At 48.8% G+C, this 72089-nt stretch overlaps 1 long non-coding RNA gene across 1 annotated transcript; it reads right to left on the bottom strand.

Moving 5' to 3' along the window:
- Positions 1-16399: 16399 nt before the first annotated feature.
- On the bottom strand, positions 16400-51632 carry LOC134929533 (uncharacterized). Its single transcript, XR_010178617.1, has 3 exons — positions 50921-51632; positions 50619-50795; positions 16400-16957 (listed from the first exon to the last, which is right to left on the bottom strand). It is a non-coding gene; the product is annotated as an uncharacterized LOC134929533 (long non-coding RNA).
- Positions 51633-72089: the final 20457 nt, after the last annotated feature.

Genomic DNA, 72089 nt, shown 5'->3' with positions numbered 1-72089 from the left:
GCTTTAAGAGAGGCAATGGCCGAGTGTACCTCTGCCTGTACTGCCTGCACAGATTTCCTCGTCTCCTTAATTTCGCGGAAAAGCAAATGGAGATCCTTTCGGGTCAATGGAGAATGGTCGGAGTCTTCTGAGTCTGAGACGTCGGGTTGTGAGGGAGTCTCCTGGCCTGGAGATTTAGCTTCTGAGTAGGCATATTTCTTCAGGCTCTGGGTCACAGCTGCGCCATGTTGCTTTTTATTACCTCTTGTCATGGTGGACATGTGTGCGTATAGGGCGGTGAGAGAGAAAATCACTGCATCAATATATTAGTTAAGTCCCGGTGGCAGGGATAGGACAGCGTTAATATTATGACATAGGCGGTCCCAAGACTCGGGGCAGATTCCAGTGGATCACATTATGAGAGAAGCAGGGGCTGACGTGGAGCCGAAATCAAATATTAGAGCTGCCAGTAGATGGAGCTCCAGCCTCAAACATCATAGGTGAAACAAGGCATAGGATTATTGATAGCGGAGGTCTTTGTATCACATAGATAACAGGTCCAAGGGGTCCCCCTTGCTCTTATTTTCTGCAGACCTGTTTGAACTGATCCCTCCTAGTGATAGGGTGGTGGGGAGCAATGAGATAGCTTCTGGGCGAGATGAGAGGAGGCTCAGAAATGCACTATCTCCCCGCACTGCCACAGGGGAGCATATTGGGAGCAAAGGATATGTTCCAGCAGTTAGAGTCCCCCAACCACGGTCCAGCCGATGGCCAGGGTACTCCAGCCCCACTTCCAGCCGCCGAGGACTCCAAATGTGTCCCGGGTCCTATATCCAAAATGGCCACCAGCAGCCAAGTGCATTGCTCCAGGCCGCCGTGAGGGAGTCTGTGGGACTTGGAGTTATGAAGGGCAGGCAAAGGGGATCTGCTTTCGACTTCAGTCACCCGGCGGGGGGGCCAGCCGCCGGCTTCCAGCAAGCCGCGGCTGTCGTCCAGGCAACCCCGGAGCTCCGTGCAGATGGCTGTTCGCGTCGGGTCTCTCACCTCGCCGGGTGGGGACGGGGCGCCTCCCGGCGCACACGGAGCCTACGGATGAGGTTACAATGCGGAGAGCCGGTCCCGGTGAGGTATGGATCTTACCGCCGGGTCATACACTACGCGTCCGCCGCGGTCGGGATCCCAGCACTAATCCAGCCCCCGGCTTTTGTTCGGCAGGTAGGCCCCAACCCGCAAGGAGGCAGGAGGCCTCCTCCGGCTCCGGGACCCGTCTCACTAGGTGCAGGGGGGGCTAGAATAATAGGCAGAGGCCAGTTGGGCTTGGATATGGGCCAGCTAAAGGTCCAAAAAGGGATATATTCCACCCAGATATCAGGAGCTGAGCACAATCACATCTGTTCAGTCTGCTAGCCAGGCCACGCCCCTTCCCATGACATTTCTTTCTCTTTGTTAACTTTAACTACTCCACCCCTAGTAATTCCCATTTCTGAACTACTACCTTCCTCAAAATTCATGCAACCCCTGTTGTTATGATTTGCCATGGGGCAACGACTGTAGGGATGTCCCATCTCCCCACAAAGGTTACATTTCACCTTATTACATGTTCTAGATGTATGTCCACTCTCTCCACACATCGAACATTTCACACCCCCACAGTCACCACTGAGGTGGCCAGCCTCACCACACTTAAAACATGTCCTTGGTTGACCAGTATAAAATATCTGCACCCGGTCTCGACCTATGTACGCAGCAGATGGAATATGATGCATACCGGTCTCCCCAGGATACAGACGTACACTGGCCAACCAAGCACCTCCCCACACTCCCATTGTGTGGTCCGTTTTCCTAATGTCAGATTGCAATTCACATTGCCTGCTTAACCAAAACCTGATATCTTCCATAGGTATAGATTCATTGCGGACCAGGATGGTCACTTTTATGTCATTTTGCTTCTCCATCAATTCCGCCTCATACTTACAGTAACCATTCTTGTCCTTGTTTACAGACCACTTTCTCCAAAAAATAAACAATGTTTCCTTATTATAAAAGCTGACATCATACTCAACAGATTTTATAGGGTGAATACAGGCATATAAATCTCTGTAAGTAACCCCAAGAGAAAAAATTAACCTTAGAAAATCAGTCTTAGGTGGGGGGTCACCATCACCCACCCACCTAAACTGTACTAGGTTCCGTCTCACTCTCTGGCCACCACTACCACCACCAAATCTTGTATCCTTATTTCCAGAATTTTTCCCCATATCTGCCGCCTTCTGTGTATAAGACATTTCATCAGGATTAGGCTTACCCGCACTCCCTCCACCCTCTGTCACTGACAAAGAAACAAGAGGAGCTAAATTGACATTTTCACTTTGCAGTTTTCCCCCCACATTTTTATCCTTTCCTTCTGGAATGTCTTTAGAATTCTTTTTCTTTACTTCTGCACTGATTAACGACAATGCTTCCTTCACCCTGGCAGGAGCTGGAATGTTCCCATACATTGACTCTGCAATACTTTCTCACCAGCATCCAAAGTCTCTGGATCTAGAGCTGGCAGACCTTGAGCCAAACCATCAGTTATTACAGTTTTCCTCACTGCCATTCCCACACCTCCCTGCACTTCTTTGGACACAGCCTGCACAATTACACTAGGACCTGCATCAGATTCAAGCAAAATGTTAACAGGCTCATCCTCCATGCCACCCTGCGCCCTGCATAGACCCGACGCCGGATCCTGCCCTCCGGTCCTCACCGGCCTGTCACCTATAACAGCATTTTCATTACTGCTACCATTGCCCGGCACCTTGGAAGCCACAGGTAACCCCCGGGAATCCCCTCCTGACAACACCTGCACAGATCTTACCTTGCTTGGTGCACCACCAGGGATTCCCGAGCCGCCGTCTGCTCCCCTCGCCTCTGCTTCCGTCTCCATAGCAGACGATGATGCTGTATCCAGAAAAACCACAGCCTCTTCCTGGACAGTCACACTCTGGAGCTCATCAATAGCTGGGGATTCCTCCATCTCCACACCCTCTTCCTTTTCCAGGTGAATCAACTCCTTTGATGAGGGTGTAACCTGATTTCTATGCACTGCAGTTAACTCATTCCCTGCTGGTATGGAAACTTTTGTCTTTTTTTTCTTTCCTTCAGATTCCTTCAGAGATGTTATTCTGCCCTTTATATTACACATGGTTGCTTGTATTTCATCCATTTCACCCTGGATCCTGACCCGCTCCAAATTGCCAATTGTATTACACTTTCTCTTGCGAGCATAATACCGGGATTTAAGTTTAGCAGCTTCTGCCATTAATTCCTTTAGGCCTAAATGGACCCAGTAATCTTCCTCTGAAACATCATCATCACAGTCTGAGTCCTCTGTATCTGAGATATCTTCTGTTACATTGACATTAACCCCTTCCTTGCCTGGAGGCTCAGCCGCTGTGGCGACTGTACCGTCCCCACCAGTAATCTTACTGGCAGAGGTGCCTTCCACAGGCTTAGGGGTACACAATCTTCCTGCCGATCCCTGCTGCTTCACAGGGGCTCTGACAACACTGCTGGTACTCCTTGTAATCCGTGGCTGGCTGGCGGATTCCACCATCACTTCCTGTCCCCCAACCCCTACAGCTGGGGAAGGGGGTGGTGTGAGGGATGCCTGCCCCTTCTTCATACCTCTGGGACCCAAAGGCAGCAGCCCCGGGCCCGGGCCTTCCACCTGCTGAAACTTCCACTCTCCCCCTACTAAGAGCAGCAACTCCTGCTCAGGAATCCTGCAGGGGGGCGGGCACTCTCACTCTGCTGCACTGCTAGGCTCTGGAGCTCAGGAGCTCCTGCACATACGTCTGCACACCAGGAGAGAGCAGTAGTATATGTGCCTGAGATACACCTGGAGAGAGCAGTATTATATATACGCCTGAGATACACCTGGAGAGAGCAGTATTATATGCGCCTGAGATACACCTGGAGAGAGCAGTATTATATACGCCTGAGATACACCTGGAGAGAGCAGTATTATATGCGCCTGAGATACACCTGGAGAGAGCAGTGTTATATGCGCCTGAGATACACCTGGAGAGAGCAGTATTATATGCGCCTGAGATACACCTGGAGAGAGCAGTATTATACGCGCCTGAGATACACCTGGAGAGAGCAGTATTATACGCGCCTGAGATACACCTGGAGAGAGCAGTATTATATGCGCCTGAGATACACCTGGAGAGAGCAGTATTATACACGCCTGAGATACACCGGGAGAGAGCAGTATTATATGCGCCTGAGATACACCTGGAGAGAGCAGTAGTATATACGCCTGAGATACACCTGGAGAGAGCAGTATTATACGCGCCTGAGATACACCAGGAGAGAGCAGTATTATATGCACCTGAGATACACCAGGAGAGAGCAGTAGTATACGCCTGAGATACACCTGGAGAGAGCAGTATTATATGTGCCTTATATACACCTGGAGAGAGCAGTAGTATATGCGCCTGAGATACACCTGGAGAGAGTAGTATTATATACGCCTGAGATACACCTGGAGAGAGCAGTATTATATGCACCTGAGATACACCAGGAGAGAGCAGTATTATATGCGCCTGAGATACACCTGGAGAGAGCAGTAGTATATGCACCTGAGATACACCTGGAGAGAGCAGTAGTATATGCGCCTGAGATACACCTGGAGAGAGCAGTAGTATATACGCCTGAGATACACCTGGAGAGAGCAGTAGTATATACGCCTGAGATACACCTGGAGAGAGCAGTAGTACATGCGCCTGAGATACACCTGGAGAGAGCAGTATTATATGCGCCTGAGATACACCTGGAGAGAGCAGTATTATATGCGCCTGAGATACACCTGGAGAGAGCAGTAGTATATGTGCCTGAGATACACCTGGAGAGAGCAGTATTATATGCGCCTGAGATACACCTGGAAAGAGCAGTATTATATGCACCTGAGATACACCAGGAGAGAGCAGTATTATATGCACCTGAGATACACCAGGAGAGAGCAGTATTATATGCACCTGAGATACACCAGGAGAGAGCAGTAGTATACGCGCCTGAGATACACCTGGAGAGAGCAGTAGTATATGCGCCTGAGAAACACCAGGAGATACCAGTAGTATATGCGCCTGAGATAAACCTGGAGAGCGCAGTAGTATATACGCCTGAGATACACCTGGAGAGAGCAGTATTATATGCGTCTGAGATACACCTGGAGAGAGCAGTACTATATGCGCCTGAGATACACCTGGAGAGAGCAGTATTATATACGCCTGAGATACACCTGGAGAGAGCAGTATTATATGCGCCTGAGATACACCTGGAGAGAGCAGTAGTATATGCACCTGAGATACACCTGGAGAGATCAGTAGTATATGCGCCTGAGATACACCTGGAGAGAACAGTATTATATGCGCCTGAGATACACCAGGAGAGAGCAGTATTATATGCGCCTGAGATACACCTGGAGAGAGCAGTAGTATAAGCGCCTGAGATACACCTGGAGAGAGCAGTATTATACGCGCCTGAGATACACCTGGAGAGAGAGCAGTATTATATGCGCCTGAGATACACCTGGAGAGAGCAGTATTATATGCGCCTGAGATACACCTGGAGAGAGCAGTATTATATGCGCCTGAGATACACCTGGAGAGAGCAGTATTATATGCGCCTGAGATACACCTGGAGAGAGCAGTAGTATATGCGCCTGAGATACACCTGGAGAGAGCAGTATTATATGTGCCTGAGATACACCTGGAGAGAGCAGTAGTATATGCGCCTGAGATACACCTGGAGAGAGCAGTAGTATATGCGCCTGAGATACACCTGGAGAGAGCAGTAGTATATACGCCTGAGATACACCTGGAGAGAGCAGTAGTATATACGCCTGAGATACACCTGGAGAGAGCAGTATTATATGCGCCTGAGATACACCTGGAGAGATCAGTAGTATATACGCCTGAGATACACCTGGAGAGAGCAGTATTATATGCGCCTGAGATACACCTGGAGAGAGCAGTAGTATATGCGCCTGAGATACACCTTGAGAGAGCAGTAGTATATACGCCTGAGATACACCTGGAGAGAGCAGTAGTATATACGCCTGAGATACACCAGGAGAAAGCAGTATTATATACGCCTGAGATACACCTGGAGAGAGCAGTATTATATGCGCCTGAGATACACCTGGAGAGAGCAGTATTATATACGCCTGAGATACACCTGGAGAGAGCAGTATTATATACGCCTGAGATACACCTGGAGAGAGCAGTATTATATGCGCCTGAGATACACCTGGAGAGAGCAGTAGTATATGCGCCTGAGATACACCTGGAGAGAGCAGTATTATATACGCCTGAGATACACCTGGAGAGAGCAGTATTATATGCGCCTGAGATACATCTGGAGAGAGCAGTATTATATACGCCTGAGATACACCTGGAGAGAGCAGTGTTATATGCGTCTGAGATACACCCGGAGAGAGCAGTATTACATGCGCCTGAGATACACCTGGAGAGAGCAGTAGTATATGCGCCTGAGATACACCTGGAGAGAGCAGTATTATATACGCCTGAGATACACCTGGAGAGAGCAGTATTATATGCGCCTGAGATACACCTGGAGAGAGCAGTATTATATAGATACACCTGGAGAGAGGAGTATTATATACGCCTGAGATACACCTGGAGAGAGCAGTATTATATGCGTCTGAGATAGACCGGGAGAGAGCAGTATTATATGCGCCTGAGATACACCAGGAGAGAGCAGTATTATATACGCCTGAGATACACCTGGAGAGAGCAGTATTATATGCGCCTGAGATACACCTGGAGAGAGCAGTATTATATACGCCTGAGATACACCTGGAGAGAGCAGTATTATATACGCCTGAGATACACCTGGAGAGAGCAGTAGTATACGCACCTGAGATACACCTGGAGAGAGCAGTAGTATATGCGCCTGAAATACACCTGGAGAGAGCAGTAGTATATGCGCCTGAGATACACCTGGAGAGAGCAGTATTATATGCACCTGAGATACACCTGGAGAGAGCAGTAGTATATACGCCTGAGATACACCTGGAGAGAGCAGTATTATATACGCCTGAGATACACCTGGAGAGAGCAGTATTATATACGCCTGAGATACACCTGGAGAGAGCAGTATTATATGCGCCTGAGATACACCTGGAGAGAGCAGTATTATATGCGCCTGAGATACACCAGGAGAGAGCAGTATTATATACGCCTGAGATACACCTGGAGAGAGCAGTATTATATGCGCCTGAGATACACCTGGAGAGAGCAGTAGTATATACGCCTGAGATACACCTGGAGAGAGCAGTATTATATGCGCCTGAGATACACCTGGAGAGAGCAGTATTATATGCGCCTGAGATACACCTGGAGAGAGCAGTATTATATGCGCCTAAGATACACCAGGAGAGAGCAGTATTATATGCGCCTGAGATACACCTGGAGAGAGCAGTATTATATGCACCTGAGATACACAAGGAGAGAGCAGTAGTATATGCGCCTGAGATACACCTGGAGAGAGCAGTAGTATATGCGCCTGAGATACACCTGGAGAGAGCAGTATTATATACGCCTGAGATACACCTGGAGAGAGCAGTAGTATATGCTCCTGAGAGACACGTGGAGAGAGCAGTATTATATGCGCCTGAGATACACCTGGAGAGAGCAGTAGTATATACGCTTGAGATACACCTGGAGAGAGCAATATTATATGCGCCTGAGATACACCTGGAGAGAGCAGTAGTATATGCGCCTGAGATACACCAGGAGAGAGCAGTATTATATACGCCTGAGATACACCTGGAGAGAGCAGTAGTATATGCGCCTGAGATACACCTGGAGAGAGCAGTATTATATACGCCTGAGATACACCTGGAGAGAGCAGTAGTATATGCGCCTGAGATACACCTGGAGAGAGCAGTAGTATATATGCCTGAGATACACCTGGAGAGAGCAGTATTATATGCGCCTGAGATATACCAGGAGAGAGCAGTATTATATACGCCTGAGATACACCTGGAGAGAGCAGTATTATATGCGCCTGAGATACACCTGAAGAGAGCAATATTATATTCGCCTGAGATACACCTGGAGAGACCAGTAGTATATGCGCCTGAGATACACCTGGAGAGAGCAGAGGTTTATGCGCCTGAGATACACCTGGAGAGAGCAGTAGTATATGCGCCTGAGATACACCTGGAGAGAGCAGTAGTATATGCGCCTGAGATACACCTGTAGAGAGCAGTAGTATATGCGCCTGAGATACACCTGGAGAGAGCAGTAGTATATACGTCTGAGATACACCTGGAGAGAGCAGTAGTATATGCGTCTGAGATACACCTGGAGAGAGCAGTATTATATACGCCTGAGATACACCTGGAGAGAGCAGTAGTATATGCGCCTGAGATACACCTGGAGAGAGCAGTATTATATGCGCCTGAGATACACCTGGAGAGAGCAGTAGTATATACGCCTGAGATACACCTGGAGAGAGCAGTATTATATGCGCCTGAGATACACCAGGAGAGAGCAGTATTATATGCGCTTGAGATACACCTGGAGAGAGCTGTAGTATATGCGCCTGAGATACACCTGGAGAGAGCAGTAGTATATACGCCTGAGATACACCTGGAGAGAGCAGTATTATATGCGCCTGAGATACACCAGGAGAGAGCAGTATTATATGCGCTTGAGATACACCTGGAGAGAGCTGTAGTATATGCGCCTGAGATACACCAGGAGAGAGCAGTAGTATATGCGCCTGAGATACACCTGGAGAGAGCAGTAGTATATGCGCCTGAGATACACCAGGAGAGAGCAGTATTATATGCGCCTGAGATACACCTGGAGAGAGCAGTATTATATGCGCCTGAGATACACCAGGAGAGAGCAGTATTATATGCGCTTGAGATACACCTGGAGAGAGCTGTAGTATATGCGCCTGAGAAACACCTGGAGAGAGCAGTAGTATATGCGCCTGAGATACACCAGGAGAGAGCAGTATTATATGCGCCTGAGATACACCTGGAGAGAGCAGTAGTATATGCGCCTGAGATACACCTGGAGAGAGCAGTATTATATGCGCCTGAGATACACCTGGAGAGAGCAGTAGTATATGCGCCTGAGATACACCAGGAGAGAGCAGTATTATATGCGCCTGAGATACACCTGGAGAGACCAGTATTATATGCGTCTGAGATACACCGGGAGAGAGCAGTATTATATGCGCCTGAGATATACCAGGAGAGAGCAGAGGTTTATGCGCCTGAGATACACCTGGAGAGAGCAGTAGTATATGCGCCTGAGATACACCTGGAGAGAGCAGTAGTATATATGCCTGAGATACACCTGGAGAGAGCAGTATTATATGCGCCTGAGATATACCAGGAGAGAGCAGTATTATATACGCCTGAGATACACCTGGAGAGAGCAGTATTATATGCGCCTGAGATACACCTGAAGAGAGCAATATTATATTCGCCTGAGATACACCTGGAGAGACCAGTAGTATATGCGCCTGAGATACACCTGGAGAGAGCAGAGGTTTATGCGCCTGAGATACACCTGGAGAGAGCAGTAGTATATGCGCCTGAGATACACCTGGAGAGAGCAGTAGTATATGCGCCTGAGATACACCTGTAGAGAGCAGTAGTATATGCGCCTGAGATACACCTGGAGAGAGCAGTATTATATGCGCCTGAGATACACCAGGAGAGAGCAGTATTATATGCGCTTGAGATACACCTGGAGAGAGCTGTAGTATATGCGCCTGAGAAACACCTGGAGAGAGCAGTAGTATATGCGCCTGAGATACACCTGGAGAGAGCAGTAGTATATGCGCCTGAGATACACCAGGAGAGAGCAGTATTATATGCGCCTGAGATACACCTGGAGAGAGCAGTAGTATATGCGCCTGAGATACACCTGGAGAGAGCAGTATTATATGCGCCTGAGATACACCTGGAGAGAGCAGTAGTATATGCGCCTGAGATACACCAGGAGAGAGCAGTATTATATGCGCCTGAGATACACCTGGAGAGAGCAGTATTATATACGCCTGAGATACACCTGGAGAGATCAGTATTATATGCGCCTGAGATACACCTGGAGAGAGCAGTAGTATATGCGTCTGAGATACACCTGGAGAGAGCAGTAGTATATGCGCCTGAGATACACCAGGAGAGAGCAGTATTATATGCGTCTGAGATACACCTGGAGAGAGCAGTAGTATATACGCCTGAGATACACCAGGAGAGAGCAGTATTATATACGCCTGAGATACACCTGGAGAGAGCAGTATTATATGCGCCTGAGATACACCTGGAGAGAGCAGTAGTATATACGCCTGAGATACATCTGGAGAGAGCAGTATTATATGCGCCTGAGATACACCTGGAGAGAGCAGTATTATATGCGCCTGAGATACACCTGGAGAGAGCAGTAGTATATACGCCTGAGATACACCTGGAGAGAGCAGTATTATATACGCCTGAGATACACCTGGAGAGAGCAGTAGTATATACGTGTCACAACTGAGGGCCTGAGCTGACGGGAGGCAGCCTCAGTTGTAGGGGCTGAGATGTAACGGAACCTGGGAGGTTGTATCAGACCCCTAGACATGTAAGTAACATGTAGAATAACTGCCCGAAGGCGTGACCACGACAACCAGGATAAAAGTCAATGATGTTTATTATGACAAACTCCGTAACACAGCAGCAGTAAAAGGAAACATAAAAGTCAACAGAGGATAAATACAATTCCTGGGTACTACAGGGTGGCAAGGGCCACAGGCACTGGTAGTGTGAGACAGTTCTTATAATCTTCTAGTTGGAAAGTCCTTACCAGGCCTGACTGTAGCAATGGAGAGAACCCAGGATCGTACCAGCTGATGTTCCAGGAAAGGCTGGGCTGCTGAAGGTAAAACGGCTGCTGTGGATACTGGCTGGAACCAGACTGTTGTTGGTACGGAGTGGATACTGGCTGGGACCAGTTAAATAATAAACGAACTTGAGAGCGATGAAATAATAATGAAGTTTGGAGTTTGAGAGCGGTGAAATAATAATACCGGTGGAGAGTGGTAAACTGCAGAAAAGGACACCGGCCCTTTAAGAGAAGCTGTACACTGCTGGAAGCTGGGCTGGAAGCAGGTGATTGTTTGAGAGCGGTGAAATAATAATACCGGTGGAGAGTGGTAAACTGCAGAAAGGACACCGGCCCTTTAAGAGAAGCTGCACACTGCTGGAAGCTTGGCTGGAAGCAGGTGATTGTTGTAGCTGGAAACAGGTGAGTCCAGAATGGATCGGAGAGTCAGGCTACACCGCAGATGGAATGCTGGTGCGGGTCTCTATAGCAGAAGTCTGGAGACAGGAGCTGGAACCTGGAAGACAACCACAGGAGAGAGACAAACTGGAACTAGGTTAGACAACCAAAGCACTGACGCCTTCCTTGCTCAGGCACAGCTTACTTATACCTGCAGCAAGGAAGGGGTTGGCTAGGCAATTATGCAAATCAACAATACAGACAGCAGATTGGTGGAAATGCTCAGATGACAAAATCCAAGATGGCTGCGCCCATGCAGACACTTGGAGGGAAGTTTGGTTTGTAATCCATGTGAGAATTGAAACAGTAATGGCGACGCCGGCCACAGGAGACAGGAGACGCCAGACTGACAAATGCACATTTAACCACGCGGGCACAGCGGAGGCCGCGGCTGATGAAATCACCACTCTGACATTCTGCATGTGGAAACTCAGGAACAGCGGGATCCGGTCCTGGAACGCTGAGCCAGCCTTAGGAGGCATCTGAAGGGTAAGTAATGGCGTCCAGATACCCGGATCGTGACAGCACCCCCCCCTTTAGGAGTGGCCCCAGGACACTTCTTAGGCTTTAAAGGAAACTTTGCGTGGAAATTTCGGACCAAGGCAGGAGCATGGACGTCTGAGGCATTGGTCCAAGAGCGTTCTTCAGGACCATAGCCCTTCCAGTCAATGAGGTATTGTAACTGACCGTAACGGAAACGTGAGTCCAAAATCTTGGCCACCTCGTACTCGACTCCCCGTTGAGTCTGAACTTTGGGAGCTGGAGGAAGTGCGGAATGAAACCGATTCAGGATCAGCGGTTTCAACAAAGAAACATGAAATGTCCTGGGTATTTTCAAGAAGGATGGTAACTGTAACCTGTAGGCAACAGGATTGATGACTTGTTCAATCTTGAAGGGTCCGATGTAGCGAGGTGCAAATTTCATGCTGGGAACTCTCAACCTCAAATTCTTCGTGGACAGCCACACACGATCACCCACCTTGAGAGCAGGAACCGCTCTACGCTTTCTATCGGCAAACTTCTTATACCTGAATGAGGCTTTAAGCAGGGCTGCGCGGACGTTCCTCCAGTTATTTGAAAACTGACGCAAGGTGACATCCACTGCTGGAACAGAAGTTGCGGGAAGCGGTTGGAATTCTGGGACTTTAGGGTGGAATCCATAATTAATGAAGAATGGTGTAGAAGAAGATGAGGAATGGTATTGATTGTTGTGGCTGAACTCGGCCCAAGGAAGGAGTTGAACCCAGTCATCTTGAGAGGAAGACACATATATACGGAGGAAGGCCTCCAAGTCCTGATTCACCCTCTCGGTTTGACCATTGGTCTGAGGATGGTAAGCCGTGGAAAACTTTAACTTGACTTGGAGGGCTTGACACAAACTTCGCCAAAATTTGGCTACAAATTGTACTCCACGATCCGAGATGATCTCTTCAGGAAGACCGTGAAGTCGGAAGATCTCTTGTATAAACACTTGAGCCAACTTGGAAGCTGACGGAAGACCGGTGAGAGGGATGAAATGTGCCATCTTGGTGAACCGGTCAACTACCACCCAGATGGTATTAAACTTGTTGCAGATAGGTAGATCGGAAACAAAGTCCATCGACAAATGGGTCCAAGGTCGACGGGGAACAGATAATGGAACCAGTTGCCCCGCAGGCGACTGGCGGGAGACTTTGTGTTGGGCACACTTTGGGCAGGAGGCAATAAATTCCATAACGTCCTTCTTCAGAGTTGGCCACCAGTAGGACCTAGAAATAAATTCAAGGGTTTTCTGAATGCCTGTATGTCCAGCAAAACGGGAAGCATGGGCCCAATGCATGAGCTTCTTCCTTAGAACTGGCTTAACAAAACTTTTCCCTGGTGGAGGCGTAGAGTCCATCCCTACCGTGGAGAATGCCAACGGATTAATAATAGGATGCTTGTCTGCAGACTCGGACTCATTTTCTTGCTCCCATGAGCGGGAAAGGGCATCGGCCTTACGATTCTGAGAACCCGGACAGAACTGGAGTTTAAAGTCAAACCTAGAGAAGAAAAGTGCCCATCTGGCCTGACGAGGATTCAGACATTGTGCGCCTTTGAGATATAAAAGATTTTTGTGGTCGGTAAGTATGGTGATTGAGTGGGAAGCTCCCTCCAACAGGTATCTCCACTCCTCCAGAGCGAGCTTGATGGCTAGCAACTCCTGATCGCCAATGGCATAGTTGCGCTCAGCTGGGGAGAACTTCCGGGAGAAGAAACTGCAAGGATGTAGATGTCCATCTTTGGCCCTCTGGGATAACACTGCTCCTACTCCAACGGAGGAGGCATCTACCTCTAAGATAAAAGGAGAGTCGGTGTCGGGCTGTTTCAGAACTGGTGCAGAGATGAACCGTTGCTTCAGAAGGTGAAAGGCCTGTGTAGCTTCCTCGGACCACTTGGACGGATTAGCACCTTTCTTGGTTAATGCAGTGATAGGCGCCACAATGGTGGAAAAGTCTCGTATAAATTTTCTATAATAATTGGCGAACCCTAAGAACCTCTGGACCCCTTTGAGGCTTAAGGGTATAGGCCAATTCTGGATTGCTTGGAGTTTCTCAGGATCCATCTCTAGTCCGGAACCGGACACAATGTAACCTAGAAACGGAATGGTTTTAACTTCAAACACACACTTCTCCAATTTACAATAGAGGTGATTGACACGGAGACGGGAAAGAACCTCTTTTACCCAGAAACGATGATCTTCGAGATTATTAGCAAAGATGAGGATGTCGTCTAGATAAACCACGACATGGCGGTACAAGATGTCCCTGAAAATCTCATTCACGAAGTGCTGGAAGACTGCTGGAGCGTTGCTCAATCCGAAGGGCATGACGAGGTACTCATAATGTCCGTCACGGGTGTTAAAGGCGGTCTTCCACTCGTCACCCTCACGGATTCGGATGAGATTGTAGGCACCCCTCAAGTCCAGCTTTGTGAAAATAGTTGCACCACTAACTCTATCAAAGAGCTCGGTAATCAGGGGTAAAGGGTATCGGTTCTTGACGGTAATGTCGTTCAGACCTCTGTAGTCGATGCACGGACGCAGACCACCGTCTTTCTTCTTAACGAAGAAGAAGCCTGCGCCGGCTGGAGAAGAAGATGGTCGGATGAAACCCTTCGCCAGGTTCTCTTTGATGTACTCTTCCATGGAGTGTCTCAGGCAGAGACAACGGATAAGTTCGGCCTCGCGGTGGAACCTTCCCTGGAATGAGGTCGATTGGGCAGTCCCATTCTCTATGAGGAGGAAGGATATCAGCAGAGGCTTTACTGAACACGTCCGTGAAGTCTTGATATGGAGGAGGCGGAACATCAGATGACCTGGGGAAGGAAGAACAAACAGGAAGAACTTTGGCTAAACAAGTCTCAGCACAGGAGGGACCCCATGCCAGTATTTGCGTAGTCGTCCAGTCAATTGATGGGTTGTGGAGACGGAGCCATGGAAGGCCTAAAACCACTGGATGTGTGGCTCTTGGAATCACTAAAAAAGAAATATACTCAGAATGAAGAACTCCCACTCTCAGACGAACTGGAAGAGTCCTTAAGGAAATGACTGCGTCAAAAATCTTGCTGCCATCCACGGCAGTCAAAGAGATGGACGAGGACAGTCTCTCGGTGGGTAGGGACCACCGTTTAACATAAGCTTCGGTTATGAAATTCCCAGCTGCTCCGGAATCAAGGAGGGCAATGACGTTCCTGTAACGTTGAGCAATTTGGAGCGACACTGGGAGGTTACAGTCATGAGGAGATGGAGAGGAGATCATTACTCCTAGCCGGCCCTCTCCTTGGCGAGCTAGGATCTGGAGTTTCCCGGACGTTTGGGACAGGCATTGATAGTGTGCGACGGAGCTGCACAGTAGAGACAGAGAGACTCAGAGAGACGTCTTCGGCGCTCAGCGGGAGATAGACGGGAACGACTAATTTGCATAGGCTCATCCTTGGATGGAGATGGTTGACGAGGAGGAGGAGCAGAAGATTTAGGAGTAGATGATCTTCCTCGCTCAGTTGCTCTCTCTCTGAAACGTAGATCAACCTTCGTGCAAAGAGAAATTAGCTCATCCAACTTAGAGGGCAAGTCTCTGGTAGCTAACTCATCCTTGATGCGTTCTGATAAGCCATGCCAGAATGCAGCATACAGGGCCTCGTCGTTCCATGCCAGTTCGGATGCCAGGATTTTAAACTGTATAAGATACTGTCCCACAGTACGTGTTCCCTGGCGTAAACGGAGAATCTCAGATGAAGCAGATGTTATCCGGCCTGGCTCGTCGAAGATGCGCCTGAATGTAGCTACAAAGTCAGTATAGGAGGATAGCAGGGGATCAGACTTCTCCCATAAAGGTGATGCCCAGTCAAGGGCTGTGCCACTGAGAAGGGAGATGATATAGGCAATTTTGGTACGGTCACTGAAGAAATTGCCAGGTAGAAGCTCAAAGTGGATTTCACATTGATTGAGAAATCCCCTGCAGAACCTTGGAGATCCATCAAATTTTGCTGGCGTTGGAAGATGAAGATGTGGACTGGAAATGGGTAAGGTGGGTGGGGTTACAGCTGGTGTCACTGTAGTGGACGCACCGGACGTGCCAGGTCCACGGAGGGTCGTTTGAATCCCATCCAGCCGTGTAGAGAGATCCTGGAGACAGCGGATGATGTGGCCCTGTGCAGCCTCCTGATGTTCAAGTCGGGCTGCCAGTTCTTGCATTGGCCTGGCCGCTTGATCCTGGTCTCCGGCTGGATTCATTAGGTCAGTGCTTACTGTCACAACTGAGGGCCTGAGCTGACGGGAGGCAGCCTCAGTTGTAGGGGCTGAGATGTAACGGAACCTGGGAGGTTGTATCAGACCCCTAGACATGTAAGTAACATGTAGAATAACTGCCCGAAGGCGTGACCACGACAACCAGGATAAAAGTCAATGATGTTTATTATGACAAACTCCGTAACACAGCAGCAGTAAAAGGAAACATAAAAGTCAACAGAGGATAAATACAATTCCTGGGTACTACAGGGTGGCAAGGGCCACAGGCACTGGTAGTGTGAGACAGTTCTTATAATCTTCTAGTTGGAAAGTCCTTACCAGGCCTGACTGTAGCAATGGAGAGAACCCAGGATCGTACCAGCTGATGTTCCAGGAAAGGCTGGGCTGCTGAAGGTAAAACGGCTGCTGTGGATACTGGCTGGAACCAGACTGTTGTTGGTACGGAGTGGATACTGGCTGGGACCAGTTAAATAATAAACGAACTTGAGAGCGATGAAATAATAATGAAGTTTGGAGTTTGAGAGCGGTGAAATAATAATACCGGTGGAGAGTGGTAAACTGCAGAAAAGGACACCGGCCCTTTAAGAGAAGCTGTACACTGCTGGAAGCTGGGCTGGAAGCAGGTGATTGTTTGAGAGCGGTGAAATAATAATACCGGTGGAGAGTGGTAAACTGCAGAAAGGACACCGGCCCTTTAAGAGAAGCTGCACACTGCTGGAAGCTTGGCTGGAAGCAGGTGATTGTTGTAGCTGGAAACAGGTGAGTCCAGAATGGATCGGAGAGTCAGGCTACACCGCAGATGGAATGCTGGTGCGGGTCTCTATAGCAGAAGTCTGGAGACAGGAGCTGGAACCTGGAAGACAACCACAGGAGAGAGACAAACTGGAACTAGGTTAGACAACCAAAGCACTGACGCCTTCCTTGCTCAGGCACAGCTTACTTATACCTGCAGCAAGGAAGGGGTTGGCTAGGCAATTATGCAAATCAACAATACAGACAGCAGATTGGTGGAAATGCTCAGATGACAAAATCCAAGATGGCTGCGCCCATGCAGACACTTGGAGGGAAGTTTGGTTTGTAATCCATGTGAGAATTGAAACAGTAATGGCGACGCCGGCCACAGGAGACAGGAGACGCCAGACTGACAAATGCACATTTAACCACGCGGGCACAGCGGAGGCCGCGGCTGATGAAATCACCACTCTGACATTCTGCATGTGGAAACTCAGGAACAGCGGGATCCGGTCCTGGAACGCTGAGCCAGCCTTAGGAGGCATCTGAAGGGTAAGTAATGGCGTCCAGATACCCGGATCGTGACAATACGCCTGAGATACACTTGGAGAGAGCAGTATTATATGCGCCTGAGATACACCTGGAGAGAGCAGTAGTATATACGCCTGAGATACACCTGGAGAGAGCAGTATTATATACGCCTGAGATACACCTGGAGAGAGCAGTAGTATATACGCCTGAGATACATCTGGAGAGAGCAGTATTATATGCGCCTGAGATACACCTGGAGAGAGCAGTATTATATGCGCCTGAGATACACCTGGAGAGAGCAGTAGTATATACGCCTGAGATACACCTGGAGAGAGCAGTATTATATACGCCTGAGATACACCTGGAGAGAGCAGTATTATATGCGCCTGAGATACACCTGGAGAGAGCAGTATTATATGCGCCTGAGATACACCTGGAGAGAGCAGTAGTATATACGCCTGAGATACACCTGGAGAGAGCAGTATTATATGCGCCTGAGATACTCCTGGAGAGAGCAGTATTATATGCGCCTGAGATACACCTGGAGAGATCAGTATTATATGCGCCTGAGATACACCAGGAGAGAGCAGTATTATATGCGCCTGAGATACACCTGGAGAGAGCAGTATTATATGCGCCTGAGATACACCTGGAGAGAGCAGTATTATATGCGCCTGAGATACACCAGGAGAGAGCAGTATTATATGCGCCTGAGATACACCTGGAGAGAGCAGTATTGTATGCGGCTGAGATACACCTGGAGAGAGCAGTATTGTATGCGCCTGAGATACACCAGGAGAGAGCAGTAGTATATACGCCTGAGATACACCTGGAGAGAGCAGTAGTATATACGCCTGAGATACACCTGGAGAGAGCAGTAGTATATACGCCTGAGATACATCTGGAGAGAGCAGTATTATATGCGCCTGAGATACACCAGGAGAAAGCAGTATTATATGTGCCTGAGATACACCTGGAGAGAGCAGTAGTATATGCGCCTGAGATACACCTGGAGAGAGCAGTAGTATATGCGCCTGAGATACACCTGGAGAGAGCAGTATTATATGCGCCTGAGATACACCTGGAGAGAGCAGTAGTATATACGCCTGAGATACACCAGGAGAAAGCAGTATTATATACGCCTGAGATACACCTGGAGAGAGCAGTATTATATGCGCCTGAGATACACCTGGAGAGAGCATTATATACACCTGAGATACACCTGGAGAGAGCAGTATTATATGCGCCTGAGATACACCTGGAGAGAGCAGTAGTATATGCGCCTGAGATACACCTGGAGAGAGCAGTATTATATACGCCTGAGATACACCTGGAGAGAGCAGTATTATATGCGCCTGAGATACATCTGGAGAGAGCAGTATTATATACGCCTGAGATACACCTGGAGAGAGCAGTATTATATGCGTCTGAAATACACCGGGAGAGAGCAGTATTATATGCGCTTGAGATACACCTGGAGAGAGCAGTAGTATATGCGCCTGAAATACACCTGGAGAGAGCAGTATTATATACGCCTGAGATACACCTGGAGAGAGCAGTATTATATGCGCCTGAGATACACCTGGAGAGAGCAGTATTATATACGCCTGAGATACACCTGGAGAGACCAGTATTATATGCGTCTGAGATACACCGGGAGAGAGCAGTATTATATGCGCCTGAGATACACCAGGAGAGAGCAGTATTATATACGCCTGAGATACACCTGGAGAGAGCAGTATTATATGCGCCTGAGATACACCTGGAGAGAGCAGTATTATATACGCCTGAGATACACCTGGAGAGAGCAGTATTATATGCACCTGAGATACACCTGGAGAGAGCAGTAGTATACGCACCTGAGATACACCTGGAGAGAGCAGTAGTATATGCGCCTGAGATACACCTGGAGAGAGCAGTAGTATATGCGCCTGAGATACACCTGGAGAGAGCAGTATTATATGCACCTGTGATACACCTGGAGAGAGCAGTAGTATACGCACCTGAGATACACCTGGAGAGAGCAGTAGTATATGCGCCTGAGATACACCTGGAGAGAGCAGTATTATATGCGCCTGAGATACACCTGGAGAGACCAGTAGTATATGTGCCTGAGATACACCTGGAGAGAGCAGTATTTTATGCACCTGAGATACACCTGGAGAGAGCAGTATTATATACGCCTGAGATACACCGGGAGAGAGCAGTATTATATGCGCCTGAGATACACCTGGAGAGAGCAGTATTATATGCGCCTGAGATACACCTGGAGAGAGCAGTAGTATATACTAGAGATGAGCGGGTTCGGTTCCTCTGAATCCGAACCCGCCCGAACTTCAGTTTTTTTTACACGGGGCCGAGCGACTCGGATCTTCCCGCCTTGCTCGGTTAACCCGAGCGCGCCCGAACGTCATCATCACGCTGTCGGATTCTCGCGAGGCTCGGATTCTATCGCGAGACTCGGATTCTATATAAGGAGCCGCGCGTCGCGGCCATTTTCACACGTGCATTGAGATTGATAGGGAGAGGACGTGGCTGGCGTCCTCTCCGTTTAGAAATTAAAATAGATAGGAGAGTGAGAGTGAGACACTTCATTTACTTACTGGAGCTTAGGAGGAGTTATACTAGTGACTGATGACCAGTGACCTGACCACCAGTGCAGTTTTATAATTTATTATTATTTAATAATCCGTTCTGTTCTTGTTCTCTGCCTGAAAAAAACGATACACAGTGACTCAGTCACACTCACATACCATATCTGTGCTCAGCCCAGTGTGCTGCATCATCTATGTATAATATTTGACTGTGCTCACACAGCTTAATTGTGGGGGAGACTGGGGAGCAGTTATAGGTTATAGCAGGAGCCAGGAGTACATATTAAACAGTGCACACTTTTGCTGCCAGAGTGCCACTGCCAGTGTGACTGACCACTGACCACTGTGACCAGTGACCTGACCACACTGACCACCAGTATAGTATATTGTGATTGAATGTCTGCCTGAAAAAGTACACTCGTCGTGTGACTTGTGTGGTGTTTTTTTATTCTATAAAAATTAAAAAACTCATTCTGCTGACAGACAGTGTCCAGCAGGTCCGTCATTATATAATATATACCTGTCCGGCTGCAGTAGTGATATATATATATTTTTTATATCATTATTTATCATCCAGTCTATACTAGCAGCAGACACAGTACGGTAGTTCACGGCTGTAGCTACCTCTGTGTCGGCACTCGGCAGTCCATCCATAATTGTATACCACCTACCCGTGGTTTTTTTTTTCTTTCTTCTTTATACATACTACATCTCATTATCATCCAGTCTATATTAGCAGCAGACACAGTACAGTACGGTAGTCCACGGCTGTAGCTACCTCTGTGTCGGCACTCGGCAGTCCATCCATAATTGTATACCACCTACCCGTGGTTTTTTTTTCTTTCTTCTTTATACATACTACATCTCATTATCATCCAGTCTATATTAGCAGCAGACACAGTACAGTACGGTAGTCCACGGCTGTAGCTATCTCTGTGTCGGCACTCGGCAGTCCATCCATAATTGTATACCACCTACCCGTGGTTTTTTTTTTCTTTCTTCTTTATACATACTACATCTCATTATCAACCAGTCTATATTAGCAGCAGACACAGTACAGTACGGTAGTCCACGGCTGTAGCTACCTCTGTGTCGGCACTCGGCAGTCCATCCATAATTGTATACCACCTACCCGTGGTTTTTTTTTTCTTTCTTCTTTATACATACTACATCTCATTATCAACCAGTCTATATTAGCAGCAGACACAGTACGGTAGTTCACGGCTGTAGCTACCTCTGTGTCTGCACTCGGCAGTCCATCCATAATTGTATACCACCTACCCGTGTTTTTTTTTTTCTTTCTTCTTTATACATACTACATCTCATTATCATCCAGTCTATATTAGCAGCAGACACAGTACAGTACGGTAGTCCACGGCTGTAGCTACCTCTGTGTCGGCACTCGGCAGTCCATCCATAATTGTATACCACCTACCCGTGGTTTTTTTTTTCTTTCTTCTTTATACATACTACATCTCATTATCATCCAGTCTATATTAGCAGCAGACACAGTACAGTACGGTAGTCCACGGCTGTAGCTACCTCTGTGTCGGCACTCGGCAGTCCATCCATAATTGTATACCACCTACCCGTGGTTTTTTTTTCTTTCTTCTTTATACATACTACATCTCATTATCAACCAGTCTATATTAGCAGCAGACACAGTACAGTACGGTAGTCCACGGCTGTAGCTACCTCTGTGTCGGCACTCGGCAGTCCATCCATAATTGTATACCACCTAGCCGTGGTTTTTTTTTTCTTTCTTCTTTATACATACTACATCTCATTATCATCCAGTCTATATTAGCAGCAGACACAGTACAGTACGGTAGTCCACGGCTGTAGCTACCTCTGTGTCGGCACTCGGCAGTCCATCCATAATTGTATACCACCTACCCGTGTTTTTTTTTTTCTTTCTTCTTTATACATACTACATCTCATTATCATCCAGTCTATATTAGCAGCAGACACAGTACAGTACGGTAGTCCACGGCTGTAGCTACCTCTGTGTCGGCACTCGGCAGTCCATCCATAATTGTATACCACCTACCCGTGGTTTTTTTTTCTTTCTTCTTTATACATACTACATCTCATTATCAACCAGTCTATATTAGCAGCAGACACAGTACAGTACGGTAGTCCACGGCTGTAGCTACCTCTGTGTCGGCACTCGGCAGTCCATCCATAATTGTATACCACCTACCCGTGGTTTTTTTTTTCTTTCTTCTTTATACATACTACATCTCATTATCATCCAGTCTATATTAGCAGCAGACACAGTACAGTACGGTAGTCCACGGCTGTAGCTACCTCTGTGTCGGCACTCGGCAGTCCATCCATAATTGTATACCACCTACCCGTGGTTTTTTTTTTCTTTCTTCTTTATACATACTACATCTCATTATCAACCAGTCTATATTAGCAGCAGACACAGTACAGTACGGTAGTCCACGGCTGTAGCTACCTCTGTGTCGGCACTCGGCAGTCCATCCATAATTGTATACTAGTATCCATCCATCTCCATTGTTTACCTGAGGTGCCTTTTAGTTGTGCCTATTAAAATATGGAGAACATAAATGTTGAGGTTCCAAAATTAGGGAAAGATCAAGATCCACTTCCACCTCGTGCTGAGGCTGCTGCCACTAGTCATGGCCGAGACGATGAAATGCCAGCAACGTCGTCTGCCAAGGCCGATGCCCAATGTCATAGTACAGAGCATGTCAAATCCAAAACACCAAATATCAGTAAAAAAAGGACTCCAAAACCTAAAATAAAATTGTCGGAGGAGAAGCGTAAACTTGCCAATATGCCATTTACCACACGGAGTGGCAAGGAACGGCTGAGGCCCTGGCCTATGTTCATGGCTAGTGGTTCAGCTTCACATGAGGATGGAAGCACTCAGCCTCTCGCTAGAAAACTGAAAAGACTCAAGCTGGCAAAAGCACCGCAAAGAACTGTGCGTTCTTCGAAATCCCAAATCCACAAGGAGAGTCCAATTGTGTCGGTTGCGATGCCTGACCTTCCCAACACTGGACGTGAAGAGCATGCGCCTTCCACCATTTGCACGCCCCCTGCAAGTGCTGGAAGGAGCACCCGCAGTCCAGTTCCTGATAGTCAGATTGAAGATGTCAGTGTTGAAGTACACCAGGATGAGGAGGATATGGGTGTTGCTGGCGCTGGGGAGGAAATTGACCAGGAGGATTCTGATGGTGAGGTGGTTTGTTTAAGTCAGGCACCCGGGGAGACACCTGTTGTCCGTGGGAGGAATATGGCCACTGACATGCCTGGTGAAAATACCAAAAAAATCAGCTCTTCGGTGTGGAAGTATTTCAACAGAAATGCGGACAACAGGTGTCAAGCCGTGTGTTGCCTTTGTCAAGCTGTAATAAGTAGGGGTAAGGACGTTAACCACCTCGGAACATCCTCCCTTATACGTCACCTGCAGCGCATTCATAATAAGTCAGTGACAAGTTCAAAAACTTTGGGCGACAGCGGAAGCAGTCCACTGACCAGTAAATCCCTTCCTCTTGTAACCAAGCTCACGCAAACCACCCCACCAACTCCCTCAGTGTCAATTTCCTCCTTCCCCAGGAATGCCAATAGTCCTGCAGGCCATGTCACTGGCAATTCTGACGAGTCCTCTCCTGCCTGGGATTCCTCCGATGCATCCTTGCGTGTAACGCCTACTGCTGCTGGCGCTGCTGTTGTTGCTGCTGGGAGTCGATGGTCATCCCAGAGGGGAAGTCGTAAGCCCACTTGTACTACTTCCAGTAAGCAATTGACTGTTCAACAGTCCTTTGCGAGGAAGATGAAATATCACAGCAGTCATCCTGCTGCAAAGCGGATAACTGAGGCCTTGACAACTATGTTGGTGTTAGACGTGCGTCCGGTATCCGCCGTTAGTTCACAGGGAACTAGACAATTTATTGAGGCAGTGTGCCCCCGTTACCAAATACCATCTAGGTTCCACTTCTCTAGGCAGGCGATACCGAGAATGTACACGGACGTCAGAAAAAGACTCACCAGTGTCCTAAAAAATGCAGTTGTACCCAATGTCCACTTAACCACGGACATGTGGACAAGTGGAGCAGGGCAGGGTCAGGACTATATGACTGTGACAGCCCACTGGGTAGATGTATGGACTCCCGCCGCAAGAACAGCAGCGGCGGCACCAGTAGCAGCATCTCGCAAACGCCAACTCTTTCCTAGGCAGGCTACGCTTTGTATCACCGGTTTCCAGAATACGCACACAGCTGAAAACCTCTTACGGCAACTGAGGAAGATCATCGCGGAATGGCTTACCCCAATTGGACTCTCCTGTGGATTTGTGGCATCGGACAACGCCAGCAATATTGTGTGTGCATTAAATATGGGCAAATTCCAGCTTGTCCCATGTTTTGCACATACCTTGAATTTGGTGGTGCAGAATTTTTTAAAAAACGACAGGGGCGTGCAAGAGATGCTGTCGGTGGCCAGAAGAATTGCGGGACACTTTCGGCGTACAGGCACCACGTACAGAAGACTGGAGCACCACCAAAAACTACTGAACCTGCCCTGCCATCATCTGAAGCAAGAAGTGGTAACGAGGTGGAATTCAACCCTCTATATGCTTCAGAGGTTGGAGGAGCAGCAAAAGGCCATTCAAGCAGGGCCGGTGCAAGGTTTCTCGGCACCCTAGGCAAAATTTCTGCCTACACCCCCCCCCCCCCCCCCCCCGTCCTCCCGGCCCTCCCCTTCCCCTGTTGCTTGGACAGCGGAGTGATCACGTTATCTAGAGGCTGTGTTAACAGTATGTTGATCCTCCTGAAGCAGCCAAATAGCAGCAAAAGAAAACCTGACAAATATTATATTAAATACACACAAGTTAAAAAGCATCCAGCCCCACATCCATATATAGTATAATACCACAGTCTGTTGTTTTATACAGTATTATAGATAGGCACCAGGGTTGTAACTAGAACTTTGTGGCAGTGACGTGCGGTGACGTCATTGGCTGGGGAGGCACTGAGATTTTATATATATATATATATATATATATATATATATATATATATATATATACACACGCATACATATACAGTGGTCGAAGTGGACATTTTGAAGTGGTGGTATGGAAAAGTGAAGGTTGCACTCAAATGGGGGCGTGTCCTTCAGTGTAGTAGGACCCCTTATACTATCTAGAAATTCTTATACTATCTAGAAATTCACATTACAGCACACGGTATGAGCCAAAATTCACATTACAGCACATGGTATGAGCCAAAATTCACATTATAGCACACTGTATGAGCCGAAATTCACATTACAGCACATCGTATGATCCAAAATTCACATTACAGAACACGGTATGAGCCAAAATTCACACTACAGCACACGGGATGAGCCAAAATTCACATTACAGCACACCGTATGATCCGAAATTCATATTTTACCACACAGTATGAGCCGAAATTCACATTACAGCACATGGTATGACCCACAATTCAGGGACAGGGAGAGAAAGTGACAGCAGGGACTGAGAGTGTGACAGCAGGGACTGAGAGCGTGACAGCAGAGACATAGGGTAACATTACCTGATATGTGCAGCAGAGGTGCGGAAGGAACTGTGGTTGTCGGTGGCGTATGAGCCCATGGTCTGCGGGGGATGCGGTGGTACTAAGCTGTCCTTCGTCGCTGCGGCATTGATGTCCCTCTGACCACCGCCAGTTGTGGTCTGCGGTGGTCAGCTTTTAATGGCGGTGCAGCGTGCAGCAGTGAGCGCTGGTCAGTGGTGGGCGGCGGGCAGCTGTGATACAAATATATAATTTTTTTTACATTTATTTTTCCCTGTCCCTGCGTACAAGTGATCTGGGGGTGAGCTGCAGTCCAAGTAATCTTGCCCAGAGCACTTGGACTGCAGCTCACCCCCAGATCACTTGGACTGCAGCTCACCCCCAGATCACAAGGGGAGAGCTGCAGTCCAAGTGATCTGGGGGGGAGCTGCCCAGACACTTACCACCAAGCACAAACCCCCCCCCCCCCCCCTGTAGGCAACTCCAACATCAGGTCCCGCCGCTGCCCCCCCTCCGCGCTCCTGAAGTGGCAGGCAGCTCCACTGTAGTGTCGGGTCCCGCCGCAGCTTGACCTCAATGCCTATGGGTGATTGGACAGCGGATCCGCCGTCCAATCACATCTGCCTCGCTGACAGGGGCAGGTTTTCCCTGTCAATGACACACTGGCATATGTGCCGCTTCCCCCGCAGTTTTTTAATGGGCTTTTACAACCCTGTGCCTGGCCCCGCCCCCCTTTCTCTCCCATTCCAATTGTTAACGGGAGGCACTGCTATCTGTGCCTCCCAAAGTGATTTAAAGATTTAAAATGCTTATCATAATATAAAGAGATTACTTATGACACAGAATATGTGTCATAAGTATCTTCTTTATATTATTTTAATCATTAATGGCAGGGGAGGCACTGCCTCCTACCTCCCCTGCCTCCCGACTACACGTCCCTGCTTTGTGGGCCCCCGTAGTAGGATCTTGAAAGGGCAGCATCGAGAGGATAGGGAGACGCGGAGCTGCAGGGAGGGGATAGGGAGACGCTGGGCGGCAGGGAGGGGATAGGGAGACGCAGGGCGGCAGGGAGGGGATAGGGAGACGCAGGGCGGCAGGGAGGGGATAGGGAGACGCGGGGCTGCAGGGAGGGGATAGGGAGACGCGGGGCTGCAGGGAGGGGATAGGGAGACGCAGGGCTGCAGGGTGGGGATAGGGAGACGCGGAGCTGCAGGGAGGGGATAGGGAGACGCGGGGCTGCAGGGAGGGGATAGGGAGACGCGGGGCTGCAGAGAGGGGATAGGGAGACGCGGGCGGCAGGGAGGGGATAGGGAGACGCGGAGCTGTAGGGAGGGGATAGGGAGACGCGGGGCGGCAGGGTGGGGATAGGGAGACGCGGAGCTGCAGGGAGGGGATAGGGAGACGCGGGCGGCAGGGAGGGGATAGGGAGACGCGGAGCTGTAGGGAGGGGATAGGGAGACGCGGGGCGGCAGGGTGGGGATAGGGAGACGCGGAGCTGCAGGGAGGGGATAGGGAGACGCGGGGCGGCAGGGAGGGGATAGGGAGACGCGGGGCGGCAGGGAGGAAGGGGATAGGGCGACGCGGGGTAGGAGGGAGGGGATAGGGAGACGCGGGGCGGCAGGGAGGGAGGGGATAGGGAGGCGCGGGACAGTAGGGAGGGAGGGGATAGGGAGACGCGGGGCGGCAGGGATGGAGGGGATAGGGAGGCGCGGGACGGCAGGGAGGGAGGGGATAGGGAGGCGCGGGACGGCAGGGAGCGAGGGGATAGGGAGACACGGGGCGGCAGAGAGGGAGGGGATAGGGAGGCGCGAGACGGCAGGGAGCGAGGGGATAGGGAGACACGGGGCGGCAGAGAGGGAGGGGATAGGGAGGCGCGGGACGGCAGGGAGTGAGGGGATAGGGAGACACGGGGCGGCAGAGAGGGAGGGGATAGGGAGGCGTGGGGCGGCAGGGAGGGAGGGGATAGGGAGACTTCTCTTGCCTTTCAGATGCAGTAGACATCACCATCCGCAGCGTCTCCCCTCTGCCCATTCTTCCTGGGGCTTCCGGCTGCAGTACTGACGATAATGTTAGGGGGAGGGCTCGTCGATGGCAGTCAGAGGGGAGAACTTGAAGTGCTGTCTCCTCCGCATAATGCGACATCCCTGCCCCTGCTCCTCCTCTCTAAAAATTAAATTTTGCTAGTTAAATGGTAAACAAACGCAGGGCCATCTTAACAGCAGTGTAGGCCCCTGGGCACAGCAATGCACTGGGCCCCCTACCCATCCTCCAGCGGTAGGGGTGGGGGGTGCTATCAGTGGCAGCTTTGATGTCCCACGGGCGGTAGGGGGTGTTCTATCTTCCCCCAGCATGTAGGACCTGGAGCAGTAATTTCTGCTAATTACTCCTTTACTGCACAGATGGGGCTAAACTGTAGAGGGGGCATTGGGTTGAATGAAGAAGCCCTGGTACATGACTAACAGGGTGATAGGGGGTGTTTAATATGTAGGGAAGGGGTGGATAGTGGAGTGGGTTTAATATTTATCATTTTCCAGTGGGAGGGCAGCTTGCTTGACTGCAGATATCTCAAGGCTTTGAATAGGATAAAAAAAAAAACACTAGAGAGTAGAGATGAGCGGGTTCGGTTTCTTTGAATCCGAACCCGCACGAACTTCACTTTTTTTTTCACGGGTCCGAGCGACTCGGATCTTCCCGCCTTGCTCGGTTAACCCGAGCGCGCCCGAACGTCATCATGACGCTGTCGGATTCTCGCGAGACTCGGATTCTATATAAGGAGCCGCGCGTCGCCGCCATTTTCACACGTGCATTGAGATTGATAGGGAGAGGACGTGGCTGGCGTCCTCTCCATTAGAATAGATTAGAAGAGAGAGAGAGAGAGAGAGAGATTGTGCAGACAGAGTTTACCACAGTGACCAGTGCAGTTGTTGTTAAGTTAACTTTTATTTAATATATCCGTTCTCTGCTATATCCGTTCTCTGCCTGAAAAAAACGATACACAGCAGTCACACAGTGTGACTCAGTCTGTGTGCACTCAGCTCAGCCCAGTGTGCTGCACATCAATGTATAAAAGCTTATAATAATTGTGGGGGAGACTGGGGAGCACTGCAGGTTGTTATAGCAGGAGCCAGGAGTACATAATATTATATTAATTTAAAATTAAACAGTGCACACTTTTGCTGCAGGAGTGCCACTGCCAGTGTGACTAGTGGTGACCAGTGCCTGACCACCAGTATAGTAGTATATTGTTGTATACTATCTCTTTATCAACCAGTCTATATTAGCAGCAGACACAGTACAGTGCGGTAGTTCACGGCTGTGGCTACCTCTGTGTCGGCAGTCGGCACTCGGCAGGCAGTCCGTCCATCCATAATTGTATAATTATATACCACCTAACCGTGGTATTTTTTTTTCTTTCTTTATACCGTCGTCATAGTCATACTAGTTGTTACGAGTATACTACTATCTCTTTATCAACCAGTGTACAGTGCGGTAGTTCACGGCTGTGGCTACCTCTGTGTCGGCAGTCGGCAGGCAGTCCGTCCATCCATAATTGTATTATTATAATATATACCACCTAACCGTGGTTTTTTTTTCATTCTTTATACCGTCATAGTGTCATACTAGTTGTTACGAGTATACTACTATCTCTTTATCAACCAGTGTACAGTGCGGTAGTTCACGGCTGTGGCTACCTCTGTGTCGGCAGTCGGCAGGCAGTCCGTCCATCCATAATTGTATTATAATATATACCACCTAACCGTGGTTTTTTTTTCATTCTTTATACCGTCATAGTGTCATACTAGTTGTTACGAGTATACTACTATCTCTTTATCAACCAGTGTACAGTGCGGTAGTTCACGGCTGTGGCTACCTCTGTGTCGGCAGTCGGCAGGCAGTCCGTCCATCCATAATTGTATTATAATATATACCACCTAACCGTGGTTTTTTTTTCATTCTTTATACCGTCATAGTCAGTCATACTAGTTGTTACGAGTATACTACTATCTCTTTATCAACCAGTGTACAGTGCGGTAGTTCACGGCTGTGGCTACCTCTGTGTCGGCACTCGGCAGGCAGTCCGTCCATCCATAATTGTATTATAATATATACCACCTAACCGTGGTTTTTTTTTCATTCTTTATACCGTCATAGTGTCATACTAGTTGTTACGAGTATACTACTATCTCTTTATCAACCAGTGTACAGTGCGGTAGTTCACGGCTGTGGCTACCTCTGTGTCGGCAGTCGGCAGGCAGTCCGTCCATCCATAATTGTATTATAATATATACCACCTAACCGTGGTTTTTTTTTCATTCTTTATACCGTCATAGTCAGTCATACTAGTTGTTACGAGTATACTACTATCTCTTTATCAACCAGTGTACAGTGCGGTAGTTCACGGCTGTGGCTACCTCTGTGTCGGCACTCGGCAGGCAGTCCGTCCATCCATAATTGTATTACAATATATACCACCTAACCGTGGTTTTTTTATACCACCTAACCGTGGCAGTCCGTCCATAATTGTATACTAGTATCCAATCCATCCATCTCCATTGTTTACCTGAGGTGCCTTTTAGTTCTGCCTATAAAATATGGAGAACAAAAAAGTTGAGGTTCCAAAATTAGGGAAAGATCAAGATCCACTTCCACCTCGTGCTGAAGCTGCTGCCACTAGTCATGGCCGAGACGATGAAATGCCAGCAACGTCGTCTGCCAAGGCCGATGCCCAATGTCATAGTACAGAGCATGTCAAATCCAAAACACCAAATATCAGAAAAAAAAGGACTCCAAAACCTAAAATAAAATTGTCGGAGGAGAAGCGTAAACTTGCCAATATGCCATTTACCACACGGAGTGGCAAGGAACGGCTGAGGCCCTGGCCTATGTTCATGGCTAGTGGTTCAGCTTCACATGAGGATGGAAGCACTCAGCCTCTCGCTAGAAAACTGAAAAGACTCAAGCTGGCAAAAGCACCGCAAAGAACTGTGCGTTCTTTGAAATCCCAAATCCACAAGGAGAGTCCAATTGTGTCGGTTGCGATGCCTGACCTTCCCAACACTGGACGTGAAGAGCATGCGCCTTCCACCATTTGCACGCCCCCTGCAAGTGCTGGAAGGAGCACCCGCAGTCCAGTTCCTGATAGTCAGATTGAAGATGTCAGTGTTGAAGTACACCAGGATGAGGAGGATATGGGTGTTGCTGGCGCTGGGGAGGAAATTGACCAGGAGGATTCTGATGGTGAGGTGGTTTGTTTAAGTCAGGCACCCGGGGAGACACCTGTTGTCCGTGGGAGGAATATGGCCGTTGACATGCCAGGTGAAAATACCAAAAAAATCAGCTCTTCGGTGTGGAGGTATTTCACCAGAAATGCGGACAACAGGTGTCAAGCCGTGTGTTCCCTTTGTCAAGCTGTAATAAGTAGGGGTAAGGACGTTAACCACCTCGGAACATCCTCCCTTATACGTCACCTGCAGCGCATTCATAATAAGTCAGTGACAAGTTCAAAAACTTTGGGTGACAGCGGAAGCAGTCCACTGACCAGTAAATCCCTTCCTCTTGTAACCAAGCTCACGCAAACCACCCCACCAACTCCCTCAGTGTCAATTTCCTCCTTCCCCAGGAATGCCAATAGTCCTGCAGGCCATGTCACTGGCAAGTCTGACGAGTCCTCTCCTGCCTGGGATTCCTCCGATGCATCCTTGCGTGTAACGCCTACTGCTGCTGGCGCTGCTGTTGTTGCCGCTGGGAGTCGATGGTCATCCCAGAGGGGAAGTCGTAAGCCCACTTGTACTACTTCCAGCAAGCAATTGACTGTTCAACAGTCCTTTGCGAGGAAGATGAAATATCACAGCAGTCATCCTACTGCAAAGCGGATAACTGAGGCCTTGGCATCCTGGGTGGTGAGAAACGTGGTTCCGGTATCCATCATTACTGCAGAGCCAACTAGAGACTTGTTGGAGGTACTGTGTCCCCGGTACCAAATACCATCTAGGTTCCATTTCTCTAGGCAGGCGATACCGAAAATGTACACAGACCTCAGAAAAAGAGTCACCAGTGTCCTAAAAAATGCAGCTGTACCCAATGTCCACTCTTGTGAGAGGCGTGCATGGCTCTTGTGAGAGGCGTGCATTATAAAGTGAGGCTTGGCTTATTAAGTGAGTTTGTAACAGCAGCAGGTGAGTTAGAATACAGCAACAGGTGAGTTTTAAAATACACCAAGTAACACACAAATTTGCAATACCATTCACATCTGATACAATGTTTGGCCTTGTGCAGTGCAATGGATGTAAAGCATTTGTTTGGAAAGAGGCAGCGTGGAGACTCAGCTGCTGTCCAATCTGTGAGCAATTTTCTCTGCTGAAGGAGGAGATAGCAAAACTGCATGCTGAGATTTGTAAGATGTCTGTGTCTTTGAAGCCTCCACTGCCTCAGAGAGCCACCAGAAGACATTCTGCCTGGACTACTGTGGGCTCTCAAGGGCAGAGGTTTCCAGAGGGACACAGACACCTCCCGCAAGCGGTGACACTGCAAAACTCGTATGCTACTCTTGCAGGGCTGGAAGATACAACTAATAGAGGCACTACAGAACAGGAGGATATGGGGACATCTACCAACCATAGGAACAGGAAATGGAACAGGAAAATTGAATCTCCAAAAAGGACTGCACTTCTTTTGGGAGATTCCATTATTAGAGGAATACATCTGGGAAATGCAAATGAAGTAGAGAAACAAGTAAGGTGCTTACCTGGAGCCACAGCTCCAAGGGATAAAGAGCGCATGCTAAGAATTGTGAAGGCAGCAAGAAAAGATGGGGAGGTGGATGTCATTGTCCACCTAGGGACAAATGACCTGGCAAATGCAGAACTCATTGCTGTAAAAGATGAATTTAGGAAGTTAGGGACTGCTCTGAAGCAGGTGGCAACCACTGTATCTTTTTCAGAAGTATTGCCAGTACACAGAGGGGAAGACAGAACTCATTGCATCAGAAACTTCAATGTTTGGCTAAGGACATGGTGCAATGAGGAGAGATTTGGATTTATAGGCCATAGTCACACCATCTGGCAAGATAGGAGCTTATACAAAAGTGACGGCCTGCACCCATCTTCAACGGGAACGAAAATACTAACTGAACAGTTTGGATACTTCATCAAGAGCTATTTAAACTAACAAAGGGGGGCAGTGAACCAAATAGGAATAAAGAAATCTGCTCCCCCAACACAGAGGTATTGTTTCTGCAGGCAAAGGGAATAGGAAGCATATCCACAGCAACAGAAGATAATTCAGATCAAAACCAAATAAAAATAGGCAGAGAGAAGAACACAGCTAGGAACAGAAAAAGCACAAACAAAACTCTAAAAGCTATGTGTGCAAATGCTAGGAGCTTAGGAAATAAAATCCCAGAACTAACTGCAATAATGACAAGGGATGATCTAGACATTGTGGCAATTACAGAGTCATGGTACAATGAAAATCATGACTGGGACATAGCTATACCGGGATATACTTTGTTTAGGAAGGACAGAATTGGAAAAATCGGGGGAGGGGTAGCAATGTATGTAAAAAATGCAATAAATACTACATTAATACAAAGTATTGAAGAAAAAACTGAGGCCCTTTGGGTGACCATAGAAACAGGGGAAAAGTTGATTATTCGTATTGGCGTGATATACAGGCCACCAGGTCAGGAAGAGGAACTTGACAAGAACCTATTGCAGGACATAACTAAAATGGCATTAAAAGGAGAGGTAATAATCATGGGAGACTTTAATCTTCCTGATGTAAACTGGGAGGTGTCTGTTGCTAGTTCCACTAGAAGTAGGAACATTTTAAATTCCCTTCAGGGAGCATCCCTCCACCAATTGGTGAGGGAGCCCACTCGGAAAGACGCAATATTAGACTTAATACTTACAAATGGAGACAGATTATCAGACGTAAAAGTGGGTGAAAACCTCGGATCCAGTGATCATCAAGCAGTATGGTTCAGCATTAAGACAGAGACTGACTCGTCCCATACAAAAACAAAGGTGTTGGATTTTAGGAAGGCTGATTTTGTAGGGATGGGAAAATGTGTAAGCGATTCTTTGGCAGAGTGGAGGAACTTGGAAACAGTGCAGGAGAGGTGGAAAACATTCAAATGTGCAATATTGAAGGCAACAGACCTTTGTATCAAAACTGTTAGGAAAAACACAAGGAAAAGGAAGCCAGTGTGGTTTGCAAAAGAAGTAGCAAATATTGTGAGAGCAAAAAAGATGGCTTTTAGGAAATATAAGCAGACACAAAATAATGAAGACAAAAAGATATATCTTGTTAGACAGAAGGAGACAAAGAAGGTAATCAGATGTGCAAAGGCACAAGCTGAGGAGAAAATGGCCCAGTCAGTGGGTAAAGGAGGCAAAACTTTTTTTAGGTATATAAGCGAAAAAAGAAAAACAAAAGGCGGAATTATAAAACTAAAGACGGACACTGGGAATCTTGTTGAGGGAGACAATTTAATAGCAGATCATCTTAATGATTATTTTTGCTCAGTATTTACTACTGAAAGAGAGGGGAAGGGGCCACAGTTAAGTTGCAGGGATATTCAGGAAAATGAAACAAGTACATTTACAGAGGAGAAGGTCCTAACAGAACTCTCAAAGCTGAAAGTGGACAAATCTATGGGGCCAGATGGGATACATCCAAGGATACTAAAAGAACTTAAAGAGGTGCTGGTAGCACCATTGACAGAATTATTCAACCAGTCATTAGCTACAGGAGAAATTCCAGGGGACTGGAAAAGAGCAAACGTAGTCCCACTGCACAAAAGTGGAAGCAAGGAAGAGGCAAACAACTACAGACCAGTGAGTCTTACATCAGTAGTAGGGAAATTGATGGAAACACTCTTAAAAGAAAGAGTTGTAGATCATCTCAAATCCGGCAATTTACTGGATCCCAAACAGCATGGATTCACTGGGGGAAGATCATGTCAAACAAATCTTATTGACTTTTTTGATTGTGTGACTAAAGTGATGGATAAAGGTGGAGCCATGGATATAGCTTATCTTGACTTTAGTAAGGCTTTTGACACAGTTCCACATCGCAGACTGCTAAATAAACTTGAAAGTTTGGGATTGGATATTAGGATTATTGAATGGATAAGATCTTGGTTGAAGGATAGAAAACAGAGAGTTGTGGTAAATGGAGTGCATTCACAGGAGGGAAATGTTACCAGTGGAGTACCCCAGGGATCTGTACTTGGACCAGTGCTTTTCAATATCTTTATTGGTGACATTGCAAATGGGATTAAAGGGAAAGTATGCCTTTTTGCAGATGACACAAAGGTATGCAACAGGGTAGACACACCAGGTGGGGTAAAACAAATGATTGAGGATCTAGGTAGACTAGAGGAATGGTCAAGAGTCTGGCAATTACAGTTTAATGCCAAAAAATGCAAAATCATGCACTTGGGTCTCAAAAATCCTAAAGCTAAATACAGTATTAATGGCACTATACTGGAAACTACTGAGGAGGAAAGGGATCTAGGAGTCACTATTTCAGATGACTTAAAGGCAGGTAAGCAATGTAACAAGGCAATGAGGAAGGCTAGTCAGATGCTTGGCTGCATTGGGAGAGGAATCAGCAGCAGAAAGAAAGAAGTAATAATGCCACTGTATAGGTCATTGGTACGGCCTCATCTAGAATACTGTATTCAGTTCTGGAGGCCATATCTTCAAAAGGATATTAATACATTAGAAACTGTACAAAGGAGGGCAACTAAAATGGTGCATGGCCTACATCACAAAACATACCCAGAAAGACTAAGAAATCTCAATATGTATAGTTTGGAGCAGAGAAGAGAAAGGGGGGACATGATAGAAACTTTCAAATATATGAAGGGTTTTAACAAAGTCCAGGAGGGAAACATTCTCCAAATGAAGAGAAGCAATAGGACACGAGGACATGCACTGAGACTGGAGGGGGGGAGGTTCAGGGGAAATTTGCGGAAAAATTATTTCACAGAAAGGGTAGTGGACAAGTGGAATAGCCTCCCATCAGAGGTGGTAGAGGCTAAGACAGTAGAGCAATTTAAACATGCATGGGATAGACATAAGGATATCCTTACAAAGAAATAAGGATCAAATAAGGTTAGTGATAAAAAAAAATAATATATAAAAAAAAAAAGGGGCAGACTAGATGGGCCAAGTGGTTCTTATCTGCCGACAAATTCTATGTTTCTATGTAACCACGGACATGTGGACAAGTGGAGCAGGGCAGGGTCAGGACTATATGACTGTGACAGCCCACTGGGTAGATGTATGGACTCCCGCCGCAAGAACAGCAGCGGCGGCACCAGTAGCAGCATCTCGCAAACGCCAACTCTTTCCTAGGCAGGCTACGCTTTGTATCACCGCTTTCCAGAATACGCACACAGCTGAAAACCTCTTACGGCAACTGAGGAAGATCATCGCGGAATGGCTTACCCCAATTGGACTCTCCTGTGGATTTGTGGCATCGGACAACGCCAGCAATATTGTGTGTGCATTAAATATGGGCAAATTCCAGCACGTCCCATGTTTTGCACATACCTTGAATTTGGTGGTGCAGAATTTTTAAAAAAACGACAGGGGCGTGCAAGAGATGCTGTCGGTGGCCAGAAAAATTGCGGGACACTTTCGGCGTACAGGCACCACGTACAGAAGACTGGAGCACCACCAAAAACTACTGAACCTGCCCTGCCATCATCTGAAGCAAGAAGTGGTAACGAGGTGGAATTCAACCCTCTATATGCTTCAGAGGTTGGAGGAGCAGCAAAAGGCCATTCAAGCCTATACAATTGAGCACGATATAGGAGATGGAATGCACCTGTCTCAAGTGCAGTGGAGAATGATTTCAACGTTGTGCAAGGTTCTGATGCCCTTTGAACTTGCCACACGTGAAGTCAGTTCAGACACTGCCAGCCTGAGTCAGGTCATTCCCCTCATCAGGCTTTTGCAGAAGAAGCTGGAGGCATTGAAGAAGGAGCTAACACGGAGCGATTCCGCTAGGCATGTGGGACTTGTGGATGCAGCCCTTAATTCGCTTAACAAGGATTCACGGGTGGTCAATCTGTTGAAATCAGAGCACTACATTTTGGCCACCGTGCTCGATCCTAGATTTAAAGCCTACCTTGGATCTCTCTTTCCGGCAGACACAGGTCTGCTGGGGTTGAAAGACCTGCTGGTGACAAAATTGTCAAGTCAAGCGGAACGCGACCTGTCAACATCTCCTCCTTCACATTCTCCCGCAACTGGGGGTGCGAGGAAAAGGCTCAGAATTCCGAGCCCACCCGCTGGCGGTGATGCAGGGCAGTCTGGAGCGACTGCTGATGCTGACATCTGGTCCGGACTGAAGGACCTGACAACGATTACGGACATGTCGTCTACTGTCACTGCATATGATTCTCTCAACATTGATAGAATGGTGGAGGATTATATGAGTGACCGCATCCAAGTAGGCACGTCACACAGTCCGTACTTATACTGGCAGGAAAAAGAGGCAATTTGGAGGCCCTTGCACAAACTGGCTTTATTCTACCTAAGTTGCCCTCCCACAAGTGTGTACTCCGAAAGAGTGTTTAGTGCCGCCGCTCACCTTGTCAGCAATCGGCGTACGAGGTTACATCCAGAAAATGTGGAGAAGATGATGTTCATTAAAATGAATTATAATCAATTCCTCCGCGGAGACATTGACCAGCAGCAATTGCCTCCACAAAGTACACAGGGAGCTGAGATGGTGGATTCCAGTGGGGACGAATTGATAATCTGTGAGGAGGGGGATGTACACGGTGATATATCGGAGGGTGAAGATGAGGTGGACATCTTGCCTCTGTAGAGCCAGTTTGTGCAAGGAGAGATTAATTGCTTCTTTTTTGGGGGGGGTCCAAACCAACCCGTCATATCAGTCACAGTCGTGTGGCAGACCCTGTCACTGAAATGATGGGTTGGTTAAAGTGTGCATGTCCTGTTTTGTTTATACAACATAAGGGTGGGTGGGAGGGCCCAAGGATAATTCCATCTTGCACCTCTTTTTTCTTTTCTTTTTCTTTGCATCATGTGCTGATTGGGGAGGGTTTTTTGGAAGGGACATCCTGCGTGACACTGCAGTGCCACTCCTAGATGGGCCCGGTGTTTGTGTCGGCCACTAGGGTCGCTAATCTTACTCACACAGCTACCTCATTGCGCCTCTTTTTTTCTTTGCGTCATGTGCTGTTTGGGGAGGGTTTTTTGGAAGGGACATCCTGCGTGACACTGCAGTGCCACTCCTAGATGGGCCCGGTGTTTGTGTCGGCCACTAGGGTCGCTAATCTTACTCACACAGTCAGCTACCTCATTGCGCCTCTTTTTTTCTTTGCGTCATGTGCTGTTTGGGGAGGGTTTTTTGGAAGGGCCATCCTGCGTGACACTGCAGTGCCACTCCTAGATGGGCCCGGTGTTTGTGTCGGCCACTAGGGTCGCTAATCTTACTCACACAGCTACCTCATTGCGCCTCTTTTTTTCTTTGCGTCATGTGCTGTTTGGGGAGGGTTTTTTGGAAGGGCCATCCTGCGTGACACTGCAGTGCCACTCCTAGATGGGCCCGGTGTTTGTGTCGGCCACTAGGGTCGCTAATCTTACTCACACAGCTACCTCATTGCGCCTCTTTTTTTCTTTGCGTCATGTGCTGTTTGGGGAGGGTTTTTTGGAAGGGACATCCTGCGTGACACTGCAGTGCCACTCCTAGATGGGCCCGGTGTTTGTGTCGGCCACTAGGGTCGCTTATCTTACTCACACAGCGACCTCGGTGCAAATTTTAGGACTAAAAATAATATTGTGAGGTGTGAGGTATTCAGAATAGACTGAAAATGAGTGTAAATTATGGTTTTTGAGGTTAATAATACTTTGGGATCAAAATGACCCCCAAATTCTATGATTTAAGCTGTTTTTTAGTGTTTTTGGAAAAAAACACCCGAATCCAAAACACACCCGAATCCGACAAAAATAATTCGGTGAGGTTTTGCCAAAACGCGTTCGAACCCAAAACACGGCCGCGGAACCGAACCCAAAACCAAAACACAAAACCCGAAAAATTTCAGGCGCTCATCTCTACTAGAGAGTCCCACCTTTTAGGAGGTACTGGGGACGTGGGCATCAGAGCTCAGAAGCCAGAGCAATCCACCAACGAAAATCTAAAACTGCATATTAGGTGTGTGGAGCTGGAGCAGGGTCCAGCTGCTGGAAGGCTGATATCTCTGGTTTTGGGCATAGTAGAGACAAGCTGCCAGTGTTCACCAAAAGGGGAGAGTCGCAGCTTCTGGATTATACCCTCAGAAAAACTCTAAGTCAGACAGAACCCAAGATATCTGGCTGGGAAGAGCAATTAACAGGCTCGGATGGGGACCACTGCTTTCAAGCCGGATATCTCCGGTTCCCCAGGTCCGATTTTCAAAAATCTGGTACCCCTGGAAAGAGGGGACCCTCAGCTATCAGCCTAGGGCCCTTATACTCATGGGGCCCTTGGGCAAGAGCCCATTGAGCCCATACGAAAAGACGGCCCTGAACAAACGGGGCGGCCGCGGCGAGGGTCTAGCCTGCCACAGCCGTCAGTCACCTCACCAACGCTAGTGTATTGCTTTCCCCTGCTCCCTGTCTCTAACAGAAATTGACTTTGCTGCGCGTATGAGAGAGTAGGTCAGGAGACGGGCGCCGCACAAGCGCACAGACAGCATGTCAGTGCTGACGGCGCCTGGGACGAGTGTTAGGCTGTCAGTGGGCGGCGCCCGTCTCCTGACCTGCTCTCTCATACGCGCAGCAAAGTCAATTTCTGTTAGAGACAGGGAGCAGGGAAAGCAATACACTAGCGTTGGTGAGGTGACTGACGGCTGTGGCAGGCTAGACCCTCGCCGCGGCCGCCCCTGTCTGGGCTTACTTATCAAAATATATTTTTTTTTTTTGGTAAAATAGATTTAAGTGGAGCCTGCCGCCCTCCAGTGGCCAGCGCCCATAGGCAGCTGCCTAAAGCTGCCTAATGGTAGCGCCGGCCCTGCATTCAAGACTATACAATTGAGCACGATATAGGAGGTGGAATGCACCTGTCTCAAGCGCAGTGGAGAATGATTTCAACGTTGTGCAAGGTTCTGATGCCCTTTGAACTTGCCACACGTGAAGTCAGTTCAGACACTGCCAGCCTGAGTCAGGTCATTCCCCTCATCAGGCTTTTGCAGAAGAAGCTGGAGACATTGAAGGAGGAGCTAACACGGAGCGATTCCGCTAGGCATGTGGGACTTGTGGATGGAGCCCTTAATTCGCTTAACAAGGATTCACGGGTGGTCAATCTGTTGAAATCAGAGCACTACATTTTGGCCACCGTGCTCGATCCTAGATTTAAAGCCTACCTTGGATCTCTCTTTCCGGCGCAGACACAAGTCTGCTGGGGTTGAAAGACCTGCTGGTGAGAAAATTGTCAAGTCAAGCGGAACGCGACCTGTCAACATCTCCTCCTTCACATTCTCCCGCAACTGGGGGTGCGAGGAAAAGGCTCAGAATTCCGAGCCCACCCGCTGGCGGTGATGCAGGGCAGTCTGGAGCGACTGCTGATGCTGACATCTGGTCCGGACTGAAGGACCTGACAACGATTACGGACATGTCGTCTACTGTCACTGCATATGATTCTCTCAACATTGAAAGAATGGTGGAGGATTATATGAGTGACCGCATCCAAGTAGGCACGTCACACAGTCCGTACTTATACTGGCAGGAAAAAGAGGCAATTTGGAGGCCCTTGCACAAACTGGCTTTATTCTACCTAAGTTGCCCTCCCACAAGTGTGTACTCCGAAAGAGTGTTTAGTGCCGCCGCTCACCTTGTCAGCAATCGGCGTACGAGGTTACATCCAGAAAATGTGGAGAAGATGATGTTCATTAAAATGAATTATAATCAATTCCTCCGCGGAGACATTGACCAGCAGCAATTGCCTCCACAAAGTACACAGGGAGCTGAGATGGTGGATTCCAGTGGGGACGAATTGATAATCTGTGAGGAGGGGGATGTACACGGTGATATATCGGAGGGTGATGATGAGGTGGACATCTTGCCTCTGTAGAGCCAGTTTGTGCAAGGAGAGATTAATTGCTTCTTTTTTGGTGGGGGTCCAAACCAACCCGTCATATCAGTCACAGTCGTGTGGCAGACCCTGTCACTGAAATGATGGGTTGGTTAAAGTGTGCATGTCCTGCTTATACAACATAAGGGTGGGTGGGAGGGCCCAAGGACAATTCCATCTTGCACCTCTTTTTTCTTTAATTTTTCTTTGCGTCATGTGCTGTTTGGGGAGGGTTTTTTGGAAGGGACATCCTGCGTGACACTGCAGTGCCACTCCTAGATGGGCCCGGTGTTTGTGTCGGCCACTAGGGTCGCTTATCTTACTCACACAGCTACCTCATTGCGCCTCTTTTTTTCTTTGCGTCATGTGCTGTTTGGGGAGGGTTTTTTGGAAGGGACATCCTGCGTGACACTGCAGTGCCACTCCTAGATGGGCCCGGTGTTTGTGTCGGCCACTAGGGTCGCTTATCTTACTCACACAGTCAGCTACCTCATTGCGCCTCTTTTTTTCTTTGCGTCATGTGCTGTTTGGGGAGGGTTTTTTGGAAGGGACATCCTGCGTGACACTGCAGTGCCACTCCTAGATGGGCCCGGTGTTTGTGTCGGCCACTAGGGTCGCCCAGCTTAGTCATCCAGCGACCTAGGTGCAAATTTTAGGACTAAAAATAATATTGTGAGGTGTGAGGTATTCAGAATAGACTGAAAATGAGTGTAAATCATGGTTTTTGAGGTTAATAATACTTTTTGATCAAAATGACCCCCAAATTCTATGATTTAAGCTGTTTTTTAGTGTTTTTTTTAAAAAAACACCCGAATCCAAAACACACCCGAATCCGACAAAAAAAATTCGGTGAGGTTTTGCCAAAACGCGTTCGAACCCAAAACACGGCCGCGGAACCGAACCCAAAACCAAAACACAAAACCCGAAAAATTTCCGGCGCTCATCTCTAGTATATACGCCTGAGATACACCTGGAGAGAGCAGTATTATATGCGCCTGAGATACACCAGGAGAGAGCAGTATTATATGCGCCTGAGATACACCTGGAGAGAGCAGTAGTATATGCGCCTGAGATACACCTGGAGAGAGCAGTAGTATATATTCCTGAGATACACCTGGAGAGAGCAGTATTATATGCGCCTGAGATACACCTGGAGAGAGCAGTATTATATGCGCCTGAGATACACCTGGAGAGAGCAGTATTATATACGCCTGAGATACACCTGGAGAGAGCAGTAGTATATGCACCTGAGATACACCTGGAGAGAGCAGTAGTATATACGCCTGAGATACACCTGGAGAGAGCAGTAGTATATGCACCTGAGATACACCTGGAGAGAGCAGTATTATATGCGCCTGAGATACACCTGGAGAGAGCAGTATTATATACGCCTGAGATACACCTGGAGAGAGCAGTATTATATGCGCCTGAGATACACCTGGAGAGAGCAGTATTATATACGCCTGAGATACACCTGGAGAGAGCAGTATTATATGCGCCTGAGATACACCTGGAGAGAGCAGTATTATATGCGCCTGAGATACACCTGGAGAGAGCAGTAGTATATACGCCTGAGATACACCTGGAGAGAGCAGTATTATATGCGCCTGAGATACACCAGGAGAGAGCAGTATTATATGCGCCTGAGATACACCTGGAGAGAGCAGTATTATATGCGCCTGAGATACACCTGGAGAGAGCAGTAGTATATACGCCTGAGATACACCTGGAGAGAGCAGTATTATATGCGCCTGAGATACACCTGGAGAGAGCAGTATTATATGCGCCTGAGATACACCTGGAGAGAGCAGTAGTATATGCGCCTGAGATACACCTGGAGAGAGCAGTAGTATATATTCCTGAGATACACCTGGAGAGAGCAGTATTATATACGCCTGAGATACACCTGGAGAGAGCAGTATTATATGCGCCTGAGATACACCAGGAGAGAGCAGTATTATATGCGCCTGAGATACACCAGGAGAGAGCAGTAGTATATGCGCCTGAGATACACCTGGAGAGAGCAGTAGTATATACGCCTGAGATACACCTGGAGAGAGCAGTATTATATGCGCCTGAGATACACCTGGAGAGAGCAGTATTATATGCGCCTGAGATACACCTGGAGAGAGCAGTATTATATGCGCCTGAGATACACCTGGAGAGAGCAGTAGTATATACGCCTGAGATACACCTGGAGAGAGCAGTATTATATGCGCCTGAGATACACCTGGAGAGAGCAGTAGTATATGCACCTGAGATACACCTGGAGAGAGCAGTATTATATGCGCCTGAGATACACCTGGAGAGAGCAGTAGTATATGCACCTGAGATACACCTGGAGAGAGCAGTATTATATGCGCCTGAGATACACCTGGAGAGAGCAGTAGTATATATGCCTGAGATACACCTGGAGAGAGCAGTATTATATGCGCCTGAGATACACCTGGAGAGAGCAGTAGTATATGCGCCTGAGATACACCTGGAGAGAGCAGTAGTATATACGCCTGAGATACACCTGGAGAGAGCAGTAGTATATGCGCCTGAAATACACCTGGAGAGAGCAGTAGTATATACGCCTGAGATACACCTGGAGAGAGCAGTAGTATATGTGCCTGAGATACACCTGGAGAGAGCAGTATTATATGCGCCTGAGATACACCTGGAGAGAGCAGTAGTATATGCACCTGAGATACACCTGGAGAGAGCAGTATTATATGCGCCTGAGATACACCTGGAGAGAGCAGTAGTATATACGCCTGAGATACACCTGGAGAGAGCAGTATTATATGCGCCTGAGATACACCTGGAGAGAGCAGTAGTATATACGCCTGAGATACACCTGGAGAGAGCAGTATTATATGCGCCTGAGATACACCTGGAGAGAGCAGTAGTATATGCGCCTGAGATACACCTGGAGAGAGCAGTAGTATATACGCCTGAGATACACCTGGAGAGAGCAGTAGTATATGCGCCTGAAATACACCTGGAGAGAGCAGTAGTATATACGCCTGAGATACACCTGGAGAGAGCAGTAGTATATGTGCCTGAGATACACCTGGAGAGAGCAGTAGTATATACGCCTGAGATACACCTGGAGAGAGCAGTATTATATGCGCCTGAGATACACCAGGAGAGAGCAGTATTATATACGCCTGAGATACACCTGGAGAGAGCAGTATTATATGCGCCTGAGATACACCAGGAGAGAGCAGTAGTATATGCGCCTGAGATACACCTGGAGAGAGCAGTAGTATATACGCCTGAGATACACCTGGAGAGAGCAGTATTATATGCGCCTGAGATACACCTGGAGAGAGCAGTATTATATGCGCCTGAGATACACCTGGAGAGAGCAGTAGTATATGCGCCTGAGATACACCTGGAGAGAGCAGTAGTATATATTCCTGAGATACACCTGGAGAGAGCAGTATTATATACGCCTGAGATACACCTGGAGAGAGCAGTATTATATACGCCTGAGATACACCTGGAGAGAGCAGTATTATATGCGCCTGAGATACACCAGGAAAGAGCAGTAGTATATGTGCCTGAGATACACCAGGAGAGAGCAGTATTATATGCGCCTGAGATATACCTGGAGAGAGCAGTAGTATATGCGCCTGAGATACACCAGGAGAGAGCAGTATTATATGCGCCTGAGATACACCTGGAGAGAGCAGTAGTATATACGCCTGAGATACACCTGGAGAGAGCAGTATTATATGCGCCTGAGATACACCTGGAGAGAGCAGTAGTATATACGCCTGAGATACACCTGGAGAGAGCAGTAGTATATGCGCCTGAGATACACCTGGAGAGAGCAGTAGTATATACGCCTGAGATACACCTGGACAGAGCAGTAGTATATGCGCCTGAGATACACCTGGAGAGAGCAGTAGTATATACGCCTGAGATACACCTGGAGAGAGCAGTAGTATATGCGCCTGAGATACACCTGGAGAGAGCAGTAGTATATACTCCTGAGATACACCTGGAGAGAGCAGTATTAAGGGGGTCATTCCGAGTTGTTCGCTCGGTAAAAATCTTCGCATCGCAGCGATTTTCCGCTTAATGCGCATGCGCAATGTCCGCACTGCGACTGCGCCAAGTAAATTTGCTATGCACTTAGGAATTTTACTCACGGCATTTTCATCGTTCTGGCGATCGTAATGTGATTGACAGGAAATGGGTGTTACTGGGCGGAAACAGGCCGTTTTATGGGCGTGTGGGAAAAAACGCTACAGTTTCCGGAAAAAACGCAGGAGTGGCTGGAGAAACGGGGGAGTGTCTGGGCGAACGCTGGGTGTGTTTGTGACGTCAAACCAGGAACGACAAGCAGTGAAATGATCGCAGATGCTGAGTAAGTCTGAAGCTACTCAGAAACTGCTACGAGGTGTGTAATCGCAATATTGCGAATACATCGTTCGCAATTTTAAGATGCTAAGATTCACTCCCAGTAGGCGGCGGCTTAGCATGAGCAAATCTGCTAAAATTCACTTGCGAGCGAACAACTCGGAATGACCCCCTATATGCGCCTGAGATACACCAGGAGAGAGCAGTATTATATACGCCTGAGATACACCTGGAGAGAGCAGTATTATATGCGCCTGAGATACACCTGGAGAGAGCAGTAGTATATACGCCTGAGATACACCTGGAGAGAGCAGTAGTATATGCGCCTGAGATACACCTGGAGAGAGCAGTAGTATATACGCCTGAGATACACCTGGAGAGAGCAGTAGTATATGCGCCTGAGATACACCTGGAGAGAGCAGTAGTATATACGCCTGAGATACACCTGGAGAGAGCAGTAGTATATGCGCCTGAGATACACCTGGAGAGAGCAGTAGTATATACGCCTGAGATACACCTGGAGAGAGCAGTATTATATGCGCCTGAGATACACCAGGAGAGAGCAGTATTATATACGCCTGAGATACACCTGGAGAGAGCAGTATTATATGCGCCTGAGATACACCTGGAGAGAGCAGTAGTATATGCGCCTGAGATACACCTGGAGAGAGCAGTAGTATATGCGCCTGAGATACACCTGGAGAGAGCAGTAGTATATACGCCTGAGATACACCTGGAGAGAGCAGTAGTATATGCGCCTGAGATACACCAGGAGAGAGCAGTATTATATACGCCTGAGATACACCTGGAGAGAGCAGTAGTATATGCGCCTGAGATACACCTGGAGAGAGCAGTAGTATATACGCCTGAGATACACCTGGAGAGAGCAGTAGTATATACGCCTGAGATACACCTGGAGAGAGCAGTAGTATATACGCCTGAGATACACCTGGAGAGAGCAGTAGTATATGCGCCTGAGATCAGGGCCGGCTCCAGGCATGTTCCAATAGAGCGGCCGCACAGGGCGCCACCCTTAATGGGCGCCGCATGCTTGCGCCGCCATATTGGAACCTGGCTGGAGCACCTGTGACCTGCAGCACACAGCGATCCGTCCCTTTATCCATTCCCGGCCCGGCCCGCCCGCCTCCTAATAGTGGTAGTATAGTAGTAGCCTCGAGTAGCAGAGGACGGCTGCGGCTGACTGTGTGTGGTGTGTGCGTGCCGCCCTGCTGCCCCGTACCGATGACTCGTCATCATGAGGGGGGAGTGCTGCCTGTGGGCGGGTCGCGGACTGAATGTAAACTACACAGGCTGTGCGCGCTGACGCTATACGGTGGCAGCGGCTCCGGCGGCTGACGTCAGACGCCGGGCGCCGCCGCACAGCGCACATAGCCGAATCGATCATCAGACCTTACAGCTTAGTCTCTGCCTCTGCCGTCTGCGGACCGCCCACAGACCACAGTACTCCCCCTCAGAGATGAGTCATCGGCACAGGCAGCCACTGATAGCCTGGAGGCGGGACGCTGCTGCAGACTGCCTGGCCGCCGCCTTCTCTTCCTCCTGCTGCAGCTGCTTAACACGTGAGTCACACAGAGACCAGTCCAGACCAGTTCTGCTTAGTCACAGCCACCCACAGTGTGGGGGCATATCTGTCACTGTGGGGGCATTTATATATCTGTCACTGTGGGGGCATTTATATATCTGGCACTGTGGGGGCATATCTGCACTGTGGGGGTATATCTGCAGTGTGGGGGCATTAATGTATCTGGCACTGTGGGGGCATATCTGCACTGTGGGGGCATTTATATATCTGGCACTGTGGGGGCATATCTGCACTGTGGGGGTATATCTGCACTGTGGGGGCATTAATGTATCTGGCACTGTGGGGGCATATCTGCACTGTGGGGGCATTTATGTATCTGGCACTGAGGGGGCATATCTGCACTGTGGGGGCATTAATGTATCTGGCACTGTGGGGGCATATCTGCACTGTGGGGGCATTTTATGTATCTGGCACTGTGGGGGCATTTATGTATCTGGCACTGTGGGGGTATATCTGCACTGTGGGGGCATTGATGTATCTGGCACTGTGGGGGCATATCTGCACTGTGGGGGCATATCTGCACTGTGGGGGCATTTATGTATCTGGCGCTGTGGGGGTATATCTGCACTGTGGGGGCATTAATGTATCTGGCACTGTGGGGGCATATCTGGCACTGTGTGGCCATTTGTGTAGCTGGCACTGCTGGGGGGGCATGTCACGTGTAGCTGGCACTGCTGGGGGGGGCATGTCGCTTGTAGCTGGCACTGCTGGGGAGCATGTCGCGTGTAGCTGGCACTGCTGGGGAGCGCTGGGGGGCATGTCGCGTGTAGCTGGCACTGCTGGGGGGCATGTCGCGTGTAGCTGGCACTGCTGGGGGGCATGTCCCGTGTAGCTGGCACTGCTGGGGGGCATGTCGCGTGTAGCTGGCACTGCTGGGGGGCATGTCGCGTGTAGCTGGCACTGCTGGGGGGCATGTCGCGTGTAGCTGGCACTGCTGGGGGGCATGTCGCGTGTAGCTGGCACTGCTGGGGGGCATGTCGCGTGTAGCTGGCACTGCTGGGGGGCATGTCGCGTGTAGCTGGCACTGCTGGGGGGCATGTCGCGTGTAGCTGGCACTGCTGGGGGGCATGTCGCGTGTAGCTGGCACTGCTGGGGGGCATGTCGCGTGTAGCTGGCACTGCTGGGGGGCATGTCGCGTGTAGCTGGCACTGCTGGGGGGCATGTCGCGTGTAGCTGGCACTGCTGGGGAGCATGTCATGTGTAGCTGGCACTGCTGGGGGGCATGTCACGTGTAGCTGGCACTGCTGGGGGGCATGTCACGTGTAGCTGGCACTGCTGGGGGGCATGTCACGTGTAGCTGGCACTGCTGGGGAGCATGTCACGTGTAGCTGGCACTGCTGGGGAGCATGTCACGTGTAGCTGGCACTGCTGGGGGGCATGTCACGTGTAGCTGGCACTGCTGGGGAGCATGTCACGTGTAGCTGGCACTGCTGGGGGGCATGTCACGTGTAGCTGGCACTGCTGGGGAGCATGTCATGTGTAGCTGGCACTGCTGGGGAGCATGTCACGTGTAGCTGGCACTGCTGGGGAGCATGTCACGTGTAGCTGGCACTGCTGGGGAGCATGTCACGTGTAGCTGGCACTGCTGGGGGGCATGTCATGTAGTGTTCCCGCTAGGCGTCTGTGGCTAGGCAATGTGTCTCAGTGCTCTCCTTGGTGCAATGTGTCTCAGTGCTGTGCCTGGCGCAAAGGGTATAGGAGGTTCTACCTGGTGCAGTGTGTATTAGCTGCACTACTGTGTGGTGTAATGCAAATTGCCACTATAATGTGGCTACGCACCTTCCCCACGAAGTAACTCCCCTTAATTTTTGCTGCGCGCCTTCGGCGCGCACTGTCCATGCTTTAACGTATGGGTATGGGAACAACAAGCAGTATGTACATCATTTTGCCCTCCTAACTTAAAAATGTGCCCTCCTTGTGATCAGCACCCTGCCCTAAAAAGTGAACACTATCATGTGTAGCTGGCACTGCTGGGGGGCATGTCATGTTTATCTGGCACTGCACATTGGCCCTCATTCCGAGTTGTTCGCTCGGTATTTTTCATCGCATCGCAGTGAAAATCCGCTTAGTACGCATGCGCAATGTTCGCACTGCGACTGCGCCAAGTAACTTTACTATGAAGAAAGTATTTTTACTCACGGCTTTTTCTTCGCTCCGGCGATCGTAATGTGATTGACAGGAAATGGGTGTTACTGGGCGGATACACGGCGTTTCAGGGGCGTGTGGCTGAAAACGCTACCGTTTCCGGAAAAAACGCAGGAGTGGCCGGGGAAACGGTGGGAGTGCCTGGGCGAACGCTGGGTGTGTTTGTGACGTCAACCAGGAACGACAAGCACTGAAATGATCGCACAGGCAGAGTAAGTCTGGAGCTACTCTGAAACTGCTAACTCGTTTGTAATCGCAATATTGCGCGTACGTCGGTCGCAATTTTAAGAAGCTAAGATTCACTCCCAGTAGGCGGCGGCTTAGCGTGTGTAACTCTGCTACATTCGCCTTGCGAGCGAACAACTCGGAATGAGGGCCTTTATGTGTATCTGGCACTATACTGGAGACATTGTGTGTAAGGAACACTACTGTGGCTATGTGTAAGGCTGCTAATTGTGTGAAAATATGTTTATAGTTTGATGATATGAAGTTACGAGGCCACGCCCACTTTTCCAGAGGCCACACCCACTTTTCCGGGAGCGCGCGCTTCTGGGTTACTCCAGAGATAACAGTAGTAGGTGCGCTCAATTTACACCAGTGGAGAACAGCAGTAGTATATGTACCTTGACTACTAGAAGGCTGCTGTAGCTGCTGTAGCAAGAAAAAAATCTTATCTACAGCAGCAGTGTTGGATCGATGCTTCTGCCCGTCATATAGATTGACAGGCAAAGTAGTGAATAGCAACAGAGTGGGGGGGCGTGATATGCACTGCTGGCGGTTGGGATGCCGGCGTCAGAAGACCGACCACGGCAACCCAGTGCCGTAACTAGGCATTTTAGTGTTGTGTGCAAGAAACGGCATTAGCGCCCCCCTTATGGTAAATAGGGGCAAAAAATATAGGTGCGTGGCTTCATGGGGAAGGGGTGTGGCCACAAAATAATACCAATTCGTACTATGGTGCACAGTAGTCTCCATTATTCAAATTACGCCGCACAGTAGTGGCACTACACCAGGTAGAGGCCCTTTTACACATTAGGGCAGACAGCGTCCCTTTTTTACACAGTACGGCAGACAGCGTCCCCCTTTTTACACATTACGGCAGACAGGATAGATAGATAGATAGATAGATAGATAGATAGATAGATAGATAGATAGATAGATAGATAGATAGATAGATAGATAGAGGGAGGGAAGCGCATCCCAGCTTCACAGCAGCGCCGGACAGCCAATGCGGAAGGAGAGGGACAGCTGCAGCGGTGCTGCTACCAATTACATAGCGCTGCTTCGGCTCCAGTCCCCCTCCCTCCTCCTCCTCCTCCGGGTCCTCCCCTGACGCCGAAGCTGCTCCTCTCCTCTCCTCCTCCGGCGCACACAACACAGGCTGCTTGTAATGAGTCAATTTGAATCATTACAAGCCACTGACACGGAATGCTGGTCGTTGCGCCCTCATGGTGACTGCGCTGTGTGCCAGGCACACCTGGCACACACGTAGTTACGGCTCTGCGGTAACCCGATGGGGAAAATCTCAACAGGGTCTAGGTAATTCTATATACACTCCCCCAATACCCCTATAACCCTCCCTTCATGAAACTTAACCCTAACTCCCCCTCCACCGCAGTCTAACCCTAACCCTCCCTGGTGGTGCCTAAACCTAACCTCCCTCCCCACAGCCTAAACCTACCCTCTCCCCCCGAGGCCTAACCCTCCCCGGGAGTGCCTAAACCCAACCCCCCTGCCCTCCCTGCAGCCTAACCTTAACCTTCCCTGGGGCACAGCCTAACCCTAACCCTCCCTTGGGGTGCCTAAACCTACCCCCCTCTCTGCAGCCTAGCCCCAACTCTCCCTGTGGGTGCCTAAACCTAACCTCCGCCCCCAGCGGCTTAACACTAACAGTTCTCTCACACTTACGTTTCGAATGCAGGTGTCGGCCTTGCGGTGCAAACATTTCATCCGATGTCGGCATTCTAGCACCCATCTTCTGCCTGTGTGCCGTGATTCCGACTGTTCGCATCCTGACCTCATCCTGAGAGGGGATGGTGCCTCTCCAGCAAGGCGCCTCCGTGCCTCACTGTCCTTGCAGGGGAGCTGGGAAAATTTCAGACCAAACTAATGTAATTTTAATGGAAAAATACTGAGCTCATATACTGCCAATATGATTTTTACTAGACTTGACTAAGCATTGAAAGATGGTGACTGCACAGAGCCCTTACCTGCAGGAACTCTGAGTCTGTGCTGGATCCTCATAGTTGGAGGTGGAGGGGGGGGGGGTAATCGCGGGTCGTGGGAGGAGCCTGTGAGAGGGGCGGGGCCTCGACTTCTGGATTGTGCTGCTGCTTTATCAGGAACAAGACCTGTTTCCTGTCTCTGAGGAGAGGGTGGGGATCACAGGCTGCGGGTGCCTGCATGAGGGGCAGTGCCTCGGCTATAAGATGGCTGCTGGGGAGAGGGGGTAATCGCGGGTCGTGAGAGGGGGTGGAGCCTGTGAAAGGGGCGGGGCCTCAATATCTGGATTATGCTGCTGCTTTATCAGGGGAAAAAAACATTTTCCTGTCTGAGGAGAGGGTGGGGATCACAGGCTGCGGGTGCCTGCATGAGGGGCAGTGCCTCGGCTATAAGATGGCTGCTGGGGAGAGGGGGTAATCGCGGGTCGTGAGAGGGGGTGGAGCCTGTGAAAGGGGCGGGGCCTCAATATCTGGATTATGCTGCTGCTTTATCAGGGGAAAAAAACATTTTCCTGTCTGAGGAGAGGGTGGGGATCACAGGCTGCGGGTGCCTGCATGAGGGGCTGCTGTACCAGTAAAAAGAAACGGTCTCTGAGGGGGAATCGGCACTGAAGGTCTTTACAGCTGATAGTTGCTGAGCAGGTAGAGGAGAGCGCCCGGCCTTTCTAACACACAACGCCCCCCTGCATTGCTAACCCCGTCCTCCCCTTAGTGCACACACCCCCGATCCAGTCTCTGCAGCTCCTGTCTCGTACTGATGCCGGCTGCCGTGAGGAGCCAGCCTCCGCTCAGACCGGCTCTGCACTGACAGCCTCAGCTGCCCACAATGACGGCAGTGATGTCTCTCCCGTGCAGGCCCCGCTCCCCGCCATTTGTGGACTCTCGCATGCGCAGTCCAGTTTGTCACAGGCACTCGTAAAAACCGGGAGTCACAGCAAGGTTTGCGGGGCAGCGGGAGGCTCAAGGAAAAAACGGGAGCCTCCCGCTGAATGCGGGAGGGTAGGCAAGTCTGGAGTAGTATTCACTGTGCCATCTAGATAACTATGCCCTGCGCCATAGTGAGAAGTGTCAAAGTCAAAAAATATTGTAGCACACACACCACGTACTAACACACACACACACCACGTACTAACAACACACACACCACGTACTAACACACTCACATGCCCGCTGCGCGTGCACTTGTTCCGCCGTGCGTGCACATATCCACAATTTGCGTATGGTCGCTCCCGCGGTCCTGCGAGTGGTATGGGTATTTACGGCGGAGTTTGTGAGCGCATAGAGGGTTATCAGAACATTCCATATTTAATCCAAATAGTGCACATTGTACACATAGCCCCCCTGCACCACATCAGCAAGTATCAACAGTTTAAATGATTCCAGGACTAAGGGATTCGCCTTTGCATGATAGGAAGGGACAGACTAAGGTTAGTAGGTGATGTGTAGTATCCAGCTGTAGGGTATTTTAAGGGTAACATTCCGGTGTTGGTTAGAGGAAGATCACATGTTCCTGCGTATGGTTATGTGCAGAAGTAGAATATAGATATAAACTGTATTTACTGTATATTATGTATGCGGCGGGAATCCAGAGGAGACCACCCACAAGAGCAGTTGAGAAAGACATCGCCCACCTTTTCAAATCAACCTATGACCTCTCCTGTAATGTAAAGATGCATCTCTGTGTCCAATGAACAAAGGGATTACAGTGACCATTGTATTGTTTATGGAAGTAGTGTATAAAAATCCTGTTGCTGCCTGGCCGGTCAGAAGACTCTTAACGCTCTCTACCTGATTAGCGGAGGACTGGTCCAGGTTGCGCAAGCGAACATTCTCACGTATGTACAATTGACTGTAGCCATTATTCTGTTGTAGATTTATCTTGTTAGCCTTGTAGTGTATAATTTGTATTGTTATCCCCTTTCAAATAATCCACTGTGGCGTTAGAACCCAGCGGTTAACTACATATCGGTGTTGTGTCCTCTTTTCCCTGCTAGGGTTTAAAGTGTATTTAACTGTATAAGGTTTAAGAGTGTATTGATAAGGTGTGTACGCATAGCGGGTACTTTGTACCGTCAGCGCTGCGTAAGGTTTAAGGTGTAACATCATTGCAGTGCTTTGCGGCACAAGGTTTAGAGTGTAATAATATCATTGCATTGCATTACGAATAAGGTTTAAAGTTTATCAAAAGTGTGTGCGCGCGCTGTGTGTACTTTGTACCCCCAGCGCAGCGTTTGTACGCTAAGTACGTACACGGTACGGGACTCTGTACGCAAATAGCGTGCAAAGTGCGTAGCATGTGTATTAAGTCTAGCGGCCGCAGCGGCTCCATGGTAAAAGTGTATTTAGAGGTATAGCTTTATGTTTTAAGATAATATCGACATTATCAATAGGGGGCATCGTCCATTTTTTTCCTCATACCCGCAACCTAGCAGGTGAAAGCAGACTTTATCTATCAGCAAAGGGCAGACAGGTATCCTACGTAAGCCTTTTCCTGGCCGTAGAATACACTGGTAAACCCTATCTCATTGCTGATAAGATGGTGTCTGCTCTGCATGGTTTGTAGGGATGCTGGTGGGATCCGTAAGAGGTAAATATACAAAGCTATTTTAAAAATCTGTGAATTTCTGTTTGGCCCCAAATGCGCACACAACACAAGCATACACCTGTACTTTGTATACCTGCTCGCATTGTTGCCATAAGTATTGATTATTAGATTTATTTTGACCTGTACTGAAGAAATTTGTTGCTATTTAGTTAAAACATAGACTAAATATTAAGGAAGTAAGCGTAAAACACAAATACAGTCTGGCCTAGTTAAACAGGTTTATACAGAGGAATACTGTGTTGTGTTAAGTAAACGATTATAGGTAATATCGCTTACATTTATAGAAGTGTGGGATTTGTACTATTGCGGACATACGGTCTTTGTACACGTATCTCAGACAAAGTACGGGACTGCGTACGCAACGTAAAGACATACGCACGGTCGTGTGTTTACGCAACGTGCGTAAGGGTACGGCCGCTAAGTACAAATTACACAATAACATTGTTTAGTGTAGGGGCGGGACGGTAGCCACGCGACAATAGCACAAGTTGCTCAGTTTCCAAGATTTAGTTTAAATAAAACCTTTTTTACTGTATTACCTCTGGTACTAAGGCTGTTTATCTGAATGAAAGTTAATTTCCTGTACAGAAAAAAAACAAAAACAAAGTGTATTTGAGTGAACGAGCGTGAGTGAGCAAACATAATAAGGTTTTGTGGACCCAGGGAATTCGGGATCCCGTAGAGGTGGTACACCAGGTGAGTGGAGACTTGGTGGCGTGAGAATAGCTGGCTCACGTTAATATAAATTGAAGTACAAAGGAGCAAGGTAGCAGAGTACCGCAGACCAGAAGGTCAGCGAGGTTTAGAGTACCGCAGGCCAGAAGGTCAGCGAGGTTTAGAGTACCGCAGGCCAGAAGGTCAGCGAGGTTTAGAGTACCGCAGGCCAGAAGGTCAGCGAGGTTTAGAGTACCACAGGCCAGAAGGTCAGCAAGGTAGCAGATACCGCAGGCCAGAAGGTCAGCGAGGTTTAGAGTACCGCAGGCCAGAAGGTCAGCGAGGTTTAGAGTACCGCAGGCCAGAAGGTCAGCGAGGTTTAGAGTACCGCAGGCCAGAAGGTCAGCGAGGTTTAGAGTACCGCAGGCCAGAAGGTCAGCGAGGTTTAGAGTACCGCAGGCCAGAAGGTCAGCGAGGTTTAGAGTACCGCAGGCCAGGGGGTCAGCGAGGTTTAGAGTACCGCAGGCCAGAAGGTCAGCGAGGTTTAGAGTACCGCAGGCCAGAAGGTCAGCGAGGTTTAGAGTACCGCAGGCCAGAAGGTCAGCGAGGTTTAGAGTACCGCAGGCCAGAAGGTCAGCGAGGTTTAGAGTACCGCAGGCCAGAAGGTCAGCGAGGTTTAGGGTACCGCAGGCCAGAAGGTCAGCGAGGTTTAGAGTACCGCAGGCCAGGGGGTCAGCGAGGTTTAGAGTACCGCAGGCCAGAAGGTCAGCGAGGTTTAGAGTACCGCAGGCCAGAAGGTCAGCGAGGTTTAGAGTACCGCAGGCCAGAAGGTCAGCGAGGTTTAGAGTACCGCAGGCCAGAAGGTCAGCGAGGTTTAGAGTACCGCAGGCCAGAAGGTCAGCGAGGTTTAGAGTACCGCAGGCCAGAAGGTCAGCGAGGTTTAGAGTACCGCAGGCCAGAAGGTCAGCGAGGTTTAGAGTACCGCAGGCCAGAAGGTCAGCGAGGTTTAGAGTACCGCAGGTCAGAAGGTCAGCGAGGTAGCAGATACCGCAGGCCAGAAGGTCAGTGAGGTTTAGAGTACCGCAGGCCAGAAGGTCAGCGAGGTTTAGAGTACCGCAGGCCAGAAGGTCAGCGAGGTTTAGAGTACCGCAGGCCAGGGGGTCAGCGAGGTTTAGAGTACCGCAGGCCAGAAGGTCAGCGAGGTTTAGGGTACCGCAGGCCAGAAGGTCAGCGAGGTTTAGAGTACCGCAGGCCAGGGGGTCAGCGAGGTTTAGAGTACCGCAGGCCAGAAGGTCAGCGAGGTTTAGAGTACCGCAGGCCAGAAGGTCAGCGAGGTTTAGAGTACCGCAGGCCAGAAGGTCAGTGAGGTTTAGAGTACCGCAGGCCAGAAGGTCAGCGAGGTTTAGAGTACCGCAGGCCAGAAGGTCAGCGAGGTTTAGAGTACCGCAGGCCAGAAGGTCAGAGAGGTTTAGAGTACCGCAGGCCAGAAGGTCAGCAAGGTTTAGAGTACCGCAGACCAAAGGTCAGTGAAGTTTTTGTTTAGGTACCGCAGCCCAGTGGGTTAGCGGAGAAACCCATATAGGCCTTTTGATTGATACGCTCCGGCTGAGGTTTCGCAGCCTGAAAAATCGATTCCATTGGTCGTACGGCGGATAAGTAACAGTTACCTATACGCTGTGCGATTGGACCGCGCGTTCGTGGGTGCAATACTTAGCGCAACATGATACCCTTTTTACGAGCTTTGCATAAAATCGCGGGATCATTAGCGCTGGATATAGCATACGCAAGCGTGATTTGTGTAAAATAAAATGTATTTAAAGGGAGTTTCGCTGGTCACTCAGGAAATCTCCAACAACCAATATTTACTGGAAAGGGTAAGTCACTCCCATATACTTCCAGTAAATAGAGGTTACATAGGGGCCCTATGTTGGGTACGTACCGGCGCTGACGACAGTGTCTGGTAGTATTGGCCAACGTGGGCGGTGAGTGGGTGAAAGCACTCGTAGAACTTTCACCGTTGCCTTATATTGAGTATTTTGTTTTTTTTGTAGGATTGGCCGGGACGGCAATACCTGCAAAATTTGGGGGCCAGTTGCTCAAATAAGGGACGTGCAACCAGGGTTCAGGTTGACATTCCGCGGCCCAGAGGGTCAGCGAGGTTCATAATGTGTGAGAAGCATGGACCACACGCAGAAATTTTGTGCAATGAATGGGAACGTATGACTGCGGAAGATAGGGAACCATTCCCTAAGGTAGGCAGTTTTGAACCAGAGGTATTGCAGAATTTAAGGGTTAGGATATGTCTGCTAAAATCCTGAAAGCAAAGGGTCAGACACACAAACTGTTTACATTTATGGCAGCAAGAGGGCGATATGCAGAGGGAATTAGCTCACGCAGCAGGTTCCAAACCTAGCAGGAAAATGATGGCAACCGCACCACCACCACCGTATATTGTAGGGGAGAAAGTGGCTACAGACAATGGCATATTGGTATCTGATAAGAGTATAGTTGATAAATGTACTAACGCTAACCCGTGCAAGTTGTATCCCATTTTAAACTTTCCTCTGGACTCTGACCAAGAAGATGAGCCCAGCACGATATCGGCACTCTCTCTAGCAGCCACCATACAGAACACTCAGGTGGGCACGGCCCAACCAGTAAGATCAGTTGTAAGGCCCCCTAGTGGAGGGATAAGTGAGGTCATGTCCACAGGTAAGTACGGTACCATACATTATGCAGAGACAATAGCACCTCAGATTGTGGTGTCAACTCAGAATGATGTAATTGAATCCTGTCAGGGTGATCGCAGTCCCCAATGGGAAGACTGACGCTCAGGGAGTCACTCCCATCAGGAACATTGCTATGCATTGTCCTTGGTCCCGGACAGAATTGAGGACAATTATGTTTGAATTTCCCGATCCCAGGAAAGATCTAGCCGCATGTCAGAGGTTTATTAGAGAACTAGGTAACGCCACCAAACCCACAAACAAAGATTGTCGAACAGTGCTACGGGTATGTTTACCCTCCAATATTGACCCCGTGAAATTCATTATTGATTGTAAATTAGACGCAGAAGTACCTCTCACTGATGAGTACACTCAGGAGAACGTACGACAGATCAATCTGCAATTAGGAGTATATTTCCCTACTGTTGTCAAATGGAATAAAATCTTTTCCATAAGACAAAAAGAAGGTGAAATGGCATCTGAATATTTCCACCGAGCACTGCAGGAAATGGCTAGATACACTGGGGTCGAGGACATTAAGGAAAATGTACATCACAGGGGGGTAGCTGTGTCAGTATTAATGGACGGGCTAAAAGAAACATTGAGAACAAGGGTACAAACCACTCAACCTAACTGGAGAGGTATCTCGGTGGCTGCATTAAGAGAGTCCGCTATCGAGCACGATCGAAACATCATTAAGCACAGGGAGTCACAGGGGGATAAGCTGATGACAGTAAGTATAAAAGCCCTTACAACGAAGCCGCATCAGCCAAAACCCCAGACCCCTGATGGTAAGTTACGTGTAGTGGTATGCTATAACTGTAAGAAGGAAGGACATTATGCACGGAATTGTAGGTATAAGGACACACATAAGGTATACCGACCCCCTAGACCAGGATATGAACAACATTATGATACACGTAATTGGGATCAGGGATCACATAGGAAAAATTATGAGCCACACTCAGGGGAAACAAGGAGGTACCCACCTAGGAAGGACTGGCAGGTCTCCGAAAATTCTCAGTTACCCCCCTCACATATTGTAGCTGCCAGCGCGCTGCGGGAGGGTCACAATATACAATAGGGGTTAGGCCACACCTGTAGTCTGCAGCCAGTAAAGTTGATTGCTAGCCTTGGTAGTGAACCCGAGGTCACAGTTGATGTAGCTGGTAGATCACAACCTTTCCTTGTAGACACAGGGGCGGCCAGGTCAGTGTTAAATTCAACGGTAGGTATGAAAACAACGGGTAAAACAATTTCAGTAACAGGGGTAACAGGAGTAGTGCAACACTATCCTTTAAGTAGACCAGCGGAGATTACGATAGGGCCTTTGCAGACCAAGCATTCCTTTTTGCTGGCTGCATTGGCTCCGACTAATCTACTTGGGAGAGATTTACTGTGTAAGATGAGGTGTGTCATATATTGTACTCCTGAGGGTGTCTTCTTGGATATACCCGAGAATCACGTTCAGGAAGTGCAGGATATGTTAGACACCCCACAAAGGCTAATGTCACACTCTGCTGGTATAGACAGGTGTCCATCCAAGGTAGAAGAAATGATCTCCCAGATACCGGAGTCCCTCTGGACCAAAGATGGACAAGACACTGGATTGATGGTGAATGTAGCTCCAGTAGTAGTGCAAGTAAAAGATGGTAGGATAGCTCCAAAAATCCCCCAGTATCCTCTGAAGCCAGAGGTGGAGTTAGGAGTTTACCCAGTAATAGAGCGCTTGCTACAACAGGGCATCCTAGTTAGGACGTCCAGCACTGCCAATAGTCCCATCTTCCCTGTGAAAAAGAGTGGGGGGAGGGGTTACAGGCTAGTGCAGGATCTAAGGGGGATAAACAAGATAGTTGAGAGCCAATTCCCCGTAGTGCCCAATCCAGCTGTCATCCTCATGCAAATTCCCCCTACTGCAAAATTTTTCACTGTCATTGACCTCTGTTCTGCTTTCTTCTCGGTACCTCTGCACCCTGACAGCTAATATTTGTTTGCATTTACATACAGAGGAGTACAGTACACCTGGACTCGTCTTCCCCAAGGTTTCATTGACAGCCCAAGTATTTTCTCCCAGGCTTTGCATGACTGTTTACAATCCTTTCAACCTGAGAGCGGATCATTATTAATACAGTATGTAGATGACTTACTGCTGTGTTCTGATTCACTCGAATCGTCCTTGAAAGACACAAAACAGCTTCTGTTTCACCTTTCTAATACGGGACACTGTTATGCACACCAGTGCCAGCAGGAATGTACTGGTGTCTGAACGGTGAGGGATGCAAAACAAATGAACTCACAGACAGACTGGTGTTATGATTCCCGTACTCCAGACCAGAGGAGATCTTTATGGCAGAGGTCTGAGTACTGGAAAGATATGCTGGTACGGGAGCAGGAAAGCCTAGTAACCCCTGGCGCCCTAACTCCGTTGTCTCGCCCGTGTTATCAGAAATCCCCTGCGAGACTATGGTTGCTTGAGCCCATGGCAGCCGCGTTCGAAGGGCGGATTATGTCTGCCCAACCCCGATGCCCCCTCAGGTCTTAATGGGAGACAAAGGGAAATCCGAGACAGGGTGATAACAAGGGGCCCTCTGACTAAGCAACCAGGCCAGGGGTTACAAGCTATCTAACTTAAACCAAAAGTATGTGCGGACAAACCGCCAGGGAAAAGTACAAACCAAACATCCACTGATCCGTTACTCCTATCCAGCACCGCTGGATACCAGAGTGGATTTGTGGGAGCGGAATCCTCCGCAAAAGCTCCAGAACACAATAAACTAAATAATAAATAGTAAGCGGTCAAGCCGCAACACACGGCTACGCCGCGACTCACGAACACCACAGGATGTTAAAGGTGCTCGGTCGGACTCCAGGAATAGATGACAAATTCCGAGTACTGGATCACTGAGGACAGGAACAACCGGGTTGAGCAGGACTGGGAACTCTCTGTAACTGACACAGCAAACAGGAAGCTATCACCGGCGTCTGTGAGAAGTCCTGAGAGTGCTTAAATTTGGGAGCCCTCCAATCATGATCCAGACAGGGTAATCACATAATGATGCCGTGCAGCTGCATGCTGCACGGCCAGAATACACAAGCACTGATTAATTAAGACCCAGCAACGGGGAACGCGGTCTGACCGTGGCGTCCCCGTTGCTAGGGTCTGAGCGGCTCCGTGCGCCCGGCGTCTAGCGTTGCTAGGGAGCCGGCGGCTGTCTGCCTGCGGCGTCCCTAGTTGCTAGGCGCCGGGCCGCACTGACGGGCGGACCCTCGGCGCCTAACAGTACCCCCCCTTGAGGAGGGGTCAAGGAACCCCTAAGGCCAGGTTTCTGAGGAAATTCTCGAAAAAATGCCCTTTTGAGCCTCGGGGCATGGAGATCCTCATCCAGGACCCAAGACCTTTCTTCTGGACCATAACCTCTCCAATGTACCAAAAAATAAAGCCGACCCCGGGACAACTTGGAATCGAGAACCTTCTCCACTAAGAACTCCTGCTGACCCTGTACATCTATTGGTGATTTCCCCTGAGAGATCTTGCGAGGAAATCTACTGGACGAAACATATGGTTTTAACAAGGAGCAATGGAAGGTATTTCCGATCCGTAAAGTTTTTGGTAAACGTAACCGGAAAGCCACTGGATTGACTTTTTTGATAATATGAAATGGTCCAATAAATTTAGGACCCAATCTGGCTGAGGTTTGTTGAAGTTTAATGTTGCGAGTCGACAACCATACCCTATCTCCAACTTTAAAAGTGCACGGCCGCCGGAGCCTGTCAGAAAAATTTTTCTCCCGAAATGCCGCTTTTCTGAGAGCCAGGTGCACTTTTCTCCAAATGAGTTTGAGATGAGAGGTCAAGGTCAGTGAGGAGACAGAGGAATGTTGAAAAAAGGAATTAGCTCTGGGGTGAAAACCAAAAACTGTAAAAAATGGAGATACATTGGTGGAGGAATGACAGGCATTGTTGTAAGCAAACTCGGCAAACGGAAGAAACTCAGACCAGTCATTTTGGAGTTTGGCCGAGTACAAACGCAAATATTGTTTTAATGATTGATTAACTCGCTCAGTCTGCCCGTTGGATTGGGGATGGTAGCCAGACGTTAAAGATAATTTCATCTTTAATGAGGCACAAAAAGACTTCCAAAATTGTGCAATGAATTGTGGACCCCGATCAGAAACAATATCAGTGGGTAACCCATGGAGTCTGAAAACATGACGGAGGAACAAGACTGCCAATCCCTGGGCAGATGGCAATCGGGGAAGAGCAATGAAATGGGCCATTTTGCTAAAACGGTCCACTACCACCCATATGACTCGGCATCCGGCTGACAGAGGGAGGTCCACCACAAAATCCATGGAAATATGAGACCATGGCCTAAGAGGAACATTCAAGGGCATAAGTTGACCGATAGGCAAGGAACGGGGAACCTTATGCTGTGCACAGACCTGACAAGAAAAAACAAACTCCTTAGTGTCTTTGGAAAGACCAGGCCACCATACCGAGCGGGAAACTAATTCAAAAGTTTTAGCGATCCCCGGATGCCCGGCAACCTTGCTATCATGAAACTCCGTCAAAACCGTTGCTCTCAAAAACTCGGGAACATAAAGACGACCAGCAGGAGTATTTCCAGGAGCTTGATGTTGAAGCTGCTTTAACTGGGTAAATAAATCTTGTGTGAGACCTGCCCGAATGACTGAAGACGGAAGTATGGGAGTAACAGGACTGTTGTCTTGAACTGGAAGAAAACTGCGTGACAGGGCATCTGCCTTGGTATTCTTGGAACCTGGCCTGAAGGTGATAATGAACTTGAAACGAGTAAAAAATAAAGCCCACCGAGCTTGCCGGGCATTCAGCCGTTTAGCTGATTCAATGTATTGAAGATTTTTGTGATCAGTCAAAACTGAAATGGTATGAGTGGCTCCTTCAAGCCAATGCCTCCACTCCTCGAAAGCCCATTTAATAGCCAGTAATTCCCGGTTACCAACATCGTAGTTGGATTCAGCAGATGAGAATTTCCTGGACATAAAGGCACAAGGATGTAATTCCAGGGAATCCGGATCCTTCTGAGATAGGATAGCCCCTACTCCAACCTCCGAGGCATCAACCTCAACAATGAAAGGCAATTCTGGGTTGGGATGTCTGAGGACCGGGGCTGAGACAAAGGCTTGTTTCAAGGCCTGAAAAGATAACTCCGCTTCACGTGACCAGTTGGTAGGATCTGCTCCCTTTTTAGTCAGTGCCACAATGGGAGCAACTAGGTCAGAGAAAGAGTGAATAAATCTTCTATAGTAATTCGCAAACCCTAAAAAGCGCTGAATTGCTTTTAAATTGGTGGGTTGCGCCCAACTAAGGATGGCTTGGAGCTTCTTTGGTTCCATACAGAATCCCCGAGGGGAAATAATGTACCCTAAAAAGGATACCTCCGTGACATGAAATTCACACTTCTCCAGCTTGGCATATAGGTGATTTTCACGTAATTTTTTTAGAACCTGACGCACCTGGGTAACATGTTGTTCAATAGAGTCAGAATATATCAAAATATCGTCTAAGTAGACTACAACGAATCTTCCAAGAAATTCACGGAGCACATCGTTAATGAGATCCTGGAAAACTGCCGGAGCGTTGGACAGGCCGAATGGCATAACCAGATACTCATAGTGGCCTGATTGAGTACTGAATGCCGTTTTCCACTCATCCCCTGACTTGATTCTGATGAGGTTATATGCTCCTCTCAGGTCAATCTTAGAAAAAATCACAGCCGAACGTAGCTGATCAAAGAGGACAGAAATCAGCGGCAAAGGGTAAGTATTCTTTACTGAGATTTTATTCAAGGCTCTAAAGTCAATGCAAGGTCTGAGTGATCCATCCTTCTTCTCCACGAAGAAGAAGCCTGCACTTAAAGGGGATTTAGATGGCCTGATAAATCCTTTCCCTAGGCTTTCTTTAACATACTCATTCATGGCCACAGTTTCAGGTCCGGACAATGCATATAACCTTCCCTTAGGCAAAGTGGCACCAGGAATTAACTCGATAGCACAATCATAAGGCCTATGGGGAGGCAGAATATCCGCATTGCCCTTGGAAAATACATCAACAAAATCCTGGTATTCCACAGGAATGGGTGCGGGAATGACAGCAGCTATTCTGATGGGAAGCGTAATACATTCCTTATTACAGATGGTACCCCATTGTAAGATCTCCCCCGACTGCCAATCAATGATGGGATTATGAAAGGCCAGCCAAGGGTGACCCAGAACCACAGGAACTGCTGGGCAATGGGTAAGGAAAAACTCAATCTTTTCAGAATGCAGAGCTCCTACCGAAAGTAGAACAGGAGGTGTACAGAGAGAAATAACCCCATTGGACAAGGGACTCCCATCTAAACCATGCATGGTGATACACCTACCCAAGGCTAACTGAGGAATACCTAAGGCCTTAGCCCATGTTAAATCCATAAAGTTCCCTGCAGCTCCACTGTCCACAAAAGCCGAGACCGAGGAACAGAGGCTGCCAAAGGAAACTTTAGCTGGAACCAACAGTGAATTATTTGAGGAGATAAGCTGCAGACCAAAGTGAACCCCCTCACAACTCACTTGGTCGAGGCGTTTCCCGACTTGTTCGGACAACTACGGGAAAAATGTCCCTTACCCCCACAGTATAAACAAAGACCAGAATTTTGCCTTCTGGTTCTTTCTTCAGGAGACAGTTTGGAGAGGCCTATCTGCATGGGCTCCTCTATGTCCACAGGAATGGAAAAAACACAAGGAGAAGACCCGACAGATGCTCCTTTTTCAGCCCTCCGCTCTCTGAGACGACGATCAATCTTAATAGAGAGCTCCATGAGTTTATCGAGAGTCTCAGGAGCGGGATACTGAAGGAGACTGTCCTTTATAGACTCGGATAAGCCGAGGCGAAACTGACTGCGCAGGGCTGGGTCATTCCATCCACAGTCGTTCGACCAACGGCGAAACTCCGTACAATAAATCTCTGCGGGATTCCTACCCTGTCTGAGAGCACGCAACTGACTCTCGGCGGATGCCTCTCTATCAGGGTCGTCATACAATAGCCCTAAAGACCCCAGAAAGGCGTCTACAGACAATAAAGCCGGATCGTCTGTCTTTAAGCCAAAAGCCCAGGTCTGAGGATCCCCCTGTAGCAAAGAAATAATAATTCCTACCCGCTGAGATTCCGTACCTGAGGAGACTGGTCTTAAACGAAAATACAGTTTACAAGACTCTTTAAAATTAAAAAACTGCTTTCTATCCCCAGAAAAACGGTCAGGCAGATGCATTTTTGGTTCAGGAATGACCCTCGGGGAAGTCCGTAACAGATCTTCCTGTGACCTCACCCGAAGGGACAGATCCTGAACCATCTGAGTAAGCTCTTGAATCTGGCTAACTAAAAGCTGGCCAGGATTTGGCCCAACACCGGAGGGATTCATGAGGCTGACGAATCTCCCAACAGAATAAGGGAAAAAATTAACTCCTGTTTAATTTTAAATTTTAGTCTGGCCGGTGATAATGTTATGATTCCCGTACTCCAGACCAGAGGAGATCTTTATGGCAGAGGTCTGAGTACTGGAAAGATATGCTGGTACGGGAGCAGGAAAGCCTAGTAACCCCTGGCGCCCTAACTCCGTTGTCTCGCCCGTGTTATCAGAAATCCCCTGCGAGACTATGGTTGCTTGAGCCCATGGCAGCCGCGTTCGAAGGGCGGATTATGTCTGCCCAACCCCGATGCCCCCTCAGGTCTTAATGGGAGACAAAGGGAAATCCGAGACAGGGTGATAACAAGGGGCCCTCTGACTAAGCAATCAGGCCAGGGGTTACAAGCTATCTAACTTAAACCAAAAGTATGTGCGGACAAACCGCCAGGGAAAAGGACAACCAAAGATCCACTGATCCGTTACTCCTATCCAGCACCGCTGGATACCAGAGTGGATTTGTGGGAGCGGAATCCTCCGCAAAAGCTCCAGAACACAATAAACTAAATAATAAATAGTAAGCGGTCAAGCCGCAACACACGGCTACGCCGCGACTCACGAACACCACAGGATGTTAAAGGTGCTCGGTCGGACTCCAGGAATAGATGACAAATTCCGAGTACTGGATCACTGAGGACAGGAACAACCGGGTTGAGCAGGACTGGAAACTCTCTGTAACTGACACAGCAAACAGGAAGCTATCACCGGCATCTGTGAGAAGTCCTGAGAGTGCTTAAATTTGGGAGCCCTCCAATCATGATCCAGACAGGGTAATCACATAATGATGCCGTGCAGCTGCATGCTGCACGGCCAGAATACACAAGCACTGATTAATTAAGACCCAGCAACGGGGAACGCGGTCTGACCGTGGCGTCCCCGTTGCTAGGGTCTGAGCGGCTCCGTGCGCCCGGCGTCTAGCGTTGCTAGGGAGCCGGCGGCTGTCTGCCTGCGGCGTCCCTAGTTGCTAGGCGCCGGGCCGCACTGACGGGCGGACCCTCGGCGCCTAACAACTGGGGAATATGACATTACATACACAGAAGGTGATAGGGTAACAAAATAAACACAAAGTGAACAGAGAAGCCCAAAGGCTAAGAAACTGGGTGTCTCCCTGATATTAGGAATGCTCAGATGGAAAGAAGCAAGATGTAGTGATTTAATACGTAGAGAACCCGAAATGCTGTTGCTAAGGGCAACAGCAAAACCCTAAAGGGTTACCAACGGGTGTGGCAGTAAACTCCTTGGTCAGAGATGGAATAATAGACACAAGGAGAGTCTCCACAATCCTAGTCCTCACTTGCAGTGCACTGGTTCAGCTTACTGCCACTAAACTGACACCTGAACACCTTGCACAGTGAGAAAGGATTTTGGCAGGCAAGTCTGAGAATACAGCCGCAAACTTGCTAGGTTCACAGAGTAGCAAAAGAACCCCAGCAGGTTAAACGACTGACTCCAGTCTTACTGCTAGGTCTGGATTGGCAGAGTGTAATACCAAATCCCAAGGCCTATTTGCAGTAAGCAACAAACAAATACAAAGTTTACACAGTACTCGCTAGCTTTCAGGAACTGACTAACCAACAAAGATTCAGCAGCATCTGCCTAACCTGAGAAGAGGGTTTATATAGCAGGTGCTGTCCACGCCCCACTCAGACCTCACAGACTGTGAGCACAAAAACCAGCACCGGATCCCCTGCCGTGCACAGAGCCTGTAACCACTGCACAGCAAAAGACCCGAACCGGAGTATCAGCTACGCTCAGGTTACTCCACTAGCACTTGTCTCCCGGTTGCCATGACGACGTGGCAGCACAGAGCAGGAGACCCTAACAGTACCCCCCCCTCTGACGAGGGGTCAAAGAACCCCTACCACCGGGTTTATCGGGGAACTGCGAGAAGAAAGTGCGTAACAGTCTGGGGGCATGAAGATCACAACTGCGCACCCACGACCGCTCCTCCGGGCCATACCCCTTCCAGTACACCAAAAATGACAGCCGACCCCGAACCATCTTGGAGTCAAGAATCCTTTCAACAACAAACTCCCTCTGGCCACGTATCAGAAGAGGGGAAGGTCTTCCACTGGAAGAAGGATTACTAATCGCCCGTTTTAAAAGGGAACAATGAAATGTTTTATTGATACCCAAAGAACGGGGTAGATCTAACTGAAATGCCACCAGATTGATAACCCTAGTGATCTTATAAGGACCGATGAACCGGGGGCCTAACTTATGAGATGGCTGTTTCAACTTCAAATTCTTGGTAGACAACCAGATGAAGTCCCCTAATTTGAAGCTGCAGGGTCTTTTCCGCTTATCAAAAACCCTTTTGGTCACTAATGACACAGACACAAGGGCTTTCTTCACTTTCCTCCAAATACCTCTAAGGACCGAAACCACAGAGGAACCACCAGGCGTGGAGTCCAGGGGGTCAAAAGAATTGGCCTTAGGATGATGCCCATACACACAAAGGAAGGGAGAGATCCCTGTAGCAGAGTGAGCCGCGTTGTTATAGGCAAACTCCGCCATGGACAGATGAGCAACCCAGTCAGTCTGACACTTGGAGACATAACACCTGAGGAACTGCTCCAAGGACTGGTTCACCCTTTCAGTCTGCCCATTAGACTGCAGATGGTAGCCTGACGACAAGCTGACAGAAATCTGGAGATCGGAACAAAATGCCCTCCAGAATTTGGCCACAAACTGGGATCCGCGGTCAGAGACCACATCAAGTGGCAACCCGTGGAGGCGCACAACATGCAGCATAAATAATTCAGACAGGCATCTGGCCGATGGCAGCCCAACCAATGGAACGAAGTGCGCCATCTTCGAAAACCTGTCAACGACAACCCAGATGGCTGTCATCCCCGAGGATTTGGGCAAGTCCACCACAAAATCCATTGAAATGTGGGTCCATGGCTTAGATGGAATAGAGAGTGGATGTAATGGGCCAACAGGAACCCCTCTAGGAGTCTTATTTCGGGCACAGATGTCACATGCCCGAACCCACTGATCCACATCCCTAGCCACCGAGGGCCACCACACCGCCCTAGATAGCAGCTCCCGAGTTCTGGCAATACCCGGGTGACCTGCCGACTTCTTGGCATGGAATTCCAGGAACACTCGCTGTCTTAACCTAGGAGGCACAAACAAAAGACCTACCGGAAGGTCTGGAGGAGCCTGCTCCTGTGCTCTAAGGACTAATGACAAGAGGTCCTGGGTAATGCCCACTTTAATACATGATGGGGACACAATGGGCAATGGCTCCTCGGTGGTCTCCTGGATTGGAGCAAAACTCCGCAAGAGCGCATCAGCCTTGATGTTTTTTGACCCAGGGCGATATGTTATCAAAAAATTAAAGCGAGCAAAAAACAAAGCCCATCGTGCCTGCATGGCATTGAGGCGCTTCGCTGACTCTAAATATGCCAAATTCTTATGGTCGGTGAGAATTGAGACCACAAACTTAGCCCCCTCAAGCCAGTGTCTCCACTCCTCGAGTGCATCCTTAATAGCCAACAATTCCCGGTTACCCACGTCATAATTCATCTCGGCAGGCGAAAATTTACGGGAAAAGTAAGCACAGGGATGAAGGCGATTATCAGACACCCCCATCTGAGAGAGCACTGCCCCAATACCCATCTCAGAGGCATCCACCTCCACCACAAAAGGACGCTCTGGATCTGGGTGTCGCAGCACCTTGGCCGAGACAAATGCCCTTTTGAGACGGGCAAAAGCCGCTTTGGCCTCACAAGACCAGTGAGCAACATCCGCCCCTTTCTTAGTGAGTGCCACCAAGGGCGCCACTATAGACGAAAATCCAGCGATAAATCGTCTATAAAAATTCGCAAAGCCCAGAAAACGCTGAAGCGCCTTCAAACTAGTGGGCTGCACCCAATCCAGGACTGCCTGTACCATGGAACCCTCCATTTGGAAACCTTCTGGGGAGATAATATATCCTAGAAATGCGATTTGCTGAACTTCAAATTCGCACTTCTCCAGCTTCGCCCCAAGCCGGTGGTCTCTGAGTTTCTGGAGGACTAAGCGTACATGCTTCCGATGTTCCTCCAGGGAATGGGAGAAGATTAGGATGTCATCTAAGTATACAACTAAGAATCTATCCAAATATTCCCTGAGCACATCGTTCATGAAGTCCTGGAAGACTGCCGGGGCATTACAGAGCCCAAAAGGCATCACCAAATATTCATAATGCCCTGAGTGGGTATTAAAGGCAGTCTTCCATTCATCCCCCTCTCTTATTCGGATTAGATTGTACGCACCGCGTAGGTCAATCTTAGAAAAAATGGTGGCAGTACGAAGCTGGTCAAACAAGACCGAAATGAGAGGCAGTGGGTATGAGTTTTTAATCGTGATACGGTTCAATTCCCTGAAGTCGATGCAGGGTCGCAACGAACCGTCCTTTTTACCCACGAAGAAGAACCCCGACCCAACTGGAGACTGTGAAGGTCTGATAAATCCCTTAGCCAAGTTCTCCTGAATGTACTCTGCCATAGCCTGAGTCTCAGGATGTGACAGGGAGTACAACCTGCTCTTGGGAAGCTTAGCATTCGGCAACAAATCAATGGCACAGTCATAGGGGCGATGGGGAGGTAGTACCTCTGCAACTCTTTTGGAGAACACGTCCGCAAAATCTGCATAACATCCTGGCAATCCTGGCAAACTTAGCTGCGAAAGCCTGACTGGAAGGCTCAAGCAACTCCTGAAACAATCAGTACCCCAACTAAGAATCTCCCCAGAGACCCAGTCAAATTGAGGATTGTGGGCCCTTAACCAGGGTAACCCCAACACCAATGGGGCAAAAGTACAGACAGTCACATAAAAGGACAATTTTTCAGAGTGTGTGGCTCCAATAGACAAAGAAATCTGGCTAGTGCAAGAGGTAATTTTACCCTGGGATAATGGTTCCCCGTTTAACCCACAAATCTCAATTTCCGATGCCAAGGGTACTAAGGGAACAGAGTGTTTCAGGGCGAATTGGCGGTCCATAAAAACCCCGTTGGCCCCACTGTCCACAAAGGCCTCAGTCTTGACAGTTTGACCGAGGATCTTCAAGGTCACCGGAATGATAAAAGTCTTCTTGGGAAATTCTGACTTCTGGCCTGACAGGATATTTCCCATCACCCTCAGGCCCTGAAGTTTTCTGGCTTTTCTGGGCATGATACTACCACATGACCTTTATTCCCACAGTACAAACATAACCCCTGCTGTCTCCTCCGCGTCTTCTCACGCGAGGAGAGGCGGGTAGCCCCAATCTGCATAGGCTCCTCGGAAAATTCCTCAGAGTCTGAGGTTCCCTTGGGAAAGAAGGAAACCTCGGTCTCCCTTTCAAGCCTGCGCTCTCTCAGCCATCTATCCACCCGAATGGATAACTGCATGAGCTGATCCAAGCTATCAGGCAAGGGATATTGTACCAGTTGGTCTTTTAACTGGTTAGAAAGACCTCTTCGGTACTGGTGTCTCAGGGCTGGGTCATTCCACTGGGTATCATGGGCCAACCTCCGAAACTCCGTACAATAAACCTCAACTGGCCTTCGCCCTTGCTTAAGGATCGAAATCTGAGCCTCGGCTGAGGCCGTCTTGTCAGGGTCATCATACAACATGCCCAGTGCCGTAAAAAAAGCATCAACATTTTTAAGCGACGGATAGTCAGGCTGCAACCCATATGCCCAGACCTGTGGGTCTCATTGTAGCAGGGAAATCACTATGCCCACCCGCTGAATCTCCGACCCAGAAGACTGAGGCCTAAGCTGGAAATATAGCTTGCAGCTCTCATTGAAACAAAAGAACTGCGAGCGATCTCCAGAAAAACGATCCGGGAGATTTACTTTCGGCTCCTTAACCCCTGAAGGTACTGCTGCTGCGGGAGCTCCGCCAGCGGCCTGCGAGGTGTGCATTTTAATGGACAAATCATTAAATTGTCGAGTCAGGACCTGCACCTGATCGACCACCTGTTGCAAAGTATTTTGAGGGGTATGCGCCATATTCCCACAAAATTTCAACAGGGGTATTAGGCTGCTGAATATGTTATGCACACCAGTGCCAGTAGGAATGTACTGGTGTCTGAACGGTGAGGGATGCAAAACAAATGAACTCACAGACAGACTGGGGAATATGACATTACATACACAGAAGGTGATAGGGTAACACAATAAACACAAAGTGAACAGAGAAGCCCAAAGGCTAAGAAACTGGGTGTCTTCCTAATATTAGGAATGCTCAGATGGAAAGAAGCAAGATGTAGTGATTTAATACGTAGAGAACCCGAAATGCTGTTGCTAAGGGCAACAGCAAAACCCTAAAGGGTTACCAACGGGTGTGGCAGTAAACTCCTTGGTCAGAGATGGAATAATAGACACAAGGAGAGTCTCCACAATCCTAGTCCTCACTTGCAGTGCACTGGTTCAGCTTACTGCCACTAAACTGACACCTGAACACCTTGCACAGTGAGAAAGGATTTTGGCAGGCAAGTCTGAGAATACAGCCGCAAACTTGCTAGGTTCACAGAGTAGCAAAAGAACCCCAGCAGGTTAAACGACTGACTCCAGTCTTACTGCTAGGTCTGGATTGGCAGAGTGTAATACCAAATCCCAAGGCCTATTTGCAGTAAGCAACAAACAAATACAAAGTTTACACAGTACTCGCTAGCTTTCAGGAACTGACTAACCAACAAAGATTCAGCAGCATCTGCCTAACCTGAGAAGAGGGTTTATATAGCAGGTGCTGTCCACGCCCCACTCAGACCTCACAGACTGTGAGCACAAAAACCAGCACCGGATCCCCTGCCGTGCACAGAGCCTGTAACCACTGCACAGCAAAAGACCCGAACCGGAGTATCAGCTACGCTCAGGTTACTCCGCTAGCACTTGTCTCCCGGTTGCCATGACGACGTGGCAGCACAGAGCAGGAGACCCTAACAGACACAAGGTTTCAAAGGATAAGTTGCAGTTGTGCCAGACCAATGTAAAATATTTGGGACATTGCTTGACACAAGGACTTAGACACCTCACCGCTGATAGAATACAGGCGATTCGCGACATGACTCTGCCACAAACCCAGCAACAAATCCGCACTTTTCTTGGAATGTGTGGGTACTGCCGAAACTGGATCCCAGGGTTCTCCATACCGGCTTTACCTTTGCAGGAAATGGTCTCCTCGAACAAACCAGATCGGATCTCTCACACAGATGAGTCCGAACTGGCATTTGAGAGACTTAACAGTGCCTATCACAGGCACCTGCATTAGGCATGCCAGATTATGGGAAACCCTTTGAATTGTACGGTATGGAAAGTGCTGGGTGTGCGGCAGGTGTCCTAACCCACAGACATGGTGATGCCAGCAGGCCGGTAGCTTACTACAGTGCACAGTTGGACACCGTAGCACGGTCTCTCCCCACATGCTTGTGAAGTGTTGCAGCGATAGCCTTGCTAGTGAGTAAAAGCGAAGACGTAGTGTTAGGAAACAACCTGACCATTCATACACCTCATGCAGTGTCAGCCTTACTGAACTCCGCCCAAACCAGGCATGTCTCATCGGCACGGTTTACAAGGTGGGAATTAGCACTAATGGCCCCTGTAAACATCAGCATAAAGAGATGCAGCGCACTAAATCCTGCAACTTATCTGCCAAGTGTGCCTGGACAGGCACAAAGGGTGGAGGATGAGAATGATGGTGAAGGAGGATTCAGTA

This window comes from Pseudophryne corroboree, chromosome 5, assembly GCF_028390025.1.
Source record: "Pseudophryne corroboree isolate aPseCor3 chromosome 5, aPseCor3.hap2, whole genome shotgun sequence".
NCBI lineage: Eukaryota > Metazoa > Chordata > Amphibia > Anura > Myobatrachidae > Pseudophryne > Pseudophryne corroboree.
The sequence above is the reverse complement of the archived record's forward strand: the minus strand, read 5'-3'. Positions and strand labels throughout refer to the sequence as shown.